General features: G+C 41.4%; 4 protein-coding genes across 11 annotated transcripts in view; 1 reads left to right on the plus strand and 3 right to left on the minus strand.

Moving 5' to 3' along the window:
* Positions 1-8,907: 8,907 nt before the first annotated feature.
* Positions 8,908-21,902, minus strand: LOC146378923 (A disintegrin and metalloproteinase with thrombospondin motifs 15-like). The gene is made up of 8 exons (XM_084942083.1): positions 20,733-21,902; positions 15,894-16,026; positions 15,599-15,766; positions 13,566-13,849; positions 13,288-13,465; positions 13,016-13,188; positions 12,207-12,382; positions 8,908-12,066 (listed from the first exon to the last, which is right to left on the minus strand). The coding sequence occupies exons 1-8, from the start codon at positions 21,660-21,662 to the stop codon at positions 11,274-11,276; spliced, it is 2,835 nt and encodes a 944-aa protein (XP_084798209.1). The 5' UTR covers positions 21,663-21,902; the 3' UTR covers positions 8,908-11,273.
* Positions 21,903-23,166: 1,264 nt separating this feature from the next.
* On the plus strand, positions 23,167-29,886 carry stk36 (serine/threonine kinase 36 (fused homolog, Drosophila)). 2 transcript variants are annotated; one of them, XM_084942093.1, is made up of 20 exons: positions 23,167-23,691; positions 23,776-23,916; positions 24,019-24,096; positions 24,181-24,311; positions 24,388-24,637; positions 24,856-24,949; positions 25,053-25,240; positions 25,337-25,509; positions 25,585-25,690; positions 25,845-25,976; positions 26,063-26,239; positions 26,324-26,415; positions 26,532-26,595; positions 26,731-26,841; positions 26,929-27,003; positions 27,097-27,214; positions 27,305-27,431; positions 27,527-27,707; positions 27,932-28,858; positions 29,150-29,885. In XM_084942093.1, the coding sequence occupies exons 1-20, from the start codon at positions 23,608-23,610 to the stop codon at positions 29,267-29,269; spliced, it is 3,369 nt and encodes a 1,122-aa protein (XP_084798219.1). In that variant the 5' UTR covers positions 23,167-23,607; the 3' UTR covers positions 29,270-29,885. The 2 variants fall into 2 exon arrangements, with proteins under 2 accessions (XP_084798219.1, XP_084798217.1); XM_084942091.1 differs by having other exon boundaries at positions 27,097-27,431; positions 29,150-29,886.
* A 229-nt stretch (positions 29,887-30,115) lies between these two features.
* On the minus strand, positions 30,116-35,095 carry atf5a (activating transcription factor 5a). The gene is made up of 4 exons (XM_084942094.1): positions 34,844-35,095; positions 33,669-33,917; positions 32,147-33,335; positions 30,116-32,060 (listed from the first exon to the last, which is right to left on the minus strand). The coding sequence occupies exons 2-4, from the start codon at positions 33,808-33,810 to the stop codon at positions 31,874-31,876; spliced, it is 1,518 nt and encodes a 505-aa protein (XP_084798220.1). The 5' UTR covers positions 33,811-33,917; positions 34,844-35,095; the 3' UTR covers positions 30,116-31,873.
* A 9,096-nt stretch (positions 35,096-44,191) lies between these two features.
* Positions 44,192-70,026, minus strand: part of phldb1a (pleckstrin homology-like domain, family B, member 1a) — a 28,789-nt gene continuing 2,954 nt past the window's right edge. The window contains exons 1-24 of one of the 7 annotated variants that reach the window (XM_084942086.1): positions 69,647-69,780; positions 67,964-68,062; positions 67,173-67,296; positions 66,253-66,423; positions 65,127-65,249; positions 62,909-63,969; positions 58,956-59,183; positions 58,744-58,875; positions 58,444-58,581; positions 57,778-57,906; positions 55,883-56,038; positions 55,687-55,797; positions 55,472-55,561; positions 54,761-54,883; positions 54,424-54,585; positions 54,109-54,249; positions 53,651-53,761; positions 53,495-53,573; positions 52,804-52,948; positions 52,417-52,507; positions 50,620-50,766; positions 49,264-49,483; positions 45,776-45,861; positions 44,192-45,162 (exon numbers count right to left, since the gene is read on the minus strand). In XM_084942086.1, the coding sequence (XP_084798212.1) occupies positions 45,022-45,162; positions 45,776-45,861; positions 49,264-49,483; positions 50,620-50,766; positions 52,417-52,507; positions 52,804-52,948; positions 53,495-53,573; positions 53,651-53,761; positions 54,109-54,249; positions 54,424-54,585; positions 54,761-54,883; positions 55,472-55,561; positions 55,687-55,797; positions 55,883-56,038; positions 57,778-57,906; positions 58,444-58,581; positions 58,744-58,875; positions 58,956-59,183; positions 62,909-63,969; positions 65,127-65,249; positions 66,253-66,423; positions 67,173-67,296; positions 67,964-68,023 (3,969 nt within the window). In that variant the 5' untranslated portion in view covers positions 68,024-68,062; positions 69,647-69,780 and the 3' untranslated portion in view covers positions 44,192-45,021. Of the gene's footprint in view, positions 45,163-45,775; positions 45,862-49,263; positions 49,484-50,619; positions 50,767-52,416; positions 52,508-52,803; positions 52,949-53,494; positions 53,574-53,650; positions 53,762-54,108; positions 54,250-54,423; positions 54,586-54,760; positions 54,884-55,223; positions 55,362-55,471; positions 55,562-55,686; positions 55,798-55,882; positions 56,039-57,777; positions 57,907-58,443; positions 58,582-58,743; positions 58,876-58,955; positions 59,184-62,908; positions 63,970-65,126; positions 65,250-66,252; positions 66,424-67,172; positions 67,297-67,963; positions 68,284-69,646; positions 69,781-70,026 lie in introns of those variants that run through there. The other 6 variants (XM_084942090.1, XM_084942085.1, XM_084942084.1 and 3 more) reach the window with 6 other exon arrangements.

Consider the following 70,026-nt stretch of genomic DNA (forward strand, 5'->3'; position numbering starts at 1 on the left):
AGAACATCAGAACAACATCTCAAGGAAATAAGTGCAAAGTTGGTTGTGATCTGCCAAGACACAAATTGTCAGATTCCCTCAGAATTTCAGGATTCACATGAAATTGAACAATTATCTTATAATCTACAGTTTTTGTACTCATTTACAAGTGACTGATGTGTAAGTCATCTCTTTCCTATTGAGCGTTGTGTGTTCAGTCAACCTGTGCTTTTGTCTTTTTGTCATTTCCAAAACGACACATAAACCAGACACACGAAGTTTTCAGCAGTGTGTACTGAAAAGACATATTTGCCAAGTATGCATTAGTGTGCAATACATACCACAGGTTTCATGATCCACAAGTGGCTGTCCTGGGGTGCGGTGCCTGCCTTCCAGTGGTCAACTGATCTTCACGCACACGCACATGTGCCTCATCACGGCTGAATAACACCAACCATACTTAAGGCCTGGTTGGAGTGGTGTTCCTCGCTGGAGCGTTGTACTCACTAGGGATAGTGTAGCCCGGCTTAGTCTCTTGTTGCGCTCCCTGTGTTCCTGAGTGTTTCTCTGACGTCTTTCTCCATCTCCCTTGTACAGACCTTCCTGGACCCGGACCTGTCTTCCCTGGACCCTTCCCAGTTGAGCATGAGTGAAAGTGAGCACATTGTTGGAGTGGATGGTGTGGAATCTGGATTTGGACTGTACATAGTGGCCGTTATAAATAAACCCACTTGTTTGATTGCACAGTTCAGAGTCCAGTGCCAGCAAATGTGACAACAGGGACTTAGTCAGAGCACATTTTCAAATGAATTCAATTCAGTTTTATTTATATAGCTCAAAATCACAACAGCAGCCATATCAATGCACTTTGCTGTAAGTTAAAGACCCTTAAGGATTCAGGAGAAAACCCCAACAGTCAATCGGCCCCATATGAGCAAGCCCACGGAGAGGAAAAAGTCCCTTAATCAAAATTTATAGGAAGAAATCTCCAGCAGAACCAGGCCCAGGGAGGGGCAGCCATCTGCTCGGGTGGGAAGGGAAAGAGGAAAGCACGAGAGCGTGGGGGAGACGAGACAAAATACAAACTAAGTATATAAGGGTATGTAAATACTTGGGGAGAAATACATGGAACTTTCTGAAAAATACAAATGCAAGATCAAACAGCAATGCAAAATCTAAAATCATTTCAAGTTTGAGTAGATGACTAGATGAAGAGTCCCGTCCCAAAGTAAAGCCTTTCACGATCTAGCATCATGGTAGAAATGTTTATATAAAAATGATTGGTTCAAACCTATCCATTTCAAAAAGAAAAGATCAGCAACCCACATAATTTTGGCACTTGACCACATTACTCGGTGTTTCTCCGGGATAATTGGCACTGTTATGCTATTTTTAAGTCATATTACAAGGCTTTCCTAAGTTGTATGTTGAAAAACTTTCATTCACGGGCAAATAGCTTATACGAATTTGCATTTTGCTGACCCTGGAAAACCCCATTTTCTTCAAAAGTATCCTACAGGCACTGAAAATAATTGTCTTAATTTCTCCTAATTTACTCTCGGTCCCACTGGAAATGAACATTTACAGGTCATTTTCAACCTGCCTCTGAGCATTCTGGCACCTAGTAACGGCGCAGTTGCTGGTCTTCATGAGTTCAGGGGGATTCTTAGAAAGAAAAGAAGACATTCATTATGATAATCTCCGTCATTGCTCATGTCGATCTCTGAGTTTCACAGCTGCAGGATGATGATGTGTGGCTGGTCGTTATATCTGAAGCAGAAGCACAGACTGAGGCATGAAAAAAGGTGCACCTGAGAATAATTCATCAAACTCAGGACCTGCTTTGCACTCTTTGAAAAGTCTTTGCACATTTCAGCTGGAAAATCTTTTCAAATATACTTTTCATTCCTTCAAAACTCCCCCTTCTTCAACTCACACTAGGAGGCCTTGAAAGCTTTAATTCTTTCCTGAATTTCTGGAGCTAATTTAAGACAGAAATGAAGGAATACGATTAGAAACACATTAAAATTTGCCACACATCTTGGCAAAACGATAGACCGGCAGTGACATTTCCCTTTGCCATGATTAATGAGTCATTTGCACAGCTTTTCTGATACGCATTCCAGGTGACCCCCATGCTGACATGAAAAAGATAACTTCTGGAAAGTCTCCCAGTTTTCTTTTTCTCTGTGCTTCTTCATGTCTTTTTTTTCTGTATTCACAGGCTTTAAGATATGTTTGACGATAAAACATCGACTCACGCATCTGCGTGCCATCTTGACCTGAACCTCATGTTTTTGTAGTTTGGTGTTAGCCTAAATGAAATATTTGAGGTGTATCAGTTTTAAGCAAACATGAATCCCTTCCAGCATATGGTCTCACTAACCAGAACATGACTTTGCGTATGCATCCACTTACATGAGTATTATTCTTTCTACATTTGACTTTACTGTGTGTCTCCTGAGCAGAGCCGATGCATTATCCAGGCACATTTTAGGGTGTTTGCCAACAGCAGGCCTGAATTAGTGCACTCTTGGCCCTAATTCCTCTTGTTCATAAATCAGATTTTCTAATTAGAGCCCTCGACTGCTTTTTGGGAAATTAGAAACTTCATTTTTTACAATGCCACGTAGGCTTTTTCACACTGTTGTCTAATATTTTAATTGACTGAAGATCCAGTGGACTAAAGTGGCCTTACTCGCGTTAAATAGTCAGTTTTACAGGTTTACAGCATCACCGTATGACTTCATGCCCTTGCTTCTCCACTCAAGAGGCTCAACCAATGTGCACTGAGCTCAGTCTTTAGGGACTGACAGCGCCAGACAGATGTGGCCAAAATCCAAATGCATACTAACCACAGGCGGCAAGACTTTAATTCTCCTACGAGCCAAGGTTAAAGGCATACTTGATGTTTTCAAATTCAGCAGATTATTCGTCTCTGCCAGGAACTTGTCACATTAGAGGGGAAAGTTGCCGTTTTGTTTCCCTAAAATGGCTTTCTAACGTGATTAGAATTCCCTATTGAAACCAGAAGGCAGAACCAACTAGAAACATACAGGGGTGCTGTAGAGAAGCAGAAATGGTTTTCTCCACGTTGCTGGAAATGAAACATTTACCTGACGTACACTGAGCCCCATATTGAACGAATTTGCAAAAACGTGAGTCATTGTCATTATCTGGCCAGCTACCCACTGGACAATTCCTGGCCACTTTATAACAAAGTCAAGCTTGCTTTGAGCTTGAGTTAAACAAAGGACCCAACACAGCCAGACCACCCAAAACAGTCATGAGTAACAGTATAGTTGGCCAAAGCAGCCAGTTTATGTTCTGCGCCTTCGCTGTTGTGTAGAGACTCTTGATTGATGCCACATTTTTAATTTACCTGGGTTTGTCTTTGTAATCAAAATTACAGTGTGAGGGATAAATGCCAGAACTCTAAAACAAGCCTCCAACTCTGGGGTGCTTTACCATACCCCCTCTCATAAACACACACATGGTTCTACTTAATCTCTTTCTTCATTCTGGGACCTGAAAAGCCTCTTGATTAGAGTAAATGGAATATGTTTGATGGTGTGCCTTTTGAAGAGCAACCCGAATGAAATGTTAAATAATTTATCACACAGTTGTATTCGAACTGGCTTCAAAACATTTTTCGCTCATTGAAAATCCAACAGTTTTAATCACACAAATAACTCGATTCCATCCACTGCTTGATCAGATAAAAATAAACTGAATCCATTCAGAGCAATGCTTCCCAGCGAAGCTCAAATGCAAACTGTTACTGGCTCACAGTATATTTTTGAATAGCTTAAGTTCCAATAAGGAGCTCATTCTGAGAGCCGCTGGCTAAATTTTAATGCAGTATAAACAAGTGTGGTAGTTTTGCCTTGGCATTATATCCCACCATTATCAGGTCTCCAAACAGGCTTTCAGCTCTTTCATAATAAAAGTCTTTGCGTGCATGGACTAAATTGTTCCCTCTGGAATGATTTTAATTGTGAAGAAATACTAATAAAATATGATAATAACACTCCTAATAATTATACTCTTCCTGTTTTTTATTGTGTGCTTTAGACAAATTTTCCTGGTAGATTCCATAACTTGTGGCAAACAAAAAAAGTGCTTACTGTCTTCTTAATAATATTAAAGAAGAAGCTTCCATTTATTTTTATCTCAAACATATTTTGGTGTATGATTTCTATATTTTTACTGGACAAATCCTGTGAACATTTATCACATTTGGTATAAAATGTGTGAATTGTGTAAACTGACCCTAAATGTCGAGTTCATAAAGTGATCATTATTCTTCTTCAGTGTGTTGAGATTTTAGTAAACATTAGGTTCTGGCCAAAGAAATGTCCTCAAAGAGCCGTTCACACATAGGCGTCCTGAGCTAACAAGGTCACACTGGGGTCACGGGTTTAACTCCTTACAGATCTCCAGAATACTCCCGTGTATGTTACCTTCTTACCTTTCCTATTTATCAGCGTGCGTGTTTCCCCTCAAACAAGGTCAAAGGTGAAGGTACAGCAGCAGGTGACCAAAACATCCTTGTAAGGCAAGGAGCTCAACAGCAATGTTGCAATAACAGTGGATTATCAGAGTAAGCTCGTGTTGTGCACAAAACTTTCCTGCAATGTCTCTACAAGTTTGAGAACACAAATCATACCGTTAGCTACAAGGCATCCAACTAACTGATCTCCAGCTGGAGCATTTATCCTATGGTATGGTTAAAGAATTGAAAAAAACATGGAAGAAAAATATGCTTTCACATCTGGATCAATATTTGACTATTTAGCTGTGTCCCAAAACATCGGCTACATCCTTCGGAGGCTGCATTTGAAGGCCGATTACGTCACAACCAGGCGACGAAGGCTGTCGCAATTCGTCGACTCCTTCAAATGCGGCCGACAATTGCGTCCTTCATTTCCCCGAATTTGAAGGATGGGTCGGGTGTGGTCTTCGTGGCCCACCATATCCCAGAATTCATAGCGCGGCCCAGCCAATTCCAGTTTCCAACAATGGCGGCTGCTGCTAAGTTTTAATATTACTCTTATTAATCTTTCTGGGTCACAAAATAAACTTTTAACATATTTTCAGGCGAGAAAGTAGCTGTGTAAACTTCAAATATCTGCTTGCTTTATCAAGACATTGCATATTTGCCAAAGTGCTCTGACGTTTTCGGAGATGCCTGTTACCCACCCGCACGATAGCTAGCCGGGGGGTTCAATGGTCACTCGAGCCGGCGAGAGCAGCGGACTCCCGGCTTCATCGTTTTCAGACCCCCACTATCTTTCGCTACTCAGGTTAAACATGATATATAAGTCACTCAAATAACTTAAAATGTAATTTTTGGCTTTTTTCTGTGTTTTATTTGTTCCGGAGTAAATCGGTTTGGCTGAGATTGAAGTTATTAGATTAAATAAAACTTTATTAATGAATAAACATCAAACAGAAAACTGATTAAACAGAAGTGTGAGACGGTCGAGAATTTACGCCAGTGTCCTGTTATATTTTAGATAGCAAGGAGCAGACGGCTGAGTTTATTAAACTCCACCGAGACAGCGGTGACGCATATCTGAAGGCTAGACTGTCCCATTTCACAGCCTCGCACTTCCGGCCTTCTCAGTCTTCGAAGGACCCGGCCCATGTAGACCGCGAAGGCCGGGTCCTCCGAAGGATGCAGCCTACGTTTTGGGACACAGCTTTTGTCTATTATCTGGAACTCAGTCACAGAGGCAGACTTTTATGCAAAATAGCCTAGGTGTGCTGATTCACAGACACTTCCTCCAGCTCCTTCCGGAAGGATCTCAAAGAATATGACATATCTTCACTGCAAGTACTGGTTTCCAACCACTGGGACCCTATAGAGGTAACCCGATGGTATTCTTTTTAAATGAGGCACGGTGGCTCATTGGTTAGTGCTGTCACTTCACAGCAACAAGGTTTGAACCTGCAGGCCAGTTGGGGTTTTTACTGTGTGAACATTGCATTTGCTGTACCTGTGTGGGTTCTCTACACTCACCTAGATCTTCACCATGGCAGAGTTTTAGGGCATCCAAATCACTGCAAACACATCCTCAATCCACCTGTGAGCCCACTGATCCTGTCTGCCATCACTCATGGACAAGAACCCTTTTCTACAAAGCACATGCAGAGGGGATATTTCCGGCAGTTTTGCTAGCGTGGTCCATTGTACCACAGACAAGGAAGCAAAACGTGGTTCAATAACTGCATTTCAGAAAGCTAGCTTTAAATTTTTTTGGTGGGTGTGTAGTTCAGATTTAGTTCAGCGGGGCAGCAAAGATTGAATGATATTTTCACATAACTACTTTGACAGTGAGTTTTGGCTAATGATGCTGCACCCACATCATCAACATGACTGTCACAAACGTGGCATGCAGTTTAACTCAGCCACACTTAGCTGAATCATTCGAATAGTTTTCCATGAGCAGAGGTCAGCTGTGGCTCTGTCATCACTATTGTTTGCACACTGATCCGCTTTCTGCTGCAGTCAGCAGACCTCCTCAGAGATGAGCATTAATGAGGCTCGTTGGGCCTTTCCTTGTACCCATTCACATTCAATGTGTACATTCAGATTGTGTACAAAGCACTTCTCTGAGGCTTCTTTAAAAATGCTTGTGGTGTGCTATCCATCTGACTCAGCACTTGCCGCAAAAACAAAAAAATATGCTGCTGATCAGACAAAAGACGGCACATAAAAAAAGCCAATGGGCTCTTCACCCTAATTACTTACAGAGACACTGAGCCCTTTACCAGTTTACATTTTTTCACAGATCGTGGGTTAACCCTTCTTTGGTGAATTACAAAAAGAAAACAAAGGAACATAAAGTAACAGCTAGTAAAGTTAGTGGCTCAGCATCAAGGTCTTGCAGCAGTGGCGACTGAAGCAGAAATAATTGTTTGCAGAAATAAAACAAAGTATATTAGCAGGAACTGGTAAACTTGGCAAATATAATATTTGTATACCTAGTAATAGCAACATCAGAGAGAAGGAACACAAGAAGCTCGAGAAATACTACGGGCAGAGAGAGGAGCTTGACATGTGGAGGGTGAAGGCAACAGTGGTCCCGATACTTTTTGAGAACTTGGAACAGTGACCCCTAAACTGGGCACGTGACTCCAGCAGATTCCAGGAAGAAGATCTCTGTAGAGGACCTGAACTTGAAGGGTAAAGACGGCACACATGGGTGAGTGGGAATTTAGAGATAGATAGATAGATAGATAGATAGCAACACGGTTCCTGGTATAATCCCCCAGGTTTGCTGGTGCCCCTGCATGTCCAATTTGTATGTTTTCTCTGTGCCTGTGTGGCTTTTATCTATACTCCATCTATCCAAAGACAGAATTGTTATTCTAAACTCTTGATTCTAAACTGGCCTCAGTGTATGGTTGTCTCAATGTGATGGTCTGGCACCTGTTCAGGTGTACTCGGCTTCTTGCGAAGAAGTGGGAGGTCCTTGCCCTCCCACAATCCCAAATCAAATAGGTGTTTAAAAAATTGATAGTTTTGAAAGTCTATGGTAACATTTACTTTAATGTAAAGCAATTAACACAATAAAGGTAAAGTAACTTAACTGCCTTATTTTGAAGTGTAGCCCATGTCTTTCCACGTCTTTCCAAAAATGTTGTTCTTTCCAAATTTACTGATTTATCTCTTGTAGAGGTCTATCTATCAGCTTACTCAAATACAAGAAAACTGTATGTATACACTGTTACTTTTGTTTTCTCTTTTAGATCTGACCTTATACTATAACATATAACGGCAACTAACCCACAACTAAGTTGCACTATGTTAACTAGGGATGAGAGCCAAAACAAAAGCAAGTGGTCGTGTAAGGAGCAGTGGTTTGGACGCAACTTGTGAATGTAAGTCATGTGACAATATGCCCTTCATCTAATCACCTCAGAATTCCTGTTGTGGAAGTTTCTGTTCTTCCATAAAAGTGAACATCACGGAGTTTGTACCATATAAACTGCTTTAAAGACTGAGTCCATTAATCCACGGTGTTAAATTGTAATATAACACGGGCCTCACAAATTCTAAGATAGATTTTTCCAAATAAAAAGCTTAATTTGGTAGAAACTTTTACAACCAAACAGCCGTTTGATAAGGAGTCTGAATCAATTAAAGTCATGAAAACTCCAACTAGATATTACTATAAACCCAGGCAAGAGGCAGCTGGGGAGAGAAATAAATATTTCCATTGGCTCTCCGGCAGCTATTCCTCTATCTGTTCATATGTAGGTCAGACTTCTCTACTTTTTTTTCTTTGACTTATCACTTCTTTCTCAGTAAGTAAAAAAAAAAAAGGAAAGAGGGGGGAAAAAACATCTGAATCAAGACCGCCCACAGACCTTTTTCTAGACTAGTCAGACAGCTAGCCATGCATAAGTCATCTTGCCAAAATCACACAATTCAAAATTTCCACCTCGCAACACAGCTGCATTCTTGGACTGGTCACAGAGAATGTGAACAGGTTCACATCAGTGCACGACCAGTGGAAAGTATTCATAGTTGCATGTCTGAAATGCTAAATGCAAAACAAATGCATGACAAAGTGGTTTATAGACTACACTGAAATGCTACATGGCCGCAAATACCTCATCTTTACAATTACTGCAGCTGCACACATAAGTGAATGGCTTTAATGAGAGATTTGAGCAAAAAGGAAGATGAGAATAAATGTAGGCTATTGTTCATTTTTTTAGGCCACACTCCAGCTGCTTCTTCTCCTCAGTCTCTTTGAATGCTGACCTCAAAATATGTTTACCACTCTAAGTTTTGTCTCCATTCATTCACACTGACATTGCTGTGAGGAACTAATTACAGCCAGTAATTGTCATTTGAGAATCTAAGTGCCAGTGATTAAAGCATTGATAGATTTTTTTTTATATATATAATGTGTGCATTGTAAATATCATGGCAGGTTTAAGAAAAGTCATCTATAAAAATACTTTGAACAAGTGAAAACCTCAAGGGTATAACAAAAGAAAAAAAGGGAATGAAGCCAAAAGCGAGTCAGTGCTCATAGACTCACATTTTAAAGTGCTCAGATTTACCACAGATATAAAAACATTTATACTTTGTTACAAATAATAGTTTTAGTCTTTTCTAGCTAACAACTGTATTCAGGTTGCTTTATAAGTCACTTATTTAAATTCTGTTATGGAATAAAGTTATCATTCAGGTATCATTCAGGGCTAGCTTTAAGGGCTAGGCTAGGCTGGTAGCCTGCTATTAGGCTATCAGCCTAGCCTAGCCTTTTGTATATATATATACTTTTTTGTATGTTTTTTGTATATTACCATCCATCTTCTGTGTGTCCAATTCAAGGTCACAGGAGCATATCTCAGCTCTTATACAGCAAGAGGCACGGTACATCCTGGACAATCTGTTGCTAGGCTAACACAGAGACAGACAAACATTCACACCTACAGCCAGTTTATTATCACATTATCTCATCTCGTGTATGTCTTTGGACTGTGGGAGGAAGCCAGAAGCCAGCGCAGGGAGAACAGAACTCCACACAGAGAGGCCCCATGCAGCACTAGTTAACAGGTATCCTGGGCAATGCACCCACAGAGTCTGTGGAAGCACCTTTGTGAATAAGCTTGCTAGCTTGCTTAGAAGCCAGAGGCAGTTGACTAATATTCACCTTCCCTAAAAAAGCAAGATGACTTTGGCTATGTCCACCTTTTTACAGTCTATTGTGAAAAGCGGACGTCTTTCAGCAACCGAATGAAGACTGATATTGACATTATATATCTACAGAGTTGAGAAAAGAAAAACAAAGCATCAGTTACAACGGTAATGACTTTATTTTGGAATAAATACACTAGTGTCAAAGACCATTACAAATGCCTGTGTAAAAAAAAAAAAAAGATTTTTTAAAAAAAGAGTATTTACATTATTTTTTGCACAGAGCTGAATAAATGTATACATAGTATACAGTACAGCCCGTGTAAGTCATTGGTTTCTTTTGCTGTACAAAGTGCAAAAGCAGATTTAAAAACAAACAAACAAAAAAACAGCCAACTAACATGAGACTTACCCTGTAGTCGGATGTTGGACTGGTGAATGTGACCCCTTCAAATAAAACAGAACATAATGGATTACAGGATTCCGAGTCTGTCGACAGAACAGCTTGGCTCAGGCTGTGAGGCCATAAGAAGATGGGGATCCAGGAAAACACATTCTCTCTGTGATTGTGTTATTGTTTTATTGATAATAAATTAGCTGTGCTAACTGTGCCAGACGAGCATGACTTAACAGACTTCACGACTGGCTGAACACTGTGAACTACGAATAATGTTGCTGAGGTCAAATGAAGGAAGAGATCACGAGAGAGAGGATCTCAATGCAGTCTGTGTGTATTTGCATGCTTATAGTATCTGGCTAGGCCTCTATCTTAGGTCAATGTTTCCTGGCCTGTGTTGTTTAGTCAGTGTGACTTCATATTCAAGCTTAAAGTGAAACACGATGTGTACAACGAAGGTGATCTCTGTTCATGTTTTGAAGAAATCCTGGCTACATGATAATCGTGTGTTTTGCATCTTTAACTCCTAAAACGTCGCAGTAATAGCAGTCTTGATCCACTGCAGGAGTTAACTACCAAACTGTAAACGGGTGGTGGTAGGAATAAACAGTGCCACATAAGTATTCACACAGCAATGAAAATGATATCAGTTTCATTTCAGAATCAGTTGGAAGATTTTAAAATTCCTTGTGATTCAAAAAAAAAAAAAAAGATGGCCGATAAAACATGCGTGAGATATTTTGAAACTATGTTTTAGTCAAACTGTTATTCATACGTGTCACTCTTGGTATAGTTGCTATTTGAAAAATGACTGGGGCGTTTTGTAAACTACCCACAGCTTTCACTAATCTGCAGCCTGCACAGTTAAAGTATTATGACATGAAATGGGTTCCAGACTCAAAAGGTAAACTAGATTGATTGCTTGCAAATGGACATTCTGTATCTGCTGACAGTACAAGGAATTCAACAAAATTTTATTTGACCTTGATTATCTTGTATTGCCATAAAATGTACTCCTGAATAATGCTTAAACAAAGTGGCAGTGAAAGATATCGTTCAGCATTCATCTTCCAGGTTTGAGTGTTGATATTCTTCCAAGCAGGTGTCCATCATCCTCTAACAGCCCAAGTGGAAAAATCCATGTCTGACAGATAGAAAAGATACTTGCAGATGGAATCAATTCACCCTTTTAAAACAGAAAAAAACACTTGTGTCGCTTATAGGTTTAAGTTACTAGCAAGGCGTCATGTTACAGAAGTCCAGCTCCTGTGGCTTACGAATGCCAGTGCAGTGATCTCTTGTGAGAAGATGCCCAGTTTGGCTTTGGCAGTGCAGTGGTCGTCTCTTGAAGCCCTTCCCGCAGGTTCTGGAGCACGGTGACCACTGGCCAATATACCACTCAGGACATGGCCCTTCACAAACCCTGGTGGCTGGAGGTCTTTGCGAAGAGTCACAGTTCCACCCTGGCTTCCCGTCTGGTTTCAAACACTGCACCATCCTCCTCTGGATCCCACGGCCGCAGGAAACGGAGCAATCATCCCAGCCTGTGGTAACCCACTTGTCCAGCACGGGCTCCTCCTTTTTGTAAGACATCTTTAGGGTATCTGTGTCTTTCTCCTTGACACTATCTTCATCCAGGACACTGTTTTGAGAGTTTACCCTCTCATTCTTCTTCAGAGTCTTGTCTTCCTTGACCTGACGGGCAAGGTAGAAGGAGTAGCGGATGCGAGGAGGTGTCAACTTGCCTGCACAAAGGACCTCCACCGTCAGGGCTTCTCCCAAGGGCTTCATGGCCTGTATGGTCTCCGAGAGGCCGACTGTGCCACTGTAGCGCAACAAGCTTCCCTTTACAAAGATGTCCTTCTCGCCAGCTGACACTATGTAGTTCCCATTGAGCAGGTAATGGCCGTCACTGTTCTTCATGGCCAAGTAGTTATCATCACTGACCATTCCCTTGTAGCCTCGCTGGCGGATGTCTATATTGGCTGCACCCACTGGCAACATGACAACGAAGTTGTAGCCATGCCTGCAAGCCAAAACATTTTAGAGTCAGTGGGGGCTTGTAATAATGGAGCGAAAATGATAAAGTTATGTTGAAGTGAGTGGGGGAAAAAGAATGACCAACGCTTTGTAGAGCTCGTCCCATGATGACATAGTGATACTCACACAGGCTTTGTGAAGAGTCCAGACACTTTCTTGCAGCCCTTGTTGTCACCTCCACAGATTCCACACTTATCAAACTTTTTAGTGGAGCCAATTTTGCTGTCACAGCCGGTCTTAATGCACTTTCCCTGGACACACACTCCCGTGGAATCTGGTGAACATGGAGTCCCATCAACAACCTTGGATGTAAAAACACACGAAGCGTTAGCTTCTGCATTCACATCAAAAAACTGTTACAAATGAGTTCACTTGTTCCTTTTACTGGGACAATAAACTATTTGTTATATCAGGTAAACTACCTACATGACTTCGTAAGTGTACACAGAATGTCATAGTATAGTGCATGTTTTGAGATCAGCCCTATTTCCAGTGTGTATGCAAATGTGATATAGAAAAAGTGTGCAAGGTTTTTTCATCCTTAACTATTAACTTCAGCGCATTTTTTAAACTAAATTCTACATAAAGCCTGCTGCCAGCTAACTTTTAAAGTTGTGAGTCAGTGGTTGAAACATCCAGCTGACCTGTGCTGAGCTGATCTACGTGTCCCCTGAGTTCTCCCTATCTGCTCCTTCTCAGCTGATTTGATGGACTGAAGTGCGAACTCCGTCTCACTGCTGCAAAAGCTCACTCTACGCCCTGCTATCTGAAAAAGATAAACTGCCTCTGGTCTGAGACCAGAGGCAGCTGGATGACATATATTCTCTTTGCTATCGCTGCCTCTAAAAATAAAAGGATTTTAAGCGCTAATGTATTTTGACTTTTGACTGATCGTCAATCAGATTTTCTGTCTCTCGAGTGCACCTTATTCTTACCTTTGATTCCAGGACGTTGAAGTAGCCCGTACCATTAGCCCTGCAGATGAGTTTGCACCTGTCACTGAGGGACACTCCAGAGTACTTGGGTATCCACACCACTGAGTGGCTGATACGGTTACTGCTGAATCTCTGGCCGCTACTCTCACACTGCTCTTCGCGGTATGTCTTACCTACACAGAGAAGGAGGGACGACATACAAGGTGAGAGGTGGGATTGCTCTAGCATAAATACGTAACTGGATATACTTGTCTGTGTTGAGAGATTTGTACCTGTGTCAGGGCAGCTGTTCAGGTTGCAAGAGCGGTATTTGACCCGAACTCCTTGGCAGTATTTACCCCCATTTGATGGAACTGGGTTGTTACACTCTCTTTTTGACAGCTGGACACCACCGCCACATGTGCGTGAACAGGTACTGAACAGGCCCCACTTACCCCAGCGGCCGTCCACCTGAAAATAAGAATGCATAAATAAAAATGCAAATAAATACTATTATTATTCATATCCTCATAAAGGTATGTCCTGACAGAAAGAAATGCTTGAATCTTACCTTCAAGTTGTGAACCTGCTTGTCAGTGCAGACCCCTCGGTCGCAGACCTCTCCGTCCCCACACTGAGTGCCATCTGCCCAGGGAAAGTGCCGAGTCATACACACCAAATGTCCGCTGGACTTTCCAGTGCACCACAAACGACTGCATGGCGGCTGCATGAAGGGACAAGGCTTAGAGCCTTCACCGAAGGCGAGCTCACACTGGCGTTCGAGGTTGTAGGATGATCCTGGCAGCGTGTCAGGTAGGACTAGCGGTTTCTGAGGCTGGTCGAGCAAACAATCACCTAAGAAGAGGGAGATTCAGTAAGCCACACAACGACGCAGTATGACCTTCTTCTTCTGTGGAGACTTTATGACACACAGGTATAAAAGATGCAACCAAAATACACAAATGCACGAAAAACACAATGAAAAACAATGTGTTTATGCTTATTCTCAAATATTTATATGGTCCTCTTCATTAAATGTGTGTTTTTTCTGCATGTTGTGTTGTGGTGGGTGGGATTGTGGGTGGGCACAGGAAGCAGTCATTGCCCTTGTGATTTGGCCTTTGATGCAGTATGTGCAATGTATGCCACACACACAGAAACATGCATGAGCACACCACACACAGTCATCCCCACCCCAGTCCCTTCCTCAAACTCCCCCTAAAAACCCACAAGCCTCTCCTCTTATTTTCCATCCCAGCCTTGTTGCATGACTTGCAGTTAGACTAGAATATTGATTAAAAGGATATGAAGCTAGATAGTGCTGCAAAAGTCAAAGGCATCAGAAGCTACAAATACATACCTTTCTGGGAACAGACTAATATTAGGAAGAGTTTGGCAAGTAGCTGCAAAATGGAATCACGAAAGGCCAACATGAGAGGATGAAAAAGGTTTCCAGGAGTTTTTTTATCCCCCAGAAACATGCAGAACTTCGCACTCTTATGGGGAATTTTCACATACAAACACATTAATCTGCGCTTGGAAAAACTGGGTTCCCCCACTTGAACTGTTTAGTATGCCATTCATGTTGTGGTGAATTCGCAGCACATTATAAGTGAACTGCGGTGCGGTGGTAACAGTCCCACAGACGTAGCAGAAAAACACACTGATTATCAGATAAGGCAATGCTGTACAAACAAATCACTCTACGCCAAATAAGCTCAACCTCATCTCTTCCTTCCTAGTCTCTCTCCATAGAGCAATCATGGAAACAATAGCTGGTGGTGTGTGTTTAAACGGGTTACAAATAGGTCTGGACACAGCGCTGAATGAAAATTACCACAAGCATGTGGCAACATGCTTTTTCCACCCCACTGCTTTTTGAAGTTTAGATTTATGACAGATGGCCAGGAGAAACCAGGTTATGATGCTGTCACAGAAATCACTCCCTGATCTTCCTCTAAACTAGTACTTTTGTCCACAGATTATTTCCAAAATGAATAGAGAGAAGCAACAAACAAAAAATGTCTATTTGGAGTAAACCTGCATGGGAAACATTGTGCAGATACACTTAGTGGTCCAAACCGCCGTGGTGACTCTCCCCAGACAAAAAGGCCTGTAATTTGGGACAGATGTGGGGGCAGTTTTAAAATAAAAGTTTAGAATTGCTCCAAGGCCAAGTGCTGTGGTCTGTCCTGTTTGGCAAACAATCTGCATCCAAATGAATGAATTTCTTCTTGGCTATTGCAAGCCTTTTTTTTATAAGAGAGGTTTGGCAGATGTGAGAAATCAAGCATAGGTGGATATTGAAATGAATCCATTCTCTCGCTTGCATTTATCCAAAAAATGATTTCAGTAATGTTTGGAATCAGGGCTTGCTCTTCAAAAACAAAAGCATGGTTGTCATTTGAACAAAACACAGCTGTGAACAGACAGCACCGTGTGACCAACACAGTGAGGACAATGCCTTGCTATATGTTTGTAAGTCATTACTGCTTCAAGATTGTTTACAACTATCTATCCAACTCTGGCTTTCGACCTTTTCAAGCATGCTATGAGACTGCTTTCAGGCTGGAAACACTGAGGTCAGAGGTCAAGAGAACTCACCATGCCCGCCGTCCAGAAATTCAGTGATGATTGCAGCACTGCAGGGGGACCAGGGGCTGGTACGGTTGATCTGAATAAGTGTGGGTGACATCATGTGGTTCTCCTGCATTTTTCCGAACAGGTCCTCACAGGACCTCACATTGTCATGTGGCATGTTGAACACATGCCCTGTGGAGAGGGAGTGAGATCTCAGATGTCTTTCATGAGTGCACAGACTGTGATTATGCATATACACTTTCAGGGACACTGAGATATTAATGTGGACTGAATGAAGGATGACGTCGACGGAGCATACCGAGCTCATGAGCAGTGGTGAAAGCTGAAGGAAGGCCGTCGTCTTCGATTACAGAGCAGCTCCTCTTGGGGTCGCACATGGTGCCAACATCTGCCATGCCAAGTGTGTCACAGGTGGAGGCGCCGCAGAGGTCCTGGATGAAAAAAGACATTAGCATGATTACATCTGAAACAATGACAGCTAAAGGCAAAGTCAAACACGGGCTCGCATCCATCCTTCCTCTTAACCAAAGTCTGAATCACAATGGTGCTCGAGGCTAGCCAAGCTAAGTTTGTCTCTCTATGACACAGAGACACAAAGAGAGTTACAATATTTGTCTTCATTTATCGTTTTAGTCACTTCTGGGTAGTGGGTACTATTTATAAATTTACCGCTGACATATTAACACCCTTTTCATTGAGTTAAAAACTCATTAACATTCTTTAGCTGCCTATTTTACACAACAAGGAGTAAGTGTTGTTTAAGGTCAACATATTTGTGTTTTTAGCTGCTTTTTTGGCAACTTTGTTCGGTACACTAGAAAAAAAATGATGCCCAAAATGCTGACCTTAACTAATTGAATTACATGTAATTTTTCCATGTGATTTTGCTACATAAGTAAAATGTAAAACATTTAATTTAATGGACTCTGATCAAATGGAAGCGCATTTTTCGTAATGATTAATTATTTCAATAAGTAAACTTTTTAATTTATATATTTCAGCTTCATTTTATTCAAAATTATTGCTTCATGATTGCAATTGTGTCACTTGTTATTGGTCCTTGAGGTGTGATGCTGAGAAACAAAATGGGCTGCAGCAGATTAACGGTAAATCAAAGTGGTAACAACTGTGTGCCAAACATTTAAACAGCACAGCGGCCTAAGACTCTCCACTTTGTTTTGATAATGGCATTTGATGTATTTTTAAGATAACATAAAATCCAGTTGTAGCTAAATTAGACAATGATTTCTGTCGATTATCACAGAATGGCTCCCACTGAGTTATTTGCAGTGTTATGGGAAAGTGTGACAAAGCTAAATAAAGGTTATTGACACAAGATGGCTCAAGAGTTGGCAGTTTGTCTTGTAATTGGAAGGTTGCCGGTTTGAGTCCCGGCTCCGACAGCCTTGGTCGTTGTGTCCTTGGGCAAGACACTTCACCTGTTGCCTACTGGTGGTGGTCAGAGGAGAGGGTCTGGTGGTGCCAGTGTCTGGTAGCCTCGCCTCTGTCAGTGCGCCCCAGGGCAGCTGTGGCTACAATGTAGCTTGCCATCACCAGTGTGTGAATGGGTGGATGACTGAAAGTAGTGTAAAGCGCTTTGGGGTCCATAGGGACTAAGTAAAGCGCTATACAAATACAGGCCATTTACCAAGACATTTCTTTTCAAGTGATCAGCGTGACCTCAGACAGTTTGGGTTATGAATCTGTTATTGGTCTGCATTTTTCTTTCTCAGAGATTGGAGTTTGTTTGAAACTGGACTGCAGCTTATCCTCATTCTTGCCCTGTCTGGCTTTTTTGTGGTGATGTCACCTTGTTCCCAGACGTCGGCAATTAACTTGTCTGAGTGCGATGCTATTAGGCCGGTTGAAATCATGTCCAGTTTATGAAAGTACAATTATTAAATTATCCTTTATGTTGTCTTGATGTCATCGCAGCAAGATCTTCGTTTAAGAAATTGGGAAATTATTCAGTCGTGTCAACCACTGCTTTCCACCACCCAGTCTTTAAATCTTTTTAGTGGGAAACAGTGTTTAGAGCACACCTTCTCCTATGAGGTAATTTAAATAACCCCAACCATAACATTTCCATGCCAGAGCAGAGTTTCCAGATGACCTATTTCTCTACCACAGGTTTTTAAATCCAGTCTTAGCGAGTATGCATTTGGAGCTGAACCTCCTAATCACAGGACAACTTCGGCAGTAACCGCTGCAAAGAACCACCCATCTGCCTGTTCCCTAAACAGCACTGTCCCTACATACCCCAAAACACAGAAAACCAGTGGTGGTCAGCTATTACAGATAAAACACCAGTTGAGTCTCCTGCAGCCCCTGCAATCCTCAGCCCTGCTTAATGTAACCATTAAACACGGGGCCAAGTGAAGACCTCGAGTGCTATGACAAATCATTCCTAGAATAAACCACAAAACCACAATTGTACACCAGTGCAAATCTAATCCAGATGTCCTCATGTGCTTGGAGGACATCTGAAAGTTTGGGCCATTTCAGTAAAAAAAAAAAATAGAAGAACTGCAAGATGAACAGGGGAGAAGAAACACCCAAGTCAATGAGTTTGTTGTTTGCTATGACCTACTTCCCACATCTGTCATCTGTCTTTGCAATTTTGGTGTTCCTGCGAATTAACAAAAAAGAATAGAAAAACGATACTTACCTCAGCAGACTAAAATTTCCATTTTGTTTTGTGTACAGATTTTATTGCTTTTAAATCCCGTCCAGCCTGTTACCTGTTTGTGCTTTGGAAACAATATTCAAAAAGCTTTGAAAAAGGTGCTTCTCAGAGTTTTATAGGTCTGATGCAGCAGTATCCTGGGCCGAGTTTATGACATCTGGACATTCTTTGGTGAGCTCTTTTCTTTCTCAGCCCATTATCTATCATGTAAGAAAAGGCAAACAAGCTGTGAGCTAAAGTACAGTCACCTCCTCTCTCCCCGGGGGAACTTGCATTCTAGCAGATTTATGGTCAGATTTTATCTTTTGGCTGCTCTCCTACAATAAACATTCTGTGCAACTTAGGGAACCGGAGCGCACTTTGCGGCATTCTTTGCACAAAAATCACGCTGGCTATACTGTTTCGGGACAACCACAGTTGCCTCCGGACAACACAGAGTTGGTCTTCATAAAACCTACAAAATTACACAATGGGCTGGTGTTAAGTGGAGAATGAATGGGCTTTGAAATATCTGTTAAAAACTGTAGTAAACAAAGGAAAATACAACTCACTAATTGGACAGACTTAAAGTCATTGTGTCATGATGAAGCAGAATTGTTAGCAGACATGTCAGCAGAATCCTTGAGTTTAAGAGGGGAGACCGTTTAGGCCTAAACTGAGAAGAAAATAAAAAAGGAAAAAATATATGTCAATCTAATTGCAATGAACAAAGCCTGACAGGTTTAACTGCAATCTCATGATCAGTAAAGGCCTCTCATGCAGTACACCGGACCTTGAAATATTTAGAGCTTGTTAGGTACATGTTTGCAAACCCCACAATTTTATTTATTGCTTCAGGAAACAGTGATTATGCTAATAGATTCAATATGAAACTGACTGTAAAAGGTCAGTGAAGGCCTGTATCCTCTAGATTCCTGGTGTTGAGCATGAGTTTGATTGGGTGGTACTGTAAAGAAAGTTTTATGCACCACAAGCCACTGTTTAGACTTTTCATTTGTAAACTATGTTAGTATTCGCTCATAAACTCAATGTTTTGTTTTGTGTACACTTTATATGTGATATTACACCAGGAATCTGTTGTTCAACACACAATGGTTAGAGGTGAGATTTCTTTGTTCAACCTGCTGTGTTAAAAGGAGGCTTTTTTCTGAATCCCTGCACTTGTTACACTTCACTAAACCTTTGATTGCTTGATGCCTGTCTTTTTGCTTTATATAGTAAATTACATCCTTGTGACTCTCCATGAGAAGCCAGTAAAGCTGACTTGGGTCGTGTCAAGTGGCTGCAGAGTTTATAACATCAGCTTTGCATTTTAAGCAAAGAACCCAGTAACATTCTTGTTTTTGGAACACTTTTATGGAAAATGCTGAACATCTTAAGCTGTTGATATCTATTCAGCTAGAACATACTGTAAAAACTTGTGCAGAACCACTGTGGCAAAAGAAATGGAGGAGGAAGCATGTGACGGACTGAAGAATTGCCAGGGAAAGATGCAGTCCAGCTGCTGATGTGGAGGAGTTTGTTTCGACATAAAGCGAACAGGTGAGTCAAAAACATGCAGGCCTGTAACTCTGACATCCCACAAAGGACCCCACCACCACCACCCTCAGTCCCTCCATCCCATCCCTTCAGGGGCCTGTTTAATGAGGAGCAGGCAGCTGCAGCAGAATGGGAACAGCTGAGAAAAATAACACATCCACACAGTACATCCCCAAGGGCACTGACGCCCATTATATTCAGTAAATTTGCAGGTATAACAAGCAATAGTTCACTTATCATTATGTGCTACTAAGGCTGACAGAATAGTACTATGTTACCATTGGCTCTTTTAACTCTGATAGCACAGGTTTTAAGATGACCTTGTGACTGCAAGCTAAACACTTTCACTGTAACTAAATCAGTTGGCCTGACTTGTCAGCTTTATTGCAAGTTTTCACAGTGGTAATGGAAGCGCATACATCACACTGACCAATGAATGTGAGCAATGACTTCATCTCTGACCTTGTGTCATCTTGCAAATATTTGGGAGTGCAGAGAGAAGTCAGAGGTGGTTTGCAAGTCTATAAAACTGCCCTCTGAGGATCTATGACGAGCAATCAAGTCTGGTGCTCTGTTCAGCTCTGTGTGACCCAGCCTTGGTGTCAAAGCTGTGATGCTATTGGTGGACTGCCTGCATGCTCCCTGAGTTCATGAGAGGCGGAGAGTGTTTTCAGAGCAAACCAAAAACGCGTCAACTGGAGTTTTACTTATCACAAAGTTATAAGAGTACATTGCACATTTTCCTTCTCAAGATCAGAGGTTGCTTTACAGTATGTCACTTAAGGTGACACAATACATGTGCGAAAAACAAACATTTACGTTTTCTGTGCGTAATTGCGCTTACAGAACATATCCCGCTGTGGTTTTACCCCAAACATGTGTAACATAAACGATACTAAAAGTTTTCTTTACCTGTCTGGTGAAAAGAATAGCTGTGTCCCAGTACTCGGGATGCTTGTCGTTGTTTTTGTTCATCTTTTTTTGCCAAGTGCAAAAGTTCCGCAGCGTCATGGCTGCGTTCCCGGACACCTTGGGTCCTTTGTCCTCCTCGGATATAATCATGATCTTCACAACTGTAATGCTGATGGAGTTGAGGATGCTGGGATGCTTGTACAGCTTCGCTGCCACTGCCATCAGTGTCAAGAGGTAGTGCTTTAAGTCATCTCCGTGGAATTTGGCCATGGACTCGTCCGCCACAACAAGCGTCTCCACGTATCTGGGGATTGAGGCGAACCTTTTGGCTCTCCCCATCCTCTTCAGCATCGTTTCTGTCACATTGCTGTGGTCTGCCAGTCGCTTGTATTTCTCCAAGGACTGCGCAGCCTGGAGGCTTATGTCGCTGTCCACTGCGCACCTGGAGGTAGAGCTGGGCTTCAGGTTGTTGCTGGCTCTGCGCCGGACGATGTGCGCGCTCTCTGCGCTTCTGGTGTCATTTTGTACCGGGCTGATAAAATATTCCCAGCCGTGGAAGCCAAATGCACCTTGCACACCTTTGCAGAGGCTGAGAGCGGCATAAGAGTACTGATCAGCGTTCACATATCCAGAATAAAAACACCGGGTCAGGTCAGTGGTGACATCGGTATCGGAGAGCCACAGTGCGCCTTGGTTAGAGATGGAAGGGGCAATGAAATTAGAGTCTCGCTGTAAATCGATCACTAATTCCTGCTGGAAAGCTTTAATCTTTAGGACATATTTTCTATTAAGGAAATCCACGTCGTTATCAGAATCCGTCCTTTCATCACTATTCATTCTAATCGGGAAGCAAAGTTCACTCTCCATGCAACGAGCAAGCTTTAAGAGTGAGACCACAAAGTAAAGGAGAAAAGTTGATCTGATAAACATGACGATGTTTGCATTAATCAAAGATTGCAATGACCAACGGGGGGGGAGGGGGGGAAGAAAGAAAATCAGAATGATGAAGAATCTACAAGCTCAGTGGCGGCGGCGAGAGGATCAGGATGAAGAGCATAATCCAAAGCGCTAAAACAGTGCACGTCGTACAAGTCCACTCAGAGAAAACTCCTCCTGGTCATTCTCCACGTGTGTACTCAGTCGACTGCTGCCTTGTGTGGAGCTTATGCATTTGGTCATGTGTAAAAATATGGAACCACAACCTTTCTTTGCTGGGGGGGGGAGTCTTTCGAGGCGCTCATTGGATGAGCTTCAGTCTTTTCTTCTTCTTCTTCTTCTTCTTCTTTTTTTTTTTTTTTGCCGCCTCTTAAAACTCATCAAACAGGCCAATCAATAAGTCACAACGTACAAAATATGATGAATTAGCAGATCTTGCACTTTACACTCAGACTCCTGCATATAATCCACTACTCCATCAAAACTTTAGCTTTTGGTCACATGGAGTGGATAAAAATCTTTAATGTCACATGCATATTGAGCAGAAATCCCTGCACTTCATTTGTAGTTCATAAGGCGAATAAGAGCTACAAATACTGCATGGTTAACGGAACACCGGACAACGGGCAGCAGGAAAATAACAGGCATGATTAAATAAGGGGTGACACAAGCCACTATCATAGTGCAGCTGAAGTTCCTCAGAGGAAGGTTATAAGTTGTAAGGATTCAGCATCACTTTTTCTCCATGTTGTGATTAGGTCCGTTTCTGAGAGAATCACATACGACATCTTGTGGACAGAATAATAATAATACTATAGCAGGGGTCCGAGGGTATTCTTTTAAGACTGCCAGAAAATGTTAGAAAGTAACTACTCTAATTATTTTTACTCAGCTACAGCCTAATTTGATCTAATTTTACTTCTATACAGGAGGATGGGGCTGTTGCTAAATGATAGTTCTTTATTATTTCTTTACGGATTAAAATCTTATTTGCAAAAAGCATCAGCATTTGAATTAAAGTTGTTATGTGAGACATATTTTGTACTATTATACATTTTAAATGCATTATACATACCTTACGGAGCTCTAATATAAACAGTGCAGCTAAAGTTAATGTAATTCAGTTTTGTTAGTCAAACATAGATAAAAGAAACAAAGCTGAAATTAAAACACATATTTAACAGCTTAAATATCATTAATAGTTTTGTGTGTTGTCGTGTAAAAGTCTGTGGAAATCTTCATCTCATCCGTCTGTAGTAGTAAATATGATGATTGTGACTTTATGTGGTCTACTATTAGCTTTGCATCTACAGACAGACTTGGGCCACTTCCCTCAACCATAAGGATTTATTTTATATATTTATAATAATTTGTGGTATAAAAGTTCTAATATGACCCCAACGGGGGTGAAAAATAGTAGTAATGCTCTAGGGAAGTTGACTCTGGGAGTTATATCAATTTATTTAACGTTTAGCTTTGTTTGCGACGTGGTTGCTATGAACGCAGCTGCCGTTGCTAGACTGAGGACCCCTGCTTTTAAGTTGTCCACACAGAAGCCGGTCTTGATTTTGGCATTCTATCGTTAAAAACAGTTGAAAACCACGTTTGCTCTTAAAATAAGCGGGGAAAAGTCGCATATTTGAATACTGAGTGTATACGAACGACTTATCACACTTTGTTATATGTTCTGCGTCACTTTTTTGAATTGGCAGCTAAACTGGTAAGCGTCTGTGCTATTCGTTGACACCCTGCACACCGAAAAAAATAACACTACTGAAGAGTAACCTCTGCTACCCGTCATAAATTGTGAGTTTTAAAGTTAAAAAGTGAAACATTTTATATCCAAGCGTCTATTGTAACAAGAGCAACAATTTACCAATGGTCACAGTTTGAAAGTTACGGGGATTTTTTGGCTCTAACGGAACCAGCTGCCGCCGAAATGAACTCGTATCACGTTTTGTCGCTGGTGGGAGAGGGCTCATTTGGACGGGTTTACAAGGGAAGGAGAAAGGGTAGTGGCATGGTAAGCATCTACAGGAGCACAGTTTAGTTTCCTGTTTGTTTAACGACACTACTTCACATCGTCTCTTCATCTTTGTCCCATGAGGTGGTGGCTCTTAAGTTCATGCCAAAGCTGGGTCGCTCTGAAAACCAGCTACAAAGTCTCAAAAGGGAAATTGAAATTATGAGGGACCTTCGGCATCCCAATATTGTCCAGCTCTTTGACAGTTTTGAGACTGAAACTGAGGTATTGTCCCACTTTCTCAAAACTCTCAAATAAGTTGCTGTCAACTAATTATCTTTACATAATCCCATGATCATTATAACCCCCTATATATTTTAATGACAGGTTGTGATTGTCACTGAGTACGCAGAGGGCCAGCTGTTCCAGATCCTTGAGGATGATGGAAACTTACCAGAGAGCCAGGTTTTCACTGTTTTTACACAATTGAACCAGATGTGAAGCTTTATTTAATGTTACGTTATTAAACTAGTCTTCCCTTCTTTCAAGGTCCGTGCGATTGCCTGCCAGCTGGTCTCTGCTCTGTACTATTTACATTCCCATCGTATTCTTCACCGTGACATGAAACCCCAAAACATCCTGCTAGAAAAAAGCGGTGTGGTGAAGCTCTGCGACTTTGGGTATGTTGATAGTTGTAAAGAAAAACGTTTCAATCGTTTCTAAAAGAATAAATGACATGATGCAATCTTGCTGTAGGTTTGCCAGAGCGATGAGCGTCTCCACCTTAGTGCTGACTTCTATCAAGGGAACGCCGCTGTACATGTCCCCTGAGCTGGTGGAGGAGAAACCATATGACCACACTGCTGATCTGTGGTCTTTGGGATGCATCCTTTATGAACTCCACACGGGGGCGCCTCCGTTCTACACCAACTCCATCTTCAAGCTAGTGCAGCTCATTGTGAAAGACCAAGTGAAATGGCCAGACACCATGAGCAGCACTTGCACGGTACAGTAAAGCTACACTTTACTCACCTTGTGTTACATTTAGGTTGAAGCCAACATCTTCAATATATTCTAACAATGCTAGCTTGAAAATTTTAAGCCTGTAAAAGATTATGTTGCAATTATAAGTCCCTTGAAGGGTTTATTGGAGACAAATCTTACACAAATTGTTTCCTAATGCAAAGTCTTCTATATTATTACTATCCAATGATTTCTTTGCAGAGCTTCCTGAAAGGCTTGTTGACCAAAGACCCCCAGAAACGGTTGTCATGGCCAGACCTCTTGTACCATCCCTTTGTTGCTGATGGTGTTCTAGGTATTTCTTAAAACTCCTGATTTTAGTAGAAAGCTTTCAAATGTAATTGACACATTCTCATGTCTGACATTCATGATTTTATTCCCATGTGATGTGTTTGCAGTTTTGCCAGCCACAAATGTGTCCAGGCCCTTGACGGTCACACCCAGCCCTGACATGCTGGCGTTGAAACTCCAGCAAGTGGCAGAGAAGACTGTACCAGCTTCTGCAGAAAGCAGATTGTTGCGAAAGGTCAGGGAACAAACAGAAAACTGTAGTAAGAGGAAACCACCAGGAAAGGACAGTGCCAAAGTAAGTAATCAGTAATTATGATTATTTTATTATTTGTAAACGTTTGTATGGTGAGATCAGCGGAGGGCCCTAAACCTGTTTTGTGTGCACTGACAGAAAAATAAGGATGAAAGGGAAAATGGTGCGATGGCAGCAGCAATGTCCCCTAGAGTGCGCAACCCCATGCCCTCTTGTGGCGATGTTTCTGTTACCTCGGGTCAGCTGGATATGATGGCTGCTAATCAAAGCCTCGGATCAAAGATTCAAGCTAGCTCAACATCAAAACACAGGTGTTAATGAAAGTTCAAAGTAACGATGAGTTATGCTATCATAAACAAATGTGTTTATAGTTCCTTTCTCTACAGGGGTCAGATAAGCATAGACTACGAACGGGAATTTCCCTGTATAGAGATCGGGCCGCGACTTGTGCGGAGATGCAGGGAGGAAAGCCACACCTCACAGCAATTGCAGGTCAGAGACAGCTGCCTTTTCCACTCATTAGAAATTATTTACATAATATCTGTCAGTAGAGGATCTGCTTTGATAACACGCACAAAAAAAACTTGCTTTCTTAAATTAATATATTAATATATACCTGACACTGAGTCATTTCTTGTTCTTTCAGAATGTAAACAACAAAGAATACTGGGAGAATCTGGCCCAACTGTCCGATCCAAGCAAACAAACGAGAGAGATATTAGATTACAGCATAATTATATCTCAAATTAAATCAAAGATCCAGGCATTTAAAGCTCAGGTAATGTTTCAGCATTTCACTCAGCGTGAATTTTTTCTTCTTCAAAAGAGTTTTGCATCTACTCCTTTTTTTCTTTGTTTGGGCAGCTAAAAGGGGGCGTGGTAAAAGAAGTTCAGCAGATTCAGCAACCAATGAGGGTCCTACATAATCTGCTTGTGATTGCTGAGGTTGAGAAGTTGAACAACGTCGGCCGTGAACTTGGGCTACCCCGTGTCCTCTTTGGCCTGATCCAGGATACTGTAGAAAGCTCAGATTTCATTAAGGTTGCTACTCTGGATTGAAAAAGTGTTTAACAATGAACTGATCCTGCAACAATGTTTCTCACTTCTACTTTGGTACTTTGTCAGCATCAGCAGAGTATCCCCGTCCTTCAAGAAATGATCACAGTGGTCCTGGTCTACTGGGAGAAGAACTGTGCCTGGGTGGAGCAAGAACAAAGGTTTGATGAGTCTTTTTTTCCCTCGCTGAAACTGACTTTGTTCATTTGTGAAATACTCAGTGCATACACACGAGATTCCAACTACAGCAGCTCACCATCTGCTTCTCACGCTTTAGCCTGGAAGAGTTCACAGAGTCCTTCAAAACAATTCTTAGTCAACCAAATCTCAGTCATCTGGTCGTGAGTACCCACTGACATATTTCAACAGCATCAACCATGTTCAGCATAGTTTACATATAATATTCTGCGTCTGTACCTTTTTGATATGCATTTAGCTGGTCTGTTGTGTGAAACGCTCGATTATCTGTCTTTTAGCCTCTGGCTGCTTGTGTTTTGTCTCTCTTCACACAACACAATGTTGATGTCAAAGTTGATGTGGAGCATCTAGCATTCTTGCTGAAAACTCTGGTCTTGGACCCATGTGAGGTACTGAGCTCATGTAAACCTGGCAGTAATATGAAAGCTTGAAGGGATCTGAAAATGTGTGAACCATTTATTTTTCTACATTATCAGCCCCACATTTCTCCACCCTCCGGTTGGGGACTCTGTGATGGCCTGCTGTCTTTGTTCCTAGATGCACTTAATGAGGTCAGACTGCAGATGAAGTTTGGTTAAACATGTATTAGTACAGATATTAGCAACGTATCTGTACTAAATGTCTGTGCTTTCTTGTTTAAACAGCATGAGAATGGCCCTTTGCCCTCGGGTTTAAATGAAGTTTTCTTTCTGAATCTGTGGAAAAAGATCGGTGCTTCCCTAAGAAGTGCAACATCAGACTCTGACTTCTGTTCAGCAAATGGTAATTGTACTCATCCTGTGAAACCCACGATGTCTGAAAACACTTCTAATGAAAAAGCAAACCTTGCTTCTTTGTGTGTGTCTGTTACAGGACTGTATTTCTTTCTCTCTGCTTTACTGTTTGCCTTCTGCAAGGATGCATATTTGTGCATTCCTCTGTTTTGTGATGTTGGATCAGAATGTGTGTACGCTCTTGGCCGCCTGCTGGGCACCGAGTGGTTAGTGTTGAGATGTCTTAATTAAACTAAATAATTTGTATTACAAGTCAGCTACAATGCCTGGAGCTAACAATAGCATCTTTTATACCCTACAGTCTTCATTTGTTTGCCAAGGGCAATCCTGGGAGGCCCAGGGTGGATCTGAGTCACAACACTTTATCCACACTGAGCTGCCACTTGTTATGTTTTCCATTCGCCCTGGACCTGCCTCCACGCACCATGTCCACAGTTCTCCAGTTGTACGACAGCTGTGGTATTGTTACAAGCCTCCTGCAGGTTAGGGCCTTATTTTGCTCCAATAAAGACCTCGCCGACAAACATAATTCTCTGATGCAACACAGGATAACTCTTGCACTAGTTTTGTGTCTGGCATGCAGTACTGTACACCTGGATGTGTCTATACTTTTTTAAGAGCACTGTGTTGTTGTTTGTTGTTGCCTGTTTGATGTATGACGAGTTGTCTGTGTGATTTTATGATTTTTTTTTTTGTGCTTTGGCAGGTAATTCAAACCCTTCCTCTTCATCTACTGGAGCTGCCTCTCTCCCTTCTGAGCCGCTTGCTCCTGTGTGATCCCCCCCGCTCAATTGACCACCTCACAAAAGCAGCTTCTTGCTTTTTCTTGCCATCCTGGGACGATCAGCTCCCTGCCTCCAGCCGTCAGAGTCCTCCAACCAGAACTGCCTGCTCTCTGCTCCCCGAACTCCTGCAGCTGGAAATTCTGTGGGAAGCTGCTGTGGAGCTCCTCACTCTATTGTCTGGGATAGCCCGTTGTCCCTCCTGCCCACTGCAACTTTATGTAGAAACCTCAGTGCTGCAGCATGCACTGGCTCACTCGTATGAGCAGATCAGGGCTGCCACGTGTAGATTTTTAGGAAATTTGGATCCATTCAGGCCTCTCACACAACACACCCTAAAACCTGACATTTTCAAAGCCATGATAAACTGTCTTAATGATTCCTGCATGCCTGTCCGGCAGGTTGCTTGCCGGTCAGTTGGGAACTGGTTGGGCTATATTGCAGCTGGGCTGCATATGGACAGACCCAGTGAAAAGGGGATACATAGAGGGAGATGGTGCATAGAAAAGCAACAAAATAAACAGACGTACTCAGATATTGAGGCAGCAAGTGATTTGGAAACATTAAGAGAGCAGAGAATGGAGGAGGAAGAAAGAAGGTGGACACATGAAGCCAGGAGGACAGTGGCCATGCTGGTAACTCTAATCTATGATCCTGATGCCCTCACACGTCGTCACTGCTGCGCCGCCCTGGGAAACCTGCTAAATGTTGATGGAGCCATATCCTTGTTGCTGGAGGAAAATGTGCCCGGCTTACTTCTAAGAACTGCATGCATTGATTACCACAGTGCAGTGAGAGAAGCTGCCATAGGATCTTTATACCTGTACAGCCAGCAGGATGCCATGCGTCAGGTAACGAGCAGGTTACAGCATCGCACATGCTCACATTACAATAAAACAATCTCTGTTTGGAGAATTTGGTGCTTTTGAAATAGTTAATTTTTACTTTTTAATTAGAAAAGCAGAAAACAATTCACACCTCCTGGTATTGAATATAAAGCTGTGCTCTTACACCCAGAGCTTGTTCTGTCCTTTAGATAAATTTTGTTCACTGTTTAATCTTTCACAAGTCAGTAAGACACTTTGAAACACACATTTATTGATTTATTTAGATTATTGCTCTTCTTTTGCATTCATTCAAAGGTCCTGATGTCTCTTGATGCCAGTAAGAAGCTTGTTCGGGCTTCAGACCATGCTCCTCCACAGTGTGACTATCAGCGGCTCATTGGACAGCTGACTGCACCAGAAAAGTCAGCAGCTTAAAACCCTGCTCCCTGTTTAACTTTACAGCAACATATTTGTCTGAAGCCATGTGTTAGTGAACGACCGAGTCCCCATTTATGAATCAAAATAAAAATATTTTACTGTTTAACGTCTCAGTTTGTGACAGCAAGCTGTTCTAATTTCACCAGAAAAAGGAAACGATGTAACTTCGTAAAAATCACGGTAGGTTTTCTTTTTCATCGATAAAATTGTCATAATAATAATAATTCAGTCTGTATAAAAGTGGCGAATGAGGAGTTTCATGCATTTCTGAGTTATGAGTATTTCTGCTGGCACCGCAGCTTGCTGTCGATTTTTGGAAAGCTTTTGTTTAGGTGTAGCGAATATTATTGATGGATTTTAAAGGCGATATTTTTCCATTTGCAGATCAACATGTGAATTTAGAGGCATTCGCATTTCAAAGCCCTTCGAGGTCTTCTAGAAGTCTGTGAATTTGGGCTAAATAAAGTAGAAAACAACGAAGCCGAATTTCCGAGGATTGGACGTCGAAAGCGTTTTTATGTTGTTATATGTTAAATGTTGTATCGACTAAACCAGAAGAGATCGATACGCATGAAAGTTTTCAGTCCTCTCTGTATAACCGTCTGTCAGCTGTCTGCTCAGCGGGGCAGGGTGAGAAAAGAAGCGCTTGTCAGTGTCTGTCGGGCCCTGACCGGGCTTTACTTTGATTTCCCTTAAAAAATAAAAATAAAATGAAAACCCCGCGGATTTATTAAATCCAAAAACCAAGGACTTATTTTCACGCTCAGATTGTACTTCGGATAGCGCAGACAAAAAATAAAAATAAATCCCAGTAAAAGCACCAAAAAGAAAAAGCACAGCGGGCCAAGTTGATGATACACTTTATTTTTTTTTTAAAGCAAAAAGATTGACATCAGACGAAGTTAATTTGTATCTATGATAAAATTACGTTAAAACACAACGCGCTAAATGTGCTGTTAGTACACACTTTTGGTTTAACCATCGGAATTGATAGTGCACCGCAGGGGGCTAAAAAAAAAGAAGCACCAATTAAACCCCATAAATAATTACGATAGTTTCGCTGTTATATTCAAGATTGTCTTAAAATAAATATGCATAGAAAAAAAACTATCCTTGGTATAAGCATGGAGCAAATGACAGTAACAATGATTATTTGCTTATATGAAAAAAAAAAAAAAAGAATTGAGACCTCTTACACCAAAGCTAAAGCTGCAAAAGCTTTAAGAAACAACAAAATTAGGATTTTTCCCCCCAATAATTTTATAGAAAGAAAAGGTTAACACACTCCACTCCCTGAACATACAAAAGTTGTTACAAATTAGTGCAGATCAGCCAGAGGCCTATAAAACTTATTGCTTTAACAAGCAGTTTAGAGAGAATTATTTCTGAAACCCTAAATTTTCTATTCCAGAGAGTACATTTATGCAAAGGCATGCAGAGGAAGGCTGTTAGAATGATACTAGTTACAATATTTGTACACATTGGGAAATAAAGAAAAAAAAAACAGTTTTATATGAGGAAAACCTGCAAGCTTCAAGTCTGTAATCTCCTCCCATGATTATCTACTGATGTTTGTAGAACTGGCGGATTAACGTGTATCCTGAGTTGCAAAACAGATTGTACATTTTGCAAAATGCGAGGGAAGAATATCTTACTGCCACCACATGATAAAATGTTACACATTTAAAAATAATATGAAAAAAAAAACGTTTTGGTCACAGAATGCATAATGCAGACATTATTTGAAGCCATTGCTAAAAGAAAGATAGCAAAGGTTATATTTGTTACATTTAAAGGGATGAAAATTAAACAAATGTAAATACAGAAGACAAAGTAATGTTTCCAAGAAAGCTGGCTAAAATACTCTAAACATACAAATAAAATAATTCTGTTATTGACTGAAATAAACTGGAAGCAAATCAAATGTTTTACAGAAAAACAAACAACAAAATACACAATAAAGTTTCACGACTCTTTTGTATGTTAGCCGCTCTTTCTGCAATTGTAAAAGTCAAAGGATATTCAAGGTCAGTTCTAATAATTTTAGTATTAATGCAAATTACTTTTTTTGCTGTTGCATAAACGCAGTTGATTTGAAATATTTGTCCACACTGAAATGTCAATACCCAACAACGCATTTCACCACCAACTAGTGATCCAGCGACTGAGCATGAAAATAATTAAAAAAGAAAGAAAAAAACCCCTCAAACAAACATGAGTTTCTATTGCTGACATCAATTTTAACGTAAGGCTATTACAAATATAAAACCTGCATAATGAGTTACATTACTTCTGAAATTACCTTATTTCAATAGTAGATTCACGAAGTGCGAGAGCTATTGAAAATGATTGTCATCTTAAAGCATTGCTATGCCACAGTGCCAGCTCAAGTGATTCGAGTACGAAAGCGATGGAAGAATTGGATAGTGTTGATTTAAAATGTAAAAAATATTTCATATTAGCAAAGCATGCTTTTAACCCCTCGCTACAGAAAAAAAAAGAAAAAAAATTAACATTTGATTCAGGACAAACTTAAAGACAGAAAGAGCTGCTGATTCTCCCTGTTACGCTCTCTCTAAGTGTACTCGCAGAAGCTTGGTGTTACGCTGTTGTGTCCTGCTTAAGCCTTTGGCTACGGGCTTTGTAAACTTCAATCAGCAGGTCTTTAACGTACTGGATTTCACGTTCTACGGACTCTGCTTTGTCCCGGAGCTCCCGGTTCCTCCCTTCAAGGCAGTGCAGTTGTTCCTCCAAAGAATCGAGCTCCGCCCTTTTTCGCTGGCGATACCTGCATCGACCAAAAACGAAGACTCTGTGAAAATGTAAACTCGTGAAATTTTGATAACATTGACATTTCATCGGGAAGAATCTCACCTGTGAGCGGCAGTTTTGTTCTGATCTCTTTTCTTTTGTTTGCGCTCCCCGCCTTCGCCTGGAATGATGTCCACTTCGTATTTCATTGCACAGTGGTCTTCCTTCAGCCGACATGCTTGTCTGTGCCCCGAAGATTCCAGGTTCAAACTATCCCTAGCCATTAAAAGACACTCTGGGCCCTGATCCTCAAGGAAATTACAGTGTAGATCATGCTGAGCTATCTGTAGACTCTCTGTTTTCACCTGCTCGTTGATGTTGCCCAAGAAGCTATGGTAGGCCTCAGACTGTGCTGTTGTTGGAAGATAACAACCTTCGCTGCTCTCGGCTTTCCAAGAAACGGTGGCTTTTGTCACCTCCACACTTGTTTTGATACTGTTCAGCACATCACTGTTACCAGCACCTCCGCTGACTTCCCTCATGCTATACATCAACAGATCCTCTTTCTTATGGGGGACCTCCAGTGATCCACCAAAGCCAAATCCACCACCAACAATCTTCCCACCACCTATCACATCTTGAGTGAAACAGCAATTTTTCTCTTCTTTTGGTATAACGGCACATCGTCTGAGCTCAACCGCACTACCCAAGCAGTAGCTTTTCCCTACCACCTGGTCTTCCTCTACACAGCCATAATTACCTGTAAGGGTCACAGCTGAGTTACCTGAGTTACTTCCTTTGGAACTCAACAAACTGCTGTCATAGCCTTCGCTGAACCTCGAACCATCAGGAACTCTTTTCCTACCACACCCACTGGGTCGACTGCAGCTATATGGGGCGTGTCTTGGAATTTTGGAGCGCCCAATGGGCCCGCCACAGATGCTGAGCAGGTCCAGTTCTCCGGTTGCCAAGGTAACAAGAAGTGGGCTGGATTCCGATTGGTTGGATGTAGCGTATGATGCGTATGGCAGCTGAGTGAATGGCGGAGGACCCGCAGGCAGTGGACCCCTGTCGCATTTTCCCAGCCTCGGCCCTTTCTCGGGCAGTGGCTCAGACAGGAAGTAGTCCTCTAGTTGGGCGAGTTCCTCTTGCAGCAGAGAGGTCATGACCTCCAAGTCAGAGGGAACCTGGATATCATTCTGAAGGGGTGAAGGGGGAAGGGAGGCATTAGTAGAGGAGGGAGGGGAAGGAGGGTTTGGGAGGTACGAGGAGAAATCCACTTCTTCCGTCATCCAGTCAGTGTTACCATCACCTATTGAGGAGGGGGGAAAAAATTGCATCGGTTACAAGATGTTTGTCGGAAGGAAATAATGCTGCTAAAAAAAATAAAATAAAAAAATAACGTTCATGCAAAAAAAAAAATCCATCAGTGCACGAAGCAGTTTCCCAAAATAACAATCAGATTTATAATAATAATAATAAAGGCAAATCAGATTGGGGGTTTTTGCCAATAAAGTTGCAGCGTTTTAATATAACAGACGTAGCTAGTTTATTACTTACTGCTCAAGAAGGACGAATGTGCTGCAGTGCCGAGCCCACCTGAAATGGGGAAAAATATAAAAAAAGCGTACACGCTGCAACTCACCAATTAAGTGCTGACTCTCCTCTGACACCTCCCCCCTGCACCCCTGTGATTGGCTGTGGTTAGCCTGTGGGTGAGAGAGAGCGAGGGGGTCTGCCGGGCAGACACGAAGAGTCTTCCAAACAGGCGCTGATGTTGCCATCATTTTGTCTGTTGGTGCTTTGATTCAGTCCAAGTCCAAGCATATGCTGAGAGCAAGCAGGGTCTGAGAGATGGGCCACAGTGAGCAGGTCTGGGTGAGCATAATGAAACCTAGAGGGTAAGCAGAAAGAAAAAAAGGGGGATCAGATATGTCTGAGAAAGATACGGCGTACTCAGTCGACTAATGGGGATCATCAGATGGGAGTCTGTCTGTGCTGCCCTCTGCAAGTTTCTCTGCATGGTTTTAATGAGAGGCAACAAAGAAAAAATCACTTTCTGGTCCTCACTTAACTCATTTTCACACAAATACACTTTTTCATCTTTTAAACAAAAAGGCTTTACAGTAAATACCAAATACTGAAAAGCAGAAAAGTACATTATTCCCAAAACCAAGCCTCAGATGTGACACAGTGGGTGATAGAAAAGTGGGAGCAGTGTCCTGTGGGCTTTAATCTGGCTCAAAGCAAAATTAACCTGACGCCCTCAAAACACGTGGGACCCAGTGACGCTGTCAAGGGCCCAACTGTTGACAAGAAGCACCACAAGAGCTACCTCTCCTCTGTAGGTGAGCTGCCCTGCTGGTCAAAGAGGATTAATGCTGATGAGCTGCTTCCAATCGCATGTTCCTTTTAAAATTAATTACCAATTCTTTTTTTAATCACTTAAACAGATTGGACTCGATTACAGCAATGAGAGCTAAATTAAACATTGAAAGATTAAACGCTGGAAGTGACAGTCGTGATGTATCTCCAGTTAGTGCACAGACTGAAGGCAATACATTTAGAGTAGAGGAAAAATCAATTAAAATCAAACTAAAACTGACCACAAAGCAACCACAATCAGTCAAACTCCATGAGTGATCGTAGTTTAAAAAAAATAAAAAAGAAGAAAAAAGATGTTTGAATTTGTCAAAAAGGTTCATTTAAAGCGACGAAACCAAACAAGATGTAGCCACTTTGCACCAAAATGATAACAACAACAACAACAGCAACAACAAAACAGCTCTATGTACAGCCAGTAGAGAGACTTTCACTTACTCCATTCTTGCAGAAAAATTGTAGAGCACTTGGGGGTGCGTTGCAAAAGCAAAGCACGACGACTTTTCGGGTCCAACAACTTAGCAAAAGATTAAAGAGCCATATTTCAGCTCGTAATATCCTAGACAAGGCAAACAGAGAGATGTGCTGCTTTGTTGTGGTCGACCTGTAAACTGAGGAGCCGCTTAATTGTGACAAAGCATCACTTCATTCACACCTAGCAACCGACTGCGTCACCGGGGTAAACCAGGCTCCTCCGCGCGTGCAGATCCCTCCGCCCCCTCCCTCCGCGGCTCACCCAAGGACGTCCCACACTCTCGCTGCCCACACTTTTATAAAAGTATTGAGCTACTTTTTTGTTGTTGTTTCTGTAAAAGTAACACAGTTGCTCATTCAGGTGAGTAATACTATTATTTATAGTAATAAATATATAGATAATAAATATACTATTAAAAAAAGAAAATACTAAATTCAAACTGTGCAATTCAAGATACAAGTAACAACTGGTTTAAAAAGGGAATCTGAAAAGTAGCCTTTTAGCTAGACGTGCTAATTTTTAAGCTCTAAAGGGTATAACCTCGTCTTTAAATTAAATAACGTAGTGAGAGGATTTGGTTTACGCGAACGCGATCTTTCGGGAAAACTACAGCTCAGACACTGTACTTTACAATAAGGCGTGCCGCTGTTTTGTTTAAAGCGCTATATGGCTCATAACACACTTTGTTGTTTAGAAGAAGTCTGTTGCATCTCCGTTGCATCAGTGGTCCACGAACAGTACCATTGGCTGCACGGGCTCAGACTGTCGTTCTGTGATTGGCTCAAAACGGCTACTTCTGAAATATGATTGGTCGGTGGTAGGCAAGGCAAAGCACCACCGTGTTGTCATCTTTCTCTCTCCCTCTGTCTGCAGTGCAGACTGTGCACATGTTTCATGTCAACAAACCGGGCGTGGAGGTCGGTGCTGCAGTTTTGAAAGCAGAGAATATCGTTGACACTTTGTGATACAGTTTAAACAAACTCAGACACTGATGCCGATACAGCATTCAGCTTGTAATGACTGAATCTGGCCGATTATGTCGCGATAACTAATGAACATGCAGCATATATCATTTATTACATAATTTAAATTAGAAAGTACTTAGAATTACATAATTGCTAATCAATGTGGATGTAATGTCTCTGTTTTATTCGTTTATTTTAATTTATCTTGCAACTACTCTATTGTGATTATGTCTCATTTCACTTTTATTTTGTTGACTTGTTCATCTGTCTACCCAAAGCTTCCCAGGTGCAAAATTACACTAAGTCAGTGAATAATGGAAGATAAATTATTCATCCCTTGTGGTTGGCTGTCAGCCTAATACACTTTGCGAATCCTTATTTTTGTGACTAATTTGGTGAGACACAGCTGGTGGAACTAAATGAAGTTACTGGTAATGACTGTCAATGACATTTATGTTAGGAATAAAGCTTTGTTTTCCTCCTTTCAGCAAATCCCGAAGCTGAGCAAGTGTGCTGTTCTCCTGTTGCTATAGTAATAGCGGACACTGCCCCCTATTTTAGACTTGTTGTCTGGTTGCTGTTGCCATGGGATTTGCATCTCTCTCTTTTTCCCTTTCTCTCTCTCTCCCCCTACTGTTTTCCTTTTACCTCACCTTTGTTTTGACACTCCTAACTACCCAGCCATTCTCCATCCTATTTGCTGAGTTGCATTTCTGTTACTCTATCATTTTGCCAAAACCAACAGGTTTATTTCCAGCTTTGCTGAATTAATAAATTGATTTGGCACTATGATTTATCCTCTAATAGATTTGTCCACAGAGAAGCATGTCTGTGCATTGAGTGAACATCTGAAAGTCGAATCGATCGCACAGAATCACATTATCCAGGATGGCTCCAGGGGAAGTTGTTTTCACACCAAGGGAAACATGTTCTTTGAAAAAGACCAGATGAAATTGAATTTGAGTGAAATGTCCCAAGTCTAATATACGCTGTCCGTCTGTGTCGATCTGATGCCTTTAAAAGGATGGCCCTGTTACAGCGGCGCTATTCAGCAAAACGCCCACCATGTGGTTGTTACCATAGGAGTGGAGCTCTGAGAGATTTGTAGAAAGGCAGCCTGATGCAATCGAGATAAATGTGGTCGTAATGGAGACCAGATTGAGATACTAGTAGCTGGTGAAGTTGGCAGGTCTCCCGGGAAAATCGCTGACTGCTCTCTCTGTCTGTATTAATTGGTCCACTGAGGGATTCCTGTTTGCGCATCATGAGAGAAATCTAAGGTGCTCCTTATGACAGCATGGCTGGATTTCCCTGCAGTCTCCACTATTAAGTACAGTTTCCTCTGTCACTATTTAGGAAGACATGTAAAATGTGTTATTTGCGCAGCAAAACACCTTCATGTCTCCCCCTCCTTCCTCTGGAAAATCTTAACAAGCTCAGTATCCATTTGCAAAAACTGGAATAGATAAACTTTCCGACTTGTTAAAACAACACAGGAAAACGAGCCAAAGTAAACAACTCTGGATCAAACTAGACTTCAGATACTCTTGAAATATTTATTGTCGGTTTTTCTATAGCGGGAGTTGGAAGTTCATCACTCGATACCCAAATTCATTGTCTGAATATTGTGGATGAGCAGAGAAGTCAGAAAAGTCAATGCTGCATGCCAAGTGCATGTATGGCATGTTAGTAAGGGTTACACCATCATTTCATCATCATCTCTCTCAGAATTTATTGTCCTCAACTTTTGCCCCTCTTTGAACATACGAAGAAAACATGGAATTCAGTTACGACTTGTGAATGGAAGCCTCTCAGAGGGGATTTGTGGACGTTTCTGTGTGTGTTCAGCCTGCTGATCACTTGAATTTGTTTTTCGGTTTGCCGTGAAAACATGTAATCAAGTCTCAGGAAAGTGACAAGCATAATATCATTTTTCATTCACGGATGTTTAAAGCAACTTCATTTGCATTCAGCTGTGACAGATAGGAGCCAGTCAGTCATAGGGTTCTGTTTATTTGCTATTCCTCAAGGACTTCGTGGTATATTAGAGGTGTTTGATGTAAAGAACTCACTACAGCATCTGCTTTGTCTTCCTGTGGGATCTCACAGCTTTTAGTAGATCACTCATACCTAACTCCAACTTCTAAAAGCATGTTGAATGAAGCCGTGCGTGGCATACAGTGTAAGGTCTGTAAAAGAAAACAGTGCTACAATAACAGCAGGACAACAAAGAAAGTAAACGAATTGTTGCATATCACAGCTTTTTATTCATACTTATTGTCCGTGCATCACTTGTGTTCTCCAGAATTTCAGCTCTTTAAGCAAATGGGTCCCAAGTGGTTCCTCTGTGTCATTTACAGCACTCAGGCTGTGTGATGCTGCGCTGCAGAAACATTTAAAACCCCTGAGGCTCAGCGTCTGTCACCTATGAGTTTTACACAGCCGATAACCATCCAGGCCATATGCTTCGTGCTCATGAAAAAACTTAAACTGTTCACTCATCAGAGCTTAAGTTAACTCGTGCTGAACTTTGAATTCTAATTGTTAGTTTGGTAAGGCATGTTAACACTAGTTTACAATGTTATCTTCCATTGTTTGACTGTTTGTCATGGGGTCTCTGCTTTCTGCAAAGTCACTTTATTTAACAGTATATTTGCAAGCAAACAGTCCTTTACTTTGATGTGGAGCATAAGACAAAGTGTTAAGTGTTAAGCAACATAAAGACAAAAGAAATGCATCCACTTCACTGACCACTTTATTAGATGCACTTTACTAGTGCTGGGTTGGAACCCCCATTTTTTAAAATTCTTTGTGGCATAGATTCAACAAGGTGCTGCAAACATATTGACATGACAGCATCACACAGTTTAGCAGTTTTAAGGCTGCACAACCACGATGTTATTCTTCACGTCCCAAAGACGCTCTACTGAACTGAGATCTGGTGGCTGTGAAGGCCATTTGCATACAGTGAACTCATTTTCATGTCCAAGAAAACAGTTTGAGGTTATTTGAGATTTTTCATGGTGTTTTTTCCCATTCAAAGCATCCATCAGAAGATGCGTATGCTGTGGTCCCAAAAGAATGGCTATGGTCAGCAGCAATACTCTAGTAAGCTGTCGAGTTTAACTCATGCTTACTTGGTACTAAGTTGTCCAAAGTGTGCTTTTACCTCATTACAACACTACAGGCAGCCTAAACTGTTGAAACAGGACATAATGGATCCATGCTAACACATTGTCTACACCAAATTATGACCCTACCCTCTAAATGTGGCAGCAGAAATTACGACTCCTCAGAACAGGCAACACATTTCCAATCTGCTGTTGTCTGATTATGTCAAAATCCAAATTGTAGCTTCAGTTTTCTGACTGACATCTGGTGCGGTCCCATTTGCTTCAAGGTTTGGCATGTTCATTCAGAAATATTCCTCTGCATATCTCAGTTGTAACAAGTGGTTATTTGAGTGATTCTTGTCTTTCTATTAGCTTGAAGCAGTCAGATTATGCTCCTCTGCCTTCTTGCTTCAACCAGCCATTTTTACCCAGAGAACTGAGGCTCACTGCATGTTTTCTCTTTTTCAGATGATTCTCTGTAAACCCTAGAGATGGTTAGAGAGATGTTGGAAAATTCCAGTAAATCAGCAGTTTCTGAAATGCTGATACCAGCCCATCAGGCATCAATAATCATACCACGTTCAAAGCCACCTAAATCACCTTTTTTCCTCATTGTGATAGTCAGCTGGAACTTCAGCAGGTCGTCTCGGTCATGTCGACATGCCTAAATGCATTGAGTTTCATGTAATTGGCTGGTTAAATATGTGGGTTAACATTTAGTTGAGCAAATGAACCTTTAAAGAAAAACAAGTGACCAGCGAGTTTAATTCTGCATCTAAAAATCGGAGCAGCAGCATATTTAATTTATGTCGTGGTCCAGGTATGTGCTGATATTTTCCTGTTGATGAAGAGTGATGTAATAGCTTGACTTTCTAAAAAGAATTTTTTTCATACCTGCAATAGCACTAAAGAGCCTGAACATTTCAAATTAAATTGAATTATTCTTGAAACACCGCTACATTGTATCCAACTTAAACCTGTCAGCTGACCTTAATACAGGAAGTCATGTCACGCAAAGTTTAACTTATTCAGTTTTTCTTACTCACTCCTTAATGGTCATTTTCATCAGTAATATTTCTAAACATTGTTAAAAGTGGTTAAGATGCTGATATTTTTTGGCATAATTTAACCGTAACTGTTACAACATGACCAGTTTTTATGGTTTCTTCATTCTGTTTTTACAGTTTCTTCAGTTTCTTCTATTTTTTTCTGCTTTTCTTCATACGATTCTTTCACATCATTATATATCACTTCCTTCTCTTTTTTTTTTTACCTTATACATGTCTTTATTCCTTTATTGTACTTTGTCACATTTGGCTTGTAACTCCTGATTTTTCCTCAGCATTTCTTGAAGTGCACGCTTTTTATGTGTTTCCATCATCACTTCTCTTTATGCATGTCACCATTTCTCAGAACCTAAACTGTATATCGGTCCATATTTTCTCCAAGTGTTCCTTCTCCTCCTCTGTTTCAGTGTTTTTGTCTTTTGCTTTGTTATAAAATACTCACAGTTCTGTATTTTTCCTCTCGGAGTCTTGGAGAATACTCTGCATTTCTCTCTGTGTTTCTTCCTGTTGTTCCCTCTCTTTCTTTTTTCTGCATTTCAGTGTTACTTTGTAGTGCTTCATCAAACATTACTTGCAACCCTTCTTCTTTTTTCCCCCATGTCTTGGAGCTTACACTGCGGTATTCGGTGTATTTCCTCCTGTTGTTCCTTCTCTTTGTACATTTCTGTATTCTTTGCAGTGCATTTTTTCAAGCTCCCTCTCTCACCGGCTCCCTTTTTACTGTCTGTGTCGATTCACTTTTCCCGTTGAGCTTGGCTGGCACACCTGCTTTCAATCAGCAGTTACCTGTGCATAAAAGAACCAGCTCTTCATCAACTCATCACCAGCTTGTTACAGCATTCAGTACAATAGCTAGTCTAGCTCTAGGAAGTGTTCCTTGTTGACTATTTTCTCCATCTGCTTTGGATCCCCTCTGGTATTCTCATCTGCATTCCCTTGTTCAAGGGAGTAAACAGTCTCTGAGAAAACCTGTCTGCAAGAAAACGCACTTGTGGATACTCGCTTACCTGCCCACTCAAACCTCTTATGTAATAAAACTAGTGAGGCTGGTACCTCTCTCAATGCCTGCTTATGGGTCCAAAAACTTTACCAGTTATGACAGTTATGATAAACGGAACCAAAATCTATGTGTCCGTTATGGTGGGAGACGTATAATGTCTGTTAAATAGGGAAATTCTGATTGAAAGTTGTGGCCACTGTTTTAAAGAAGGGAATGTGGATGGGACTAGATGACCTTCAGCAAATATTTCCTTTAGGGCCTCTGTGGTGTCTCCGAAGTGTAGACACATGACTCATCAGACTAGGCAAGTTTTTTTTGTTTTTTTTAACTTCTGTTGTCCAATTTTGATGAGACTGTGTGAACTATAGCTTCACTTTCCAGTTCTTAGCTGACAGAAGTGGCACATAGCGTGGTCTTCTCCTGCTAAAACCCATCTGCCTAATTAGTGGTTATTTAACATACCGTTGCCTAGGGCTGTTCGATATAACGATATATATATCGGATGACGATATAAAAACATCTATCGTTTCATTTTACGCTATCATTTGTTTCGTGGTGTCGCAAAATAAACTGTTTACGGCAATATTTTTTCATCGTTTTGACGGTCACTGTAGTGGCTATATTCATTTCTTAAAGTTCTCTCTTTCTCTTTTATTTAATATAACCACACTACATACAGACAAGCGCCTGTTTTTATGCGTTGTCATTAGGAACAAGACGGTAACACCATCACGTGTCCGCTTGTTTATGTTCCACATAAACCTTTCACAATAAAGCTCAAGATCCTGTTGAGACTTTTCAAAATAACCTGAATCACGTGAAAGAGCAGATTATTTACAGATGAGAAGTAAAAAAGAGCCGCCAGGTGCTAAAAAATAAACCTTAGACTCAAACGTTAGAACAGGCAACCCGCAGCACGCCGTGTAATAAATACAAAGAAAACGGCGGCCGTTACAACTTATGTCTAAAAATGTATAGTTTCATGCATCGGTTAAAACACTCGACTCCGAGTAAAGGACGCGCAGCTGGAAACACTTCACGCAAGTCGAGCTGCCCGAGATTCACAGAATTTACAGAAAATGTTTCATTTTTGTGATTTATATCGTTATCGGACGATAGAATTCTTATATCGGGATATGAGATTTTGGTCATATCGCACAGCCCTACCGTTGCCTTCCTTTCACATTGAAGCAACCTGGCTATTTTCCTCTGACATCACCTTTCTTCCTCATTCTGATGCTCACTTTAAACTTAAAGCTCTCATGACCATGTCTAAAAGTTTTAATGGATTTAGATGTTGCCATGTGATTGGTTCATCAGATATGTGGGTTAGCAAGCAATTGAAAAGGGTTACCTATGGGTGTATATACAGTTTCTTTTATATCTCAGATTATCAAAAAAATCAATGCACATGTAAAGTGTGATTTTAGTTAGTTATCAGAATACAAAGAATTATTACCCCACAGTGGGGGTGCCGTTGTGGTGTGTCTCTGTTTTTGTTGTCCTCATTAGGTCAACATTGGCGCTTTTCCCCTCTGGATATTTTTTACACATTGTGTTGTGCGTACTGTGAAATCTGGAGAGAGAGAAAAAACAACAACAATGTAATCGAATGCTTTGTATCTATTGTGTAGCCTGTTTTTGAATTAATAACTGTCGGTTTACATCCCCTTCAAAGAAAGCGAAGCTGATTTGTTCAAAGCAGTAAACACTGTGAGTGCAGCTTTCGCCAGTGTATCAGATGCATTTAGCGAAGGATGCTTTCATGTGTGATGTCTGAGCCTGCGTGTGTACAGAGGGGGGAGTGTGTTAGGGGTTGGGCAGGAGATTTTTCGCTTTAATCTCCTAAATTAATCCGAATTCACATGTGGATATGAAAACTTATAAATTACAAATGCCTGCGCTGAAGTGTTGTGAAGGATGTGAGAGTGGAGATCTTTGACAGGAGATGCTAAAAAACCTTCCCCCTGAGCTGACAGATGTTTTCATTTCGTCAGATATTTTCGGTTGTCTTGAGACGAGGCTAATATCTCCTATTAATATTGACAAAATCGTGTAAGACCTTTGCTAATTCACAGCGTCGATGCTCTCATTTGTGTGATAAAGGCCTTGGGAAAAAGACCAGTGTGAGCGGGAGAGTGTGGGGAGATCACCCCCTGGTTCATTAATATTTCACCAACAATAAGGCTGGGTGTCACTCTTGCTCGTCACCACGGTAATGAGCGAGCGCTGCCCTCTTAAAGATCTGTTTATTATTCAGCTGGGCACAGCAGAGACTCAGAAGTACTGAATGGCACGATGTGTGAAAATCTCTTCCAAGGTCAGCCAAATGCAAATGGTGTGAATGATATTAGTGAAGCGGCAGCAGTTATTAGTAGGAATAATTGGCTGCATTAAACTGAGGGTGCTCATTTCAGTCGACATCGCTGCACACAACATGTTTTTCACTTCAGACCAAGAAATTAAGAATTAACATTTCAAGTGCTGAATCGAATCAGTACCTGTCAGCAGCAAGGTGTGTTTCCCTGATTACCTGCACATCTGCTGAATATCCCCCTGGTTCCTGGAGTCAATTAATCATACCGCCGTGTCACAGGTTAATAGTAATCTGCACTTGCACCTTTAGAAAATTTGAACACGAGAAGATCCGCTGTGTGGATGTGAGGAATTTTTACTCTTAAGCGCCCACTTTGTGGGAACTTCATGAACATGGTTTTACAGTACGTGATTTGAAATTTCTTAATATTGAATCATGCATGTAAAGTCGCATGTAATTTCCCTTCATGTTTTTTTTCCTTTTTTCATTTTCATGTCTCCCACCTAGTGCAAAGTGAGCGATATAATTAATTACGCTGCCCCCAAAAATACAAACACAAAAAATACGGCTTCAGTGTTTCTTTTGTACTTGATCAGAGTTAACGAGCCAATTTAACTCATTAAACCACCTGATTGTTCTCATGTAAATAGACCCGTTGTAACGTTTTAAAAATGAACACCTTTGTGAATGTAAGCAACAAATTGGGGCGTGCGGGTTTTATTTATAGAAAGCTGGTAATTAACTTGTGTGGGAGACACGCTAATTAAGGAAGAAGTGTTAACTGAAAGGATCCAGTTTAGGCAATTTGTCAGCAGCGTAGTGCTTTATGAGGCAAAAAGCAACAAAAGATACATCATATAGTTTTGTTTATTACACGTAGTTTTACAATCCTGTTATATAATTTATGATTCTTATTAAAATCATATTATTAGAATTTAACTTGACATAGGGTATTTATGTAAAATACAGACATACTGAAGCTGTGTTATTAGCCTAAATGAGAAGCTCCTGGAACAATACATAAAGTGGTATTAACACTCGTGTAACAAAAAAAAGAACAAATCTTGCACAGCATTACAAGTATTTGGCACCAAATAATATGCGTATCAATAATATATTTCAGAGTAGCTGCTTGTAAGTTGTTTTTACTGTATAGTTGTTGTTTTTTAATACTGAGAGGCTATTTTGTAATATGAGAAAAGTTAACAAAGGGAAAAAGTACAAATGTATCAAAAAGGTTAGAGTGATAAAACTGCATGCATAGATCGGCTTCAAAGGTGTAAACAGGTTGAGCTTATATAAAGTAAGAATAAAGTATCGTATTGTAAATATTAACAGTACATTTGGTACTCGAATGTGATTGATGTTGCTGAGAAGTCCCTCGTGAATCTACTGGCAGGCTACTCAAAGTGTTTCTTTTCTTCTACTCACACAGCTAGGTGAAAGATAAATACAACTCTCATAATCACTGAAATGCACCCTTGTCATGAGTGAGCCCTCATCTGCTCAAAGGCATCTGGCCCAAGGTTATTCATCCCTTTAAAAGTCCATCCGTTACACGCTGTCAAGCTGTTTGATTCCAGTCCCGGCTGCGGCAGGGAGCAGCTCAGGTTGGCTCGCAGGTGTCTGGGTGCTCGCTCGGTTTCCGACATCAACCAGATCGCTCACCCAGTGGTCCCTCAGCTCATGAACTGCGTGTAGCCCTCTGCACCCGTTACTATGACATCCATCCAGATCCTCATGGCCTCAGGGGACGGGGCCACCATATAGTAAAGCCGGTCGTGAGTTTTCACGCAGAAGGTCAAAGATGGAGTGGGGCTCTGTGAAATCAAAGAGGAGGGGGATTTTATCGAGCAAAAACTGAAAGCTGCACCTGTTGCTTTTTCCAGACGTTTTTCAGAACAACAAAAAATATAAAAGTGAGTTAAAACAGTTAAACCAAACTCTGGCTGTAGTCTGTTTCAAACAAAAAGTAAACTAAAAGAAAAATAACCTGAGCATGGTGAACTTTTTGTGGGAGAAGTTGAAATAATGACAGAATGACAAAAATATTCCAGTCTTATCTGAACCTTTAGATTGCCCTGAAAATTTCAAAAGGCAGATATTTGTCACAGTCTAATTCTGCGCACAAAAAAATCAAAGTTATACAGAAATGTTGCTTTATACTAAAGTTGCAGTCTCTTTTTTAAAGGCAGTATTGCTTGTTAAAATAATGTAACATAATGTAAAGTAATGTATCTAATTTAAAATCTGTACTTAAAAATGATGGCTGCGATTTTAAAAAACACGCCGTATAAAGCGTTGTTCTGGAGTTTAGCGCATCACACACAAATCCACCTTTCATGAATTTATACTTGATTATCATGCATGCAAAATAATATAGAGTAGTCAATGAAATTCTGAATTGTAAGTAATGGACAAAGGAGTGTTTACCTTAGTGGCGCTGCGTAGGTGATCGTAATAAACCTCTTCAATCGCCTGAAAGTAAATGAGCCCTTTCAGCTTGGTCTCATGCTTGTCTGAGAGAGAGAAAAGGAAAATAAATATATTAAAATACATTACATTACATCTTGTACTGATGCAAGACCTCTGCCAGCCCAAGCGCCTTACGGCAGAATCAGCCAAGGATACATCGGTGATAATATGAATGGACCAATTGCGTTTATTCTCACCTGAAGACGAGGACAGACATTCAGTGACAAAATACATTTCACATTTTAATATGTGGTCTATTTTTCATGTTTTAGCCATTCAATCCTAATATAGGAAAGACTAAATATAAATAAAATAAATAACTGGGGTGAGTGTGAGTCCCAGCAGAAACACGGATGACTGAAGGATCAGAGAGCATAAAAGCTAAATGATATAGCAACTCATTCGAGCTAAGACTGAGCTGTAAAAAAAAAAAAAACTACACTAGTGTGACTTTAAGACTGTCTTCACTCTAAAACTCAGAAATCAATCTGTTGGTAATTTATATTTAAGTTTAACATAGTTTCAGAATGGAGCCCGAAACTGAGAGTTTACATAAAACCATAATACACCATAAATACAAAAGTATGGGAAATTCACAGTGTAGATGTACATGTTGATTCCTTGAGTCCTTAGGTTTTATGTGCATGATTCTCCTTTTTGTTATTATGACGTTTTTGGTACATTTTTCCATCTTCCTTTTTAACAATCACTTGACTTAATAGAACCTAATTCAAAGGCTCAAAGTAGTTTATTAGTAAAAGCCAGATATTTTTTAAAGTGTGGGGTTTGTTTGTTGCATTGGATCACCTTACACAGAAATGATGCCCTTTTCTCTTATCTTAGTCCTATAACTTAAATCTAGAGAGAAATCAGGCAAAAATGAGGAAAAAGGTGTTTAATGTTTTTTTCCCAGCAACACATAATCCATGAATAGGTATGAGCAGCGCCGTATCAGAGTAAAAGTTAATTAAAAGTGGGAGTCTATTTCAAGCTATGCCTGAAGTCTTTACCATCCTATTAATTTGACTTGTTTTCTTCAGTTGTACTTTCTGGATTGTCTCTGTGTTTTCCTTTTTTTTTTCCCCCTCCTGGCGAGGTTAAGAATTTTTATAAATCTTAAAAGGAAAGTCTCTTTTGAATACTACATTTGATCCTTCTGTTCAACATTTCCCTTGAAGCAGGTCAGACCTTCTGTCCAGTCCTTTGGATTTGTGTTCTGTACCCACAGGATGGCTTTAAGCGTTTTAAAATCACTAAGTGAAACCTGCATATGAAGCTCATCAGACAAAGTCGGCACGTTGATGGTTTTTTTCTAGTTTGGGGCTAAACTATTCGCCGTTGAGTGTGAAGGAGTTCTTCAAATAAAATCTGCTAAAAGAGTTTCTGGATTCCAGTCTTGTTCAAATAAACAGTGGTCTATTTCATTCAGTCTCTTTCATGCAAACTGGAGTGCCCAACTGAGAACCAAACATCCACCAACAATTAAAAGCGGTCTTTTGAAATGCGTCCGGCACTTCTTCTTGCTTTTCCTTTTCCATAAAGTCAAATCTGCTTAGTAATGAGATAAATGTTTTTGAAATGTGAGTTTCGTTTTATTAGTCACGAACAAGCCAGGAGCTAGCCTCCTCCCCAAGAAAAACACATCCAGAGAAAGTATTGCATCTTATTTCATCACCGTCATCACCATCATCTTCGTCAGGAGTGAGGGGGTGAAAAGGCTAGGCAAGTGAGTGGGGAGAGCGAGAGGAGCAAAGAGAACGGGGGTAATGAAAACACACTCGGGTTCTATTTTGAACTTGACTGTAAAATAATGGCTCAAAAACGCTTGTGAATTATTCAGAAAACGAACTGTTCTCAATTCGAATTCAGAGGGCAGTCTGATAGACGCCAATTACAAACTGGCTTCAGTTTCAACGCACAGGAACGAGGCGAAGAACTCCACTTAGGAGCGGCTTTAATTAGCATTCGCTTGCAGGTGAATCAACACAGAAGTGTTTGGGACACTTTTACACTCATGTGTGCTTCTCAGAGGAGCCTCTGCACTGCTGTGGGGTGAATTGGATAAATCAGGTCAGGGTCTGGTGTACAGTAAGGAACCTTTCTACCAAATAAGGAACAGAGGGGTAGTTTGATCACTTAATGCTGAAAGTTTTTTCCGTGAACTTGACACAATGTGATCCTTCTGCAGAGACATAGAGTCATCCTGTTAGTCCTTCATGCTGTGAAGTTTTGTTGGTGATGAAAGCACTGAGTAGTGTTTAACAGAGCTCAGAGGGAGCAAGAAGAAAGGGTGGATGAAAGTTTTTCACTTTAGTTGCTCTTGAAGTGCCATGTGAAGATACTGAAGTGGACTTTGAAAGACAAAGTGTGATTTGATTGGACAGATCCTACAAGCAGGCTGTGTCTGCAATTTTAAAAGAAACTGAAAAACTGGAGTCAACAAAAATGTTTTTAAAAAAACAAAGTGATGAATAATGTTGCTGTGATACACTCAGGAGTGACGTTTTCAAACCTCTAAAACATCTTTTAAAACATCCTGCCAGTTGCAAAAAGAAGCTTATAAAACTCATGAATAAACATGTTAATTGTAACAGTGCATATCAGTGAGGACTGCCTCACGTGTCTCTGTTTCTGTTTTCCATCTTATATGGACAGCAAGACAACTGGAAGACAGTATGAGTGAACAAAAAATCTACCATTGCATGACCAGAAATCATCTTTAAGGGCAGGAATTTAATCAGAAAGTATAAAGCTTAAGAGGGTACGCAGTGACTGGACTGTATCATTGTATTATTATCATGCCAGTACAGCCATTATATATTTTTTAATGGTTTCATGAGTTTGATGCCATACTGAAAGCTGTGTTTTCTATCTCTGTCAGTCACTTTTTTATGTGATCTCTTTTTATTTCTGCTCTAACAAAGAGCTTGTAAGTTTTAAAATAGTCTATAACTATACCTCCCCTTTGTGCACTTTTTCAGTGTTTTCTTTTCTCTGAGCAATTTCTTATCTTTAAAAGTACCTTGAGGGCGCCTGCGTTCACTGCGTGTGTGAAACTGAACGAGCGCACTTGAAGAAAAGCTTCATTATAAATTGGATAGCTGAATTCACGTTTAATGGGGCACTAGATCACAGGACAGATGAGCTTCAAAAGTCCACTTTGCCAACTCTGAGCTGGAAATACCGGTGTACTTTAATGCTATAATATACTGCAACACAAAGAGATATTATTTTTCAAACATTTCTGTGATTTTTAAAATCATATCTAGAGAGTGATGATGGTTTCGTCTGACTCTTTATCTTGAATACATGTGCTCTGTTCGCAGACCTCTCTTGCAAAAGACTTAAATAACTGAGGCTCGGCTTTCTTGTGATGTTATTCAATAATTAAATAAAATAAAATGAACCATTGTTTGAGGGAAAACCTCTCCTCGTTCAGTCCTCACCCACGTAATAACAGAAGTTCCTCTTGAGACGGTCAAAAACGAACCAGCGTTTCTTCCAGGATTTGATTTTGCCGCCCATCTTCACCAAGTGGCCCTTGCACATTTTTTCAGTGAGGATGACAAAGGGGCAGGTGTCTATGTTGTGGCCGCATGACTCCACATGGGCACGCAGGTCAAACTCCTCCTTGCGGTTCGGCAGGTAGCGCGTCATTGGACGGGCCTGTAAAGAAAACCCGGACACTGCGTCAGTGCTGCTTTTTAAAATTCTGGAAATAATCAGCAGAATTGCTTTCTGTGACCCAAAACTTCATGAGATAACTGGAAGATTTTCTTTCAAAGCTGTGAGGAAACAAGATCCTGCTTTTTGAGTACACGTGCTTACTGGTAATTTGCTTACTAATCAATATTAAGAGTGAGGCTATACTACATTTTTGTTGTTCCTGAATTCAGATCAAACTAAATGTCATTGTGAATTAAACCTGCAGCTTATCTGATTTTTATAACCACAATCCTAAAACAATACAGTGTGATATTAAATACTGTTATCATTAAAGGTCTTTTGGAAGGGAACTTGTTTAATTCCAAGTGAAGATTTGTGTGTGGAAATTTGTGATATTGGGTTTTATAAATAAATCAAACTTAAATGTGTTCAGACACATAGTTGGCTCTTTGCACATCCAGAAGACTCAAGGCAACATTAGCATTCATTTGGCACCATGATCGTCCGCCTGGCAAATCCACTACTTACTTTTTTTTTAGCTGTCTACCAACTGCTAAAGAAATATCTGGCTGCTTAGCTGCTAAATCGCCCACTGGATGGATGCTACCATTGTCTGACAGTAACATTTTGCACTGAGGAAGTAGTGTACAGTCTGAAACAGCTGTTTCATGCATGCAAATTTGATGCTGATAGGCAGGCCGGGTGATAACTGTTTGTAGTTTGGCTTTTAATCGGTTTTTCTTTTAAAAAATAGTCATTACAGGAGCTAGATCAAAGCCTGCAGCTCACAACAGCCTGATCTTGATGTGTTTCTCATCGAGTCTGCTGTGACGGACGCTGATAAACACTGATAATCAGCCGGGATTAAAGCTTGAATTATGTGTATATCATTCTCACACCACCTCCAATAATAACTTTCCCTCTGTTCTTCCACTCTCTCTCTCTCTCCACCCTCCCCTCCATTGTTTCCCCTGTCTCTCCCTTCCTTGACAATCTTTGATCTTCATATATACCCAGCCTCTCTTTAGTGTCTCGTCTCTCATCCTTTCCCCCAAGTCTCCTAACCCCTCCTCTCCTCCCCTCTCCTCTCCTCTCTTTTCTTCCCGCCGCCCGTCTCCTCCTTCTGTTCCACTGACCTGGGAGAACTGCTTCTCTCTCATCTTCACCTCCTCCTCCACCAGCCTCTGCCTGTGGGCCGTCTCGTCCTGAAGCCTCCTCTCGGCCTCCTCTCGCCTCCTCCGCTCCTCCTCTAACATCTGCCGCCGAGCCTGCACCTCCCTCTCCTGGGAGCGTCGGGGCAGGAGAAAGAGACGCAGATGGAGAGAAGAGAAGAAAAAATAATGGGGAAAAGGGAGACGGGGAGAATATGTTAATGGTAGGCAAATATTGCAATACAAAGAAAATGACTGTCAGAAGATGCTCGTGAGAATTCAAGTCCCAATCCAGGGTTTTGTAAAATATATCCCTTAAGTCTGTGTATGGAAAAGTAAGCTTTGCTGATGTAAAATGATCCTTTGCAGCTTTCAGAAACTTACATATGGGTCTACTTTGTTTCCACATGAGGAAATAATACAAAGGTAAACACAATAATTACAACTTCATTTCACCACATCTGAAGTTCACCGATCACTTTGATCACTTTGATCACTTTGTACAGGCAGGTTTTTATCTGCTGAGCGAGAGCCACACGAGAGGTTTTGCAATAGCTCAAAGTTGGAATGTGTTGACTCTCAGTGGAACTGGAATATTTGGCGATTGCAGTCATTTATTTATTTTACAAAATCTGTGATCGGTGATATCATAAGAACTGTACTTTTTTTTTTAACTATTTTAATTTAGTGTAAGATGCGATTCTTTTTTTGATACAATGTGTCAGAGCTGACTGTGTAATTATTTTTCACCAACGTTGTTTTGATTATTCAGGATTATATTGTGATATTCAGAATTTTGATATGGCTTTAATGACTGATCGCAAAGGCTGCAGTTTACTATCCGCCTCCTCCAGCCTGCAGCTGGTAGGAAGTGACTCCAGAGAAAAATTTCTCCTGATATATTGTGTTTGTGTGTAATAGGCAAAAGGAACATGGCTTGTAGTGTAAACAGGACTAGAAAAACCTCCATATAAATGTAGTCATTTTATCCATACAGCACTGGACTGACTCCAGCTATAACCAGGAATTATTATGTTTCCCTGGCTGTAAAGTCATGTTTCAATAGTTGTCACAAACACTAATTACTGTTACTTTCATACTGCAGATAGATTACATGCTCATAGCTAAAAATAGCATAAATACACTTCACTTGTGCAGTGTTTATTATGCCAGAGAGGAGGTGATTGCTTCAGGTCTGTCAGCTGAAACAAGGGCTGTAAATACTGATACTGTTGTCATTAATTTCATCAGCTGCCAATTATTTTCATATCAATTAATCATTTTGTTTACGCAGTAATTGAACATAATAACATTTTTTTTAAACTGATGTAATTTCCAGCAGCTAAGAAGACAGACACAGACACTGATTTTTTTGTTTTTGTTTTTGAGCAACAGTGTAAGCAAGATTATTGGAGCTATAAAGACAACTAAACTAAAAGAACTGGGTGTATGGGAAACTAACAATCTTGTGTAATAAAAAAAAAATGAACTAGACCGTTAGACAGTAAAAACAGTACAACTGAATTGAAAAAAAATTATCTGGAAACAAAAAATACATAAACAATATAAAAATGTAAAAACTATAATAACTCCCGCATATGTGATTTAAGGATTTTTAGTTTTAAAAAATGGCAAAAACAGCTGATTATTTAAACCAATATTACCTACGATTAATGGATGTGACTGTTTGTTCCAGCTTTTGAAATAAAGAGGATTCCGATGTTCAGCCATGTTAAAAATGGAGCCTTTTTTTTATGTCAGAACTAAAAGTTGGGAACTCACTCTGTTCTCAATCAGTCTGGCTTTCTCCTGCTGCGCTTCCTTCAGCATCTTTTCCATCTCTTCTATCCTCTGGGCCTCTAAGCCACAGGCGCTACAAGACACAGAATAAAGGAGCATTTGATGACAAAAAGCAAAAAGCAAACAGACATGCGTGGAAACAAACACTGGAAACAGCAGGAGAGCGAGACACAGTCATTAACATCAGTAAACTTCACAAAATAACTGGAAACTAGAGCTGGCTGGTATAGCAACAGTCAGTGTACCTAGGAGACACGTGAGCAGGCGTGTAAGAAAACATGTTGTCACGGGAACAAAGCAGCAGTGACCCTTCTCCTGAGAGACAGGGCAGACTTGAGTGTTCCCATGGAAACAGAGCCAGCCTCTCACCTTTCTGGGGTACAGGCGGAGTTGCCGGTGGAGACGCTGGTCTCCATGCTGTCAGAGCTTTCCAGACTCAGGGTGTCATACGCCTGGTTGCCACTGGGTGGCAGCTGGTGATGCAAGATGGCATGATGGACTGTGGGAGATGTATCTGTGCAGGCAGAGAGGACACAGAGTAAAGTGTGACAGACTTACACCACCCTCTACTGCTGGTGACAGGTCATTGCTACTTTTAGATGAAAATCGCATCCAGACAGCAAGGACACAGAAAAACACAGCCCCACCATAAACTGTAGTCAAAGATGGACATAGCAACTGTGACATCACCTACTGGTTTGTGAAGAGCTGTTCTGAAGCAATTTAAACGTTATGGCCTTCATCAGTTTTCTCTAATTGTTTGTTTTATTTAGAGAAAAATTAAAATACCTGTATGAGAAGGTGTAATTCTAGGTTATCAGTTAGCACATTAAGGCGCGTACAAACAATTTATGGGCGCCCGCAAAACAGTAAGGGAGTTTTTACACCTTCATGGTTAATTGCTTTGCAACCTTTGGATGTACCTTGCTGCATCCCGGAATACAGTAAACGTGGCTACGGGACGTTTTGTAGCTCAGAATTGCAGTGCACACCTTGTAGTCTTTATCATGACAGTGGACACACAAGCTGAGACTATGCATGGACTGATGGACTCTGTTACCTCTGCTCGGCAAAGTCAACTGCCTCCTGGAGTCCATCTCCAGTGGGTTTGACATCTCTCTCAGCGCTAAGTGCAACCCCTAAGAAACACATAAAAAGGATCAGGTGGAGTAGACTTTACAGTTTACTGATTACAGTTCAGCTGTGTGAAACTGACCTTTGTGGAAGCATTTTTCTCCTGTGTAGCACCACTGGAGTGTGGCAACAACGTGGTGCTTCTGTTTGATGAAACCTGTCCAACTTCACCTTCTGATTTGGACTTTGACAGCTGAGAAAGGAAAAACCGCTTACTCAATAAGTTCATAAATGTAGAATGCTTTGATTTCAGTTTAGCATTTTGTGACCTGCAGTTGAACAAGATGTTGATTTTCATGGTGTACTTTGTGTTTTGTGTTGTGACTCATTAAATTAAGTATATAAATGTTTTGTTCTGTCCCATCCTAATTTAGCTCATATGTTGTCTGAAAGCATTGATTGTTACCTTAACCCTTTTCCCCACTAGAGGGCTTTCTAGTCTTAAATATATGAACAGTGGCGTAACTAATGACATCTATATTGCTTTAGTGCCCTTTAGCAAGATTCTAAAAGGTGCCCGGAGAGCTTAAGTGAATTTACCTGCCCGTGTCTGCGTGTGGCAAAAGACTTTGCAGGCAGTGGTGGAGGGCATGGCTGAGGCTCTCCAGCTGCCATGATTTCCTGGTACCAGCGCTCAAGATTAAGAGGAGGCAATGCATTCCTGCTCAGCTCAGGTTGGCTCTGCGGTGATGTAAAGCGTTCAGGCAAAGGAAAAAGGGAGCAGCAGAGCAACAGCATCATTAACAGAAGCATCAGGCAGGTAGAAAAGACTACCGGCTAGTCCTTGTGATAATATCAAGCTAGGACAGAAACGAAGATCACAGCAATTCGGTGGATGGCTGCAAATGAACAAACCTGTGCAGAGAGAAAGGAGGAAGGACCACGTGCAGTTGTGTGGCATGAGAAGGTGGATTCAGAGGAGGCGAGTTGGAATGCTGGCATAGAGGAGGAGGAAGAGGAGGGATCGACTCGCTGCATCCCAAAGATCTGACTTAACTGACTGACTGTGATGTACTCCTTTACACAGACATAGAAGCATGACATAGACACAAAACAAATCGGAACATGAGCAGAGAGCAGAAGGTGAGGAAAGACATCTGGAGGTAATGTTAGTATACTTTGCTTGGTTTTAGTACTATGACATATCAGAGAAACATATCAGAGTGTTGCAAAGAGCAGAAAAGAGATCTACCTCAGTTGGCAAAGCTGGAGTTACAGTGAGGGAGAGGCAGTGGAGAGCAGCAGGAGAGGAAGAGTGAGGCTGCAGAGAAGCATTTCCATACATCCTATAGACATCAGACATCCTGAGGTACTCCTGCATCGACAGCCACAGCAGAAGAAGGCTGAAGGAGCGGCACTCGCTTAATTCAAAAGACTCACAAAGCAAACCCGACGATGTTTCAACACACTCCACTACCCCACTGTCTGTGAAATGAATGTCTAACATTCATACAGTTTAACCACCAAAGCTCATCTTGCAAGCCTCAAACAATCACAGGGCAGATGTAGAGAAAGGCAGAAAGTTGACCTACTGACAAACACACTGCAAGCTCGCTGCTGTTTGTCAGTAAACGCTACCACACACCGTCATGCCCATTTTTTTTTAATTGCAGAAACACAAGAGTTAGGATCTGTTAGGCTCTCTCGAGATTTACCTCTTGTAGCCTGACAGGATATAGCTCGGGGGAGGGGATGTGAGAGGATGAGGAGGAGAAGGAGGCAGAGGAGGGACAGGGACTATGAGGAGAACCATCCACATAAATAAGGTCGGGCTCGCTGATGTGAAGCAATTCCTGTTTAAAAAGTTGACCTGAGTAAAAAAAAGTTCCACTTTGCAGTAATTTTCCTCCAGCTCAGACACCACTGGTGGTTGTGACGTGATGCTTCGCATGTACCTGCTCACCTCTTTCATGCTGCCACCGGGCTTTGGAAAGTTTCTCCCTCCTGTCAGCGTGTGGTACTTCTTCTCCAGGGCGCACAGCATGTCTTGTTCCTGAAAGCCAGAACCAACATGGATATTCAGGTGTTGCGTAGCAAGTTATAATTGCATGTTTGAATCACCATATGATGTGTACGCAATGCACTTTAGAGTAGGTTATTGAACAGTGAGAGGCTAACCTTTTGTAACAGATGCAAAGTCACTGTCCTGTCCTTTGCCAGCCTTTCACAGTCTTGAGTTGCCTGTAACCCCAGCTGCTTTACCTGAGCTTCCAGAGCAGCCATCTTTTCCTGCAAATCAACACAACCAGTTTCTTCTTCTGGAGGTCAGCTTCTACACAAAAAACTGTGCATGTTTTCTGCCATGTATCCCCACCTTCCTCTTGGCCACGCTGCAGTGATACTCGGCTCGCTCTTGGAGCAGTTGTGAGCTTTGAGCTTCCTTCTTCTCCTCTAGACGGCTCTCCTCTTCCAGCTGGCAGAACTCCAGCTCCTCAAACTGCTTGGTCCCAGACTCCAGAGCTTCAGCTTTCTGTGCACAAACAGAGAACTTATTGAAATCTGTGAAATGTAGCTATTAAAGGGTGAGGCTGGTCATATCCTATGTAGTTTTTTTGTTAATAAAATGACAATGAAAAGACCAAAATAAATAACTATGTATTCACAACTTGGCACATGTTACTCCCTTGAGTGACGCATTTCTTTTTATTTTCAACATGTTTGTTTATTTGCCAATGCATTATCTGGCAGCAATCCAATGCATGTAAAAGATGAATGTAGCTTCTGGTCTAAACCTGCAATATTTCCAAAAACCAGCAGGAGGTGACTTCTCTAACTGCAAAAACAAACAAACTTCATGTAAAGTATATCTATCGGAAACTACCCTTCTGCTCACATGATCCATAACCTCAGTAAACACTTCACTTAAGTATTTATGGTCTCAATCACTAGGTAAATACAAAATTTAACAACACAGCCCCAATTAGATTCAGAAAGGACAATGTATGCTTTAGGTGAGCTACTTTGTGGTAAACAATTCGCTAATGTATCAGCATGCAGTGTGTTTTTGTTTCACAGCGAGCTACCTCCTTTACGCCTGCTTTCAAAAATCTAAGATAGGACCACCTAAAACTCCTAAGCAGAGGCTTCAGAAACAGGAATTTATAAAGGAATCAGTGTTACCTGTAGATTAGGTGCATCTGCTAAATACAGCTTAAAGAATAAAATGTAGCTGCCGCAAATCAATCAGCAGCTGAAAATATTCACTGACCACCACTTGCTAAAAAAAACATAGCACAGAAACTGTCTTTGCCCCTTTAACCTTTTCTATTTGCTTATTTAATACTGTACTTAATAAGGCCTACTTTTGTGTAAGTAATGGTTCTTTCTGTTGATGTTCCTGGAAAGTCATTTTCTGGCTGACCATACAGGAGAAAACATGTAGCATAGTTTTTATGGACTATTAAACCACATTCTTCAAAAACCTGACTGTATTTTAAATCCTGGTGATACTTCCACACATAACTTTGCACATACCCACACACAATGCCATATTGGTTTGCTAAATTAAGGCTAAAGTTAGCAATGTTAGCACTAGCAGCCTTCTTTTCTTGCAGGATAGCAACTATTAATTGTTGCTGTCCAATAGAAGGGGCTGCTGGCTCACTAAAGGTTGCCTGGGCTACTGAGGGCTCCCAGCATAACGTCTCAGATGTAAGTGAACAGTTTAAACAACTTACAACTCGTTAGCTGACTAGCATGTGTAGCAAAGTTGGGGAGTTTTGTTTGAGTATAACAACCTGCTTTTTTTTTAGTCTTTTCATTGAATTCATTGACAAAAGTGGCACAGGCAAGGCGACACACTGGAGTTGAAATTAAACTGGGTTTGAGTGAAAATGACTCAAGGTTTTCGAACTCATTTTCTACTAGAAGGCAAGCACATTTTAGAGCAAAGCTGTTAATAATATTAATATTTATTACTAATTGAGACTGACATTGTCAAGCATCCAGAATGAGGGAATGGCAGCGAATAAGCAGCAGACTAAAACCTGCTGAATGAGATTCCTTTTGTGCACTGACGATTACAGGTAACATCAACATGATAAACCTGGTTTATTTAATGAAGCACAAGAGAAAACGAGGAAATGCACAGACTTATGAGTAGTTCTGAGTGCTTCAAGACAGAGTCAGTGTCGCTTCTGTGCAGTATTGCAGTATTCTGTATATTATAACTCACTGTTGCCAGCCTGTGGGCTGCGTGAGAACACTGACCCTGCTGAGCTGCTCCTGTAACTGTTCCCTTAGAGACAAGGGGCACTTATCAAACTGCCTCTTCAGCTCATTGTACTCATTCCTCTGCTTTTCCAGGGCCTTCCGCTCAGCCGACACATTAGCCCTCCCCTAAAAACACACAGAAATACACACACACACACACACACACATACGTGCGCACAGTTATGCCCGCATTCAGACACGTACAACACCAAGGAGAAAAATAAAATCACGGGTAACTCAAATTCATGCAGTTAGGCTTGGAGGCTAACTGGTAATCAAGGCAAGTTAGAGAAGATTTAGAGGAACCAGAGGTTAGGCCAAGCAGAGGTGTTATGCATTTAAGATGTTTAGAGCATTTGGTAAAATGTAATTATTAAATATAATTAAAAGAGCTTCTGCATATCTCATAAGCACTTTTGATCACATCAACACTTTACTCTGTGTTTTTTAAACAGATGTGTGCATGTGTCTCTTGTGTTTTCGACATAAGCATTGCAAGTCAGCTGACAAGATTGTCTATATGTAGATTTTAGTGTATCTAGAATATTTGCATATTCATGATGAATGAGTGAGATTCACGTGTTCAGACGCGGAGGTTCAAGAACATGTTATTCACGTGCAGTTTGTACATGTAAAATCAACGCCTACTGGATTTACGCCCACCTTGTCCTTCTCTTTCTGGGTGGCCTTGTCCAGCTGGTTGAGTTTGAGCTGTAGCTGAGAGATTATTTCATTTTCAGCCTCCACTTGCACCTGCTCTGCCCGCCACTCTGCCTGCAGCAGGGCTTGCTCCATCTCCACCTACAGACAAATATGGAGTCAGAGTCTGCAAGTTAAACAAATACTATAAAGAGCTTCTGCTCCTCTTGCTGCATTGGTGAGTTGATCTAAGAGCACGCAAGCTAAAAGGTGAAATATTTCATTAATGGTTATAAACGTCAGTGTACATGTGTGCCTGCTGACCTCATGTTTGGTCTCTTGCAGCTGCTGCTCCAGCTCACTGACTCTGTGTTTCAAATCATCAACCCTGGCCAGGATCCTGTTCCTCTCCTCCTCCAGGTAAATCTCCTCCTGTCCGGCTAACAGCTCTTCACACTGAGTGCAGATTTACATATTAATAAAAATAACACAATTCAAATCAGCCACATCATTTAACACTAGGATGTGTATTTTACCTCTTGGTGCGTGCTCTCTGTGCTGCTAGACTCCTCTCTCTGGATTTCCTCGTCGTTCTCTCTCACCCTCTGGTTTCGGCCGTCTCCCGGGAGAGCCATCCCACCTCCCGAGTCTGAACAAAGTCCTCTACCAGCACCCAGCAGACCACTCTTCACCAGCTCCACAGAGCCGTCCTCATGATTATACTCTGCGCACAAATTCAGGATGGTCTCCAGTCTCTGTCGCTCCTTTAGAAGAGATGCAAAATGTAAGCACGGCTGATATTAGAGATCACTGTATAGATTCGTGTCCTTGAGTGACATTGTCCCATTTAGGCAGCTGTCCCTCTGCCGCTGGCATGGGACAACAGTAACCCGATAGCAGCGGGGCTGAAGCTGATGCAGACTGTCTCTCGGGAGGGGGCTTCTTGGTAAAACCTGTCTGAGCTGCTTGAGTTGTTTATGAAAACACAGTCTGCAGTAACTAAGAAATCCCAAAAATGCAAGATCTGTGTGTGCTGGATAAATGTATTGCGGTAGATGTTGCACTTTTTTACAAACTTATTTTATTTTGCCTACTGCATCATCTCACATGGTTTGAACTTGTGGCCCAGTGTTGTCTCTCATTACAGCAGACAATAGCATGTTTGCTTTAATACTAAAATGATGTGGAATATGTAATCATCATTCCAGCGAGGAGTCTGGCAATACGAGGTACAATTGTATCCAATGTGCTTCTTCCTGTACTCTGCTTTTGTCTGCTACATAAAAAAATCAGCCAGTTAAAACCACCAGCTCTGTTGTTGCAAGATTTACTCCTCAGACTGTCTGAGGGAAAAAAGCAGTACTATGAAAACTATGAAATGACATTTTAGATTAGGAAAAGGGGCTAAATATATAGATATAAAGTCAACGTAAACCATAAAATGGTTTAATAGATTGTAACGCTAATTATTTAAAGCTATATGTTATTACATTTTTAATACAAGTGAGCATAGTAAAGCAGGTTTTAAGTTGAATATTCAACATTAATTCTTACTTAGTTTCACCCTTATTTGCATCAGTAGGCGCAATACAAGTTATTTTAATACCTCTGAGATGTTGTCTCATGGAGCACAGTTATTCTGAAAAATATGTATTTACATAAATATCTTAGATTTTCAGATCTCCAGATGCTGGAGAATCTAGATTTTTTATTAACTTCTTCTTTGGACACAAGCGACCAGTTTCTCCACTTCACCACGGTGTCTGCTTCACCTAAAGGTAAATGCGTTTCATTATAAAGAAAAAATGGGGAGTGCGGCAGTGTGCACTGCCCACATTTCATAAACCCGAAGAAAATTTAGCATATGCACTTTATAACAACATTTCCACACACATATTAGTAAATGAGGGCCACTGTCAGAAGCCATGCTTGTTGGTTGTTTTTTATAATTGTAATATTTTATAATATTTTATCCAATAATTGTCCATGAGGTAATTTTTGCAATGATCTCCACTCCTGGGAGGATTGGCAAGTGTCTTGAATGTTTTTACGCTAGTGAATAATCCTCACTGTAGAACGATGGATTTCATATTGAACGAGTGTGTACTTTTCTGTTCCACGTGACTGTATGAGTTGTTACTATAACCAACGAAGCAAATGCATGAATTTCATGTCTTATAAAGGAAACTTTCTCAATTAACTCCAGCTCTCTCTCAAAAATACCCTGTGGCCACTTCTCAGTGGAAGTGGTGCTAAAATTAAATTCTCTATTGCATTACTTCCTCTCTGACAATGCCCTTTGCTTTTCCTGAGAGATAACCTGCAGAATGGGGTTTTAAAGTGCAGGCAATATTATAACTATAGGTGGGTTCTGCATCTGTGCCAACTGTGCCAAGAGTGTGGCTTGCCAAATATAGGAATGTATTTTACTGAGAGGATATCCTCCTTTTGTCTGTCCCAGCAGGTCTGCAATTTGTGTGTTTGAGGGTTTAATACAAGATTATGATACTAAAAAACAAGAACGTATTATAGGCCCTGAAAATGTTTCTCTACATGCCAGTGGGGTTTGTTAGTGCCATTCTACTAAAGAACCAAGACTGTGTGGTAAAAACGAGAGGGCAGGAGAGAATCACTGCTCTAGCTGACACTGGGAGAGAGCTGGATTATCACAGGGCTGACACACAAAGACAGACAACCATTCTTGCTTAAACAAGTCATAAATTTACCTAACAGACAATAAACCAGGGCACGTGGACAAAACCCATGCAGTTACAGATACTGGGGGAAATGAGAGAAAAATAACAGGCAGGTCTGAGCCCAGGACTGGCTTTGAAGCGAGATTGCTAAACACCACATGGCAACCCAGACCAAAGCCCCCAAAAAAATTAAAAGAAAAAGAAAAAAAAACAGCCTACTAGAAACTGCTAAAGCTCATAGTTTAACTTTTCATTCTTAGTAGGACCCAGGTTTACACTTAAGGCACTTTTCCAGCCTTTCTGCCAAATTAAGCCAAAAAAATCTTTTTAACCTCTGATCAGAGTCCGGCTCACTTCTTATCCCACACTGGCCTTCATGCAAATAAACTAATGAGCCAAACCTCTACATAATTATTATCTGACTTTACAATAATTAGTTAATATTACAGTTGCCTATTAAAATGGTCACAAAGTGGTTGGTCGAGTCAGAACATATGATTTCTATATGTGTACTATTACTCAGTAAAGTTTCATAAAGCTTCTGCATAGGAAGGTGTTTGACAAAACAGCAAATGATACTGCTTTTAGCTTGTGAAAAACTAAAGTCAAATACTGGAATTAAATTCAAATATATATATACATAGATATAGATTTTCCACTTATGTAAAGTCCTCTCATTTCTGTCTTTTCACCTGCTTTCTCTGCCCTTTTCTTACTCTTTCTTCATGGCTGTCAAGCCCGGCATTGCCATATTACACTTGCACTTAAGAAAAATAACAGAAATGAACAAGAGGAGCCTAAAGAGAGTATATAGTGCTCATTTTGGAAAAGCAAATATATTTGACACAATAGTGAATTCAGATCCCGATTTTGATCCCAAGAGCTGCCAGACAAGACAGGCTTATAAAGAAATAAATTCAAATATAGATCACAAGGGGGAAAAAAACTAATCAGCACATGCTTAGTTCAAGAAATATCTGTTCTTTAACTCCTTGGGTAGTAGGCAACGTTGTCTACACATGACACTGCAGGTGACTCAACACAATTCTAGAGTCGCTCAAGTAGTAACTATTTTATTTGTTACCAGAAACCCTTTGGGTCCTTAAATAGAGTGCGGACATGAAGGCCAGGCAGCGACCAGCCGCTGAGGTGGGCGCTTCAGCTGTCACTAAGCCGGCAGGATGAGGTGGGGCTGATGTATGGGGGTTGGGTAGGGGGAGGTGTGTGTGAGGAGTAGACTGAAGATGGATTACAAGTATACGATCTGTGATCGAGTGTGGGTACAAATAGGAAAGAGCCTTGAGTCGAGCGCAGATAGCTTTGAAAGTAAATGCAGCTCATTCTCTTGGTAAATAACCAGCCCGACCCTCCACTCTGGACCCCAACACTTCTGGAAGAATGTTCACTCCGTGTCACTCGGGCCACATGGGCTGACCATTCCAGTAATGCTCAGAGGAGATGAGCTGTTGGAAGTATGCAACAGGATTTAGAGAAGACATGAAAGCAGACATGGAGTCTGCTATGCCAGCAGTGCCTCTTCTACTTAACTGTGTTTATGCCCTTTATAGTCATACACTTTGTTATCCCTGTAGTCTTAGTCTTCATTCATAGTCCTGTGTTGTTTTTATTGCTGTGTATGAAGCTAAAGATCTCTGTTCATAGTGTGGAAAATAAACCAAATACGTTTATTTCCTTTCTACAATCAAACAAGATTCAAACACCGCTAAAAAGAGATTGAACACTGCACTTATACTTGTTTCCACAACTGCAAACCAGTATTGATGTTCACTTACCAGTTTCTCCATTTCCTGCTCACGCAGCCTCTCCTCTCTCTGCCAGCGATGGTATTCAAGCAGCTCATCCTCATTGTCGCTGATCTCAGAGATGCTGTTTTTACGTTCCCGAGTGTATGGTTTTGGAAGATTTGGGTCCTTGCCGGATGATCCCTTGGCAGTCAGACAAGAAGTCTTTCTTACGCTATGAGGGCTAGCGATAGGAGACAAGCCAGATGCAGAGCCTAAGCTTGAGACCATGGCATTTCCTGGCGCAGGCCTTGACTGCCTGCTTCCCTGCTCCTTCTCCAGCCCAGGGAGTGGTGATGGACTCTGGGCATACAGTGCCCGCATGACTTCTGCTTTTGAAGGAGTCGTGAGTTTGCGGTTGCCCTGGGGGCTCTCTAGGATGGGGTTAGCAGTGAAGCCCTGTGAGGGAAGGGGCAGAGCCGAACCCTGCGATCCTGAGGTCCCTCTGCCGGGCACCCTCAGGGCGGTGGACCCAGACGAGTCTGGAGTAATGACCCTTTGAGATATGTCTACATGGGAAAGAGACTGAACCTGCTCTCGCAAGGGGCTCTGGGATCTCTTCTGTAGGGTGGAACCCCTTAATTGAGGGCTTGACGGAGTCTTTGGGTAAAACTTGATGGATGATGGTTTGTGGCTTTGGCTTAAGTTTTCTGCGCTCTGTCCTGACCCCCTGATATGTTGTGTGGGGCATGATGTTGCCTCTGCCCTTGCATTCCTCAGAGGCTTAGGACTCTCCTGGGCCTTTTGACTTCCACTGGTACCACTTGCAGCCACAGAGAGTGAGGGCCGTGGATGCGGGACAGGGGTGTGATTGGTATGAGGTAACCGGGCAGGTGTTTTGCTGTCAAGGTTATGGCCCAGGAAGCTGCTGCTGTTCTCATAAATAGAGACATCTATTTTGGAGTTGCTAGTTCCATTGAGCATGTCTGGGGGAACGGGATGTTTACCAATCCCTGGTGATGATGAAGTCTTGAGCACCAAAGAGTCCTGCAAGGTTTTTGCCATACTGTTAATTTTGGAGTCATGGTTCCCATTCAGAGCCTTATGGGGGTCTGCAGGAGGAAGACAGAAACACTTGTGCATGAGCATTCCTGCTGAATAAAGAGAGAAGACAGTTGAGCAAACACATAAACACTCAGTGTGACATCTTTGTCCTTTTGACCTCCACCATGCCTCAGGACGGCTGCAGGACACAGAGGGTCAGTCCACACAAGGAAAAACACACCCCGCCTGCGCATGTTGTTGCACACGCACATTCATACATAGTGGCTTAATAGTGATAAATGTCTTGGAGCCCATAGGTTCCTGTATGAACCAGTGGTCGGGATGCTCCTTAGCTGTGCTGCAATCCTAAAGGGATCCAAAGCAGCTAAATATACAGCCATGTACCTCATTCAGAGCAGATGAAATCAGGGTTTGGTCAGGAAAGAGTGAACACAGTGGGCAGGGTGTGGCGGCTCTTACTGTTCAGGAACTGACAGCCAGAGCAGTAAGGTCAGAGGAGAATAGATTCTAAATATCACCTAGCGCACAGGGCAGCAGTTACAGTAGGCGGTGGGCCAGAGTAGTATAACATAACACAAATGTAAGTGTAAAAGCTGACATATTAGAAGCAAGAAAAGATTACAGCAATCTTTTTGTGCAACGAGGTCACACACTGAGCGAGAATCACAGATTTAAGTGGAGTAGATCACAATGTAGGCCACAGATAATTAGCTCTGAACAAGCTATTTCTGCATCCTGTCAAAGATAATAATATTTCAGTCAAACTTCAAGACTAGCAGGGCTGAAAATGTCTGACTTTTTCCCTTTTGCAACAAGTATCTCAGTCAGATTTTGTTTACTGCTTAAAATCTCACTAACAAGGATCTAAGCGTTGATCTGTGGGTATTTTAAAAAGGCAACCACCTAAAGTTTGATGTCTGAATGTCATTCTACCCAGACATCCGGCCTCTTAATCACTTTAAACTAAACAGTGTCAAATTGTAAGGCACCTATTCAACATTAACAGGAACTGATTGACTTTTACAGCAGGAAATTATGACTCCAAAGTGGTTTGTGTGCCCAAAGCATTTGCTCTGCCCAGAATAGCTGCTGAGCAAACTGTGCAACCCTCGTACACACAGTTGTTGCAACAAGATTATATTAGGAACACAGGAAATGTTGGAATGGTGTTTGCATTTAATAATCATTAAAATGGGATCTTTACCAGATGGAGTTTTTGTGGCGCTCAGCCCGCGGGTCCCCTCTGGTAGCATGCTCTTCATCCTCTGAGCCTCTTCGGGATGGTTGAAACGGAAAAAGGCCGACTGACCGAAGCACAGCATGCACCCTGCCAGGAGAGGCAGCCATGGACATACAAAACTTTATTTGCTGTCCACTTAGAAGAGTCAACATCATTCATATCACAATAAATCTACAGCAATAAAAATGGACTGTTGTTAATCTATGTATTTTTTCCAAACATTATAATTTAGTTTAGATCTTACAACTTTATACTTTTTGCAGACCACTGCATGTGTCCTACAGTATGCAGACCAATTCATGCTTTCCTTTGTCAGTAATCGGTGCACTGGAAGGTGAGTGAGGTGTGATTGCAAACCGCCATAAACAGATGAGGTGGTAAAATAAGGATTTCTTTCTTTTTTGATGATGAAATGCCGAGTTTGAACCTCCTAAACAAAGTTTTGACTTGTTAACTAACATGAGCTGACTAGTTCAACTTACATGTAATTAACCGGTAAGTGAAATCAGCTCCTCATCAGTAGCTTGCATTTCTGGAGTCTTTCAAGAATCCCTGTACTGATATTCCACACGAAGTTTAACATGTAGCTGATCCTTTAGAGTCCATAGACCCGCATCATTGTTCCTTATGATGTATAAACAAAGCCATTTCCTCCATTTACGAGTACTCGTCTTTTTCAGTTGTCCTTTGAATGAAGCAAAGCCTGAAGTATTCTTGTTCAGCAGCTGCTGCCTCCACACATACCGGCTTCAAATGACATTTTGGTGTAGCTGCTGGCTTGGATCTTATAGAGAGGGGACTGAGGGGGGTGGGACTGTAATGTATTTTTTTTTTTATATAGCAACTATGCATGTTACCGGAAGGGCTTGGAATTGTTTTGTCATCATGACGCCTGGCAGTGTTTTTATCAACGTAGCCTTAATTTAGACATTCAGATACGCAACATTTTATTTTCTATTGCGGCTCTGCAAAAGCAACTGTTTGCCCTACTCAATCTGTCACCATCAGGTTTATATTTTGTATTTTGGTAAAACTGGTAAACAGGGTAAAGAGCAGTTATTTTAGTTACTTAAGCCTGTGATGGTGCTACCTTGAGTAAGCCGATAAGGTTTGGTGAGGCGAACGCCATCTGCTGAGCACTGGTTTCCACATGGGTACAAGGTGATGTTGCCTGCCTGGTTTTCAATGTAGCAATGCTTAGCCGCGATGCCGGGGCCCTGCAGGGGGATATCTGTCCCCTCACTGCCCAGCGTGGTTTTCCCTGCAACAAGAAAGAAAAACATCTGTCAATAATTTTGGAGAGTCATGTGGTTCGAAATACATTAGTAAAACATTCTTAGACCTGCAGTTCAAAGCCAGTGATGATGTGAGTTGAGTCACAAATGGAACCAGCTTATGAACTCATGTTAAATAACAGGTGTAGGTCTCAGGAGGTGTGTTTAGCCTGACAGATAACAGGGATCTCATCAGTGGAAATTAATACACCCATCTGCTGACCCTGGTGTGTTGTTCTTAGGTTATCAGTTACATTTTGTCTGTAGGTACAGTAAATATAGCCTGACACAAACACATACTATATTTATATTTTAGCACAGAGGAAATGGAGCACACATACACACACACAAATCCCCTCTTTTCTCTGGGGTGCCACAGCCTCTCCTCTCTCTCCTGTGAAATGTTAAGGCTCGGGGGAAGACAGAGACAAATGGTGCAAGGAAATCACAGGCAGCATTTGTAAGTGTGCCTCAGTACAAGTAACAACAACACGCTCAGAAGTTAGTGTGTCATCAGTCACTGTCACTTCATTACTCTTGACATTCTGTGCTGCTTACTTATTAAAGAACAATTGCCTCACGTTTGGCAATTCCACTTAAGGAAGTGTAGGTAAAATACAGTAGACTCCACTTATGATTATAATTCTCCAGTTGAGACCCTGACTGTCAACCAAACACACAGATATATTCTCAAAACCACACACGCACACACACACACACACATAAGGGTTGTGACCTTCCAGCAGTGGTAGTAAAGTGATGGCTGTGCTCAGGCGTCCACTTCCCAGGCTGACCAGGTGGGGGCGCTCTGCCTGGACTTTGAGGGATTTGCCTGTTTCAATCAAGTCGAGCGGAGTGCTCTGTTAAAACAATAAAACATCATCAGAGTTATTTTTACACAGCATAAGGATCTGTTTAAGACAATAGTAGTGGGTAATATTTGGATCTGTATGCATGAAGTAAACAGCGTGTCACAAAATAACATATAGCATGTAATTAAGCCTGAGTTAGATTGTACTACAGGCCTCACCCAGTAATGTGGCTTTTTTTTTCTTCTCCCATGAATAAGATTTACAGATGGACAAATTCTTATGTGTTGTACATGGCATTAGTTCAATAGTCAGCTACATTTTGTGATGCTGGAAATAAATCTGTGCACAACCCAGATGTCTGTCTGCAGCTGGGAGACACTGGGATCATTTTAATAGGATAATGACTGATTTTATTTGGCAAAGTCAGACGTATTTGTTAAAAAATAAAGAGTTGTAGAAAGAAAGTCAGAAAAGTTAGAGCAAAAACACACTTACATTACTACACTTATAGTCTTGTGCTATAAAACCAGATATGCTTGCTCTGAAAGCTTGCACTAATGGATGTGAAGCTGATATTACTGCTATGCTCCTGCTTTTAAACATGTAAACCTCTCAGTAATGCTGAATAAAGCTGACTTACAACAGATGCTGCTAGTAAAACGAGTTACAATTTAACTTAACATCCAACTTGTGTCTGCAGGAAGAAATGCCTCACCTGTAAGACCTGGTGCGTTTGTCGCCCATGCTCCACTTTATTCCTGCTCATGCGGTCCATGTCGGCTGGACTGGCAGAGTTATCCGACTCATGAAGGTCCTGAAGCGCAGAGACAGAGTGGCAGGGCATGAATGGGAGTGCTGGGAATACTGCTACTACAGTTGTACTACAATGAGAACAGTGCTTTCCATAGAAACCCTTCTGTCCCAGTTATAAGCCCATGTGACCAAACCGTTGTACAGAGTAATTGTTTCTTCAGAACTAAACACAGAGCAATCCATCAAGAAAGCTGCTATTGATTTATGCCTCAGCCTTTAAAAAAAAAAAACGTTCGAGAATGAGAGCAACCAACACAACAATAGCAACCACAGATTTTATGTGAGATGTGCTTTGGATATATAGCAAAAGGTTTGAGCTGGCTCTGCAGGTGCTTTACTCATCAGGGGTCAGATGACTGCTTCGTCTGGCTGTGGTGAGTCACCGTGATCTTACAAACAAACAGTCCAAACTGTCTGCAGAAACATGTTGCAGATTAGAGCCGGCTGTCTGCTCGTCTTCCTCCAGTCAGACAGGAGAGCTACAACAAGCCATGAGGACTAGACATGGCTCAAACAAACACGCACAAACACATAGGCAGCCCGGATGACTCACTCATATTTCCACTAAAAGCTGCCATCCGCATCTTTCACTATCACTTGTTTTGCCATCTGGGCATGTAAGCAAAACTAGAGTAGACGCAACTACCTTACTATCTAATGTCTGTTGTGTCTACCCGAGGATGAAAAGCTGCTGTGTGTCGTGCTTGACTCTTGGTTTTACATTTCAAAGTAGAGCTCAACGCCGCCAGTGCCACTGTGCTTGAATGATTCTGTTTAAGCTCTGTGACATGTCTTGCGGTGTTTGTTATAGTGCACAGAAGACACGTCATTCCCACAGACACTTTTTTAAGGGCCCGAGCTCTTTGTCGGCCTATGTTGTCATCACTGATTAATTAAAAAACATTTAAATATCCAGCGTGCTCCAAGTTTAGCTCACGCCGCTTTTACACAACAGGGCGTTCAGTCTGCGTCTGATGTCACTCCAGGCAAGGCTGCTGGGTGAAACCGCATACGTCTGACAATCGCGTCCAGTGTGCGAATCTCAGAGGACCCAGTGACACGAAGAACAGACCGTCCCCTCTATTCGTCACTGACACAGGACCCCTCGCGCCTCTGCTGTCAGCCCCACTGCCTGTCAACACTGGGCCTCTTTGAGCCACGCAGTCAGACACAGGACAGGAGAGTGGGCAGGCTAATGTGCCTCTGTCTGCCTCACACACACAAACACATATGCTCCTGCTCCGAAAAGCCTCAGTGATTTAACGTACACACCCAGGCAGAGGAACAGTTTTAATGCTTGCGAATGCAGGGCCTTGCATAGTAACCTGTCATTATGGAGGCAGTTATGCCCTTCAGAGCTGCCACAAGCTTCTGAAAATAGATACTTGCCTGCCACACAGACTGGGCTGCCACTTTTAAAGAGAAATGACTTTGGTTTAGAGTGAACAATGAAAAATCAGAGGAATACACAGAAAATCTAACAGCTGGAATGATCAATAAAAAACATGAAATAAAATAGAGTTATATTACGAAGAGAAGATTTTAGCACAACAGTGCTGGTGAAAACAGCCAAGTGTTTACTTACTTCACTGACAGACAGGCAGCTTTTACCATCTCTTTACTCTTGCTAAGTCCAGACAAAATCTGGGTCCATGGGTTTGCCTGACAGTTGCTAGCACATAGAGCAGTGTCCACATTATTGTGTATGTCTAGCTCCTTGCTTTTTTCATTCACTCACTGAGTTCCTCTGCTATTTCCCTCCTCCCAACCCCTTCTCCTGCCCATCCCGGTGCAGAATTACATCAGATTACAGTTACAAACAGTAGAGGGGAACCAGGCACTGCCCTCCAAAACATGCTCCCAATTCCTCCATATTGATTTCTTCTCCTTTTTTTGGCAATTATGAGTAAATAACTTCACCCGAACATGCAGTTTCAGAACACTCCAGAATTAGCTCTGCACAGA

Source organism: Perissodus microlepis, chromosome 10, assembly GCF_051167445.1.
Source record: "Perissodus microlepis isolate ML-2025 ecotype Zambia chromosome 10, ASM5116744v1, whole genome shotgun sequence".
In the NCBI taxonomy this organism is placed as follows: Eukaryota; Metazoa; Chordata; class Actinopteri; order Cichliformes; family Cichlidae; genus Perissodus; species Perissodus microlepis.

What these genes read in the sequence shown, in the direction of transcription:
- LOC146378923 (XM_084942083.1), bottom strand. Translation starts at nt 21,662, where the DNA reads ATGTTTATCAGATCAACTTTTCTCCTTTACTTTGTGGTCTCACTCTTA. An exon ending in CACCACTGCTCATGAGCTCG is followed by an intron (nt 15,767 to 15,893) that starts GTATGCTCCGTC and finishes CCCTCTCCACAG; the next exon opens with GGCATGTGTTCAACATGCCA. An exon ending in ATTTCTGGACGGCGGGCATG is followed by an intron (nt 13,850 to 15,598) that starts GTGAGTTCTCTT and finishes CCCTCTTCTTAG; the next exon opens with GTGATTGTTTGCTCGACCAG.
- stk36 (XM_084942091.1), top strand. Translation starts at nt 23,608, where the DNA reads ATGAACTCGTATCACGTTTTGTCGCTGGTGGGAGAGGGCTCATTTGGA. An exon ending in TGTTGCTGATGGTGTTCTAG is followed by an intron (nt 24,950 to 25,052) that starts GTATTTCTTAAA and finishes ATGTGTTTGCAG; the next exon opens with TTTTGCCAGCCACAAATGTG. An exon ending in AGCAGGATGCCATGCGTCAG is followed by an intron (nt 28,859 to 29,149) that starts GTAACGAGCAGG and finishes ATTCATTCAAAG; the next exon opens with GTCCTGATGTCTCTTGATGC.
- atf5a (XM_084942094.1), bottom strand. Translation starts at nt 33,810, where the DNA reads ATGATGGCAACATCAGCGCCTGTTTGGAAGACTCTTCGTGTCTGCCCG. An exon ending in GGAGAGTCAGCACTTAATTG is followed by an intron (nt 33,336 to 33,668) that starts GTGAGTTGCAGC and finishes CCTCCTCAATAG; the next exon opens with GTGATGGTAACACTGACTGG. An exon ending in AACAAAACTGCCGCTCACAG is followed by an intron (nt 32,061 to 32,146) that starts GTGAGATTCTTC and finishes TGGTCGATGCAG; the next exon opens with GTATCGCCAGCGAAAAAGGG.